Source organism: Oncorhynchus nerka, linkage group LG3 (assembly GCF_034236695.1).
Source record: "Oncorhynchus nerka isolate Pitt River linkage group LG3, Oner_Uvic_2.0, whole genome shotgun sequence".
Lineage (NCBI taxonomy): Eukaryota > Metazoa > Chordata > Actinopteri > Salmoniformes > Salmonidae > Oncorhynchus > Oncorhynchus nerka.
This window is the reverse complement of record NC_088398.1, coordinates 2,500,603-2,571,911: the sequence shown is the minus strand read 5'-3', so window position 1 is coordinate 2,571,911 and position 71,309 is coordinate 2,500,603. Positions and strand designations below refer to the sequence as shown.

General features: G+C 48.4%; 3 protein-coding genes across 3 annotated transcripts; 1 reads left to right on the top strand and 2 right to left on the bottom strand.

Moving 5' to 3' along the window:
* Positions 1-10,086: 10,086 nt before the first annotated feature.
* On the bottom strand, positions 10,087-15,219 carry LOC115126306 (keratinocyte-associated protein 2-like). The gene is made up of 5 exons (XM_029655917.2): positions 15,064-15,219; positions 14,376-14,530; positions 12,530-12,593; positions 12,295-12,361; positions 10,087-11,352 (listed from the first exon to the last, which is right to left on the bottom strand). Exons 1-5 carry the CDS (start codon positions 15,065-15,067, stop codon positions 11,232-11,234), a joined length of 411 nt encoding a protein of 136 aa, XP_029511777.1. The 5' UTR covers positions 15,068-15,219; the 3' UTR covers positions 10,087-11,231.
* A 90-nt stretch (positions 15,220-15,309) lies between these two features.
* On the bottom strand, positions 15,310-18,100 carry LOC115126305 (transmembrane protein 107). Its single transcript, XM_029655916.2, is given in 6 exon segments — positions 15,310-16,080; positions 16,368-16,464; positions 16,915-17,015; positions 17,175-17,242; positions 17,447-17,563; positions 17,823-18,100. Coding segments are annotated over 6 exon segments (570 nt in total). The 5' UTR covers positions 17,940-18,100; the 3' UTR covers positions 15,310-16,010.
* A 21,379-nt stretch (positions 18,101-39,479) lies between these two features.
* Positions 39,480-61,405, top strand: LOC135563756 (tripartite motif-containing protein 46-like). Its single transcript, XM_065007035.1, has 11 exons — positions 39,480-39,996; positions 44,341-44,491; positions 47,753-47,951; positions 49,290-49,436; positions 49,589-49,684; positions 49,960-50,213; positions 50,987-51,108; positions 51,200-51,532; positions 58,792-59,021; positions 59,121-59,188; positions 60,317-61,405. The coding sequence occupies exons 1-11, from the start codon at positions 39,744-39,746 to the stop codon at positions 60,723-60,725; spliced, it is 2,262 nt and encodes a 753-aa protein (XP_064863107.1). The 5' UTR covers positions 39,480-39,743; the 3' UTR covers positions 60,726-61,405.
* The last annotated feature ends 9,904 nt before the right edge of the window (positions 61,406-71,309 follow it).

Sequence of the window (71,309 nt, the reverse complement as noted above, 5' to 3'; positions counted from 1 at the left end):
AACTCTCCCTCTTTTGGGTCTTGTGTTACATAGTGTCATGTCTTTGGCTATGCCGGATTAAGTGATGTGACATGCTATTCTATAAAATAATTTCTCCGTAATTACTATTAGTAACCTGGTTGAGCAAATCATGTAAATGTAATTAACTAGAGAGTCGGGTACCACAAAATATTTATAGAGCTGTTATCTTCCGAATAAACTCTTAAAGACCGAGTAATATTTTACATCAATAGCAGTCAATATTAATTGTCATCTCAATTCAGTCTCATCTGAAAGTTGTAAATTATTTTATCTGCACGAACCCTGGACGAACAAAACTGTGTTTAATTATTTATTTACTAAATACCTAACTAATCACACAGATTTACACATACACAATTAATCATAACTTGTTTACAAATTGCGTCATAAAGGAAAACGTCCCTGGCGGGAGGAACAGATATGACAGCTTGTTACTACACAAAGGAAAAGGGTTGGGTTTGTGTGAAAGAGCGGGAAAACTGAGGGACACAGGAAGAAGCTGGGCTATCGTAAATACAGTATCTTATGCATTCTAAATTACCGCCCATTTAGAAAATGAAAATGCAATAAATATTTACTCTGAGCTGCGCTTCAGTAGGTTGGTGGTAGATGGAAGGCCGTGTTGCCAAACCGAGTCCTTTGTCCTTTGAAGAATGTCTCTGGTGGTCACTTGGATAAGTTGTAGTAAGGTCGTTGTGTGGTAGATGGGATACTCTGTCTGTTCCTTCCTAACCCTCGTTTGCAGCTGCGGTCGCTAACTCAACGGCTAAGAGGTATCACTTCTGTCGTGAATAAGAGTTCAAAGTTCATACCATTCGCAACCAAAGCTCACGCTGATGTTGGCTTTGTTCTGTAGTTATTATCTGAACCATTCTGTCATAGGACCGTCGTCCTACATTCCCGGAACAGGAAGTTATGTTGTCATCAAGGGCTTATATAGGAAGGGAGAGGAGGGCATGTTTGAAAAGTTTTATAGCCCATGTCCCTTCACAGGGCGGTCCACTGATTGAGCAGAGCCCTAACTTATGAAAATCCAAATCTCTCATTTTAGAAACTAAAATCACATTTCATCCCATTACAAATAATTTCAAATTCAAACATTTAAATTGAACAACAGTTCCATGTGAATCCGATAACTCTGATGTGTAGACTTTCCACTGTAGAGTTTATGTCATCTTATCATTGATGAGAATGTCTCAGATGACAACCGCACTGACATCATATTCATTAAGTACCACCGCATATGTTCAATTGTTCGGAATACCAGAATATAGTTCATTTCCCCCCACCTACTGATGTTCCCCGAATCTCTATGTTAACCTCTTCAGTCGACCCTCTACTTTTTTGAACATTTTGTTAAAAATCGCGCAACATTTCAGCGCCCTGCTACTCATGCCAGGAATATAGTACGTTCATATGGTTAGAATGTGTGGATAGGAAACCCTCGGACGTTTTTAAAACTGGTTAAATCACGACTGTGGCTATTACATAACGTGCGTTACATCGGAAAGCGCAGGAAAACCTGATCACAGAAAATGGAAATAAATATCCTTGCGCCACTTCCAGCAATTGTTAACAGTGAGCCGAATTAGATAAGACCGAGCATTCAACTCCCACAGCATCCCCATGTTGTCGAGTATCTTGTGAATTTAATCATCTTTGATTCTTGGTTGAACCGAAAGAGGGGCACCGCTTACCTCCGGTCTCCGCCCAGATCATTCCGGAAGAGCTCTCTCCTGAAATTTTTTCCAAGACGACAGCTAATGATATTTACATCGCCTACGGATGATTTTTATCGCTTATTAACGTTTACTAATACCTAAAGTAGCATTACAAACGTATTTCGAAGTGTTTTGTGAAAGTTTATCGTCTACTTTTTGAATTTTAAAAATGACGTTACGTTGTGAAATCGCTGTTTTTTTCGTTTATCACACAGTCTACATATAACGATATCTTGGCTTTATATGGCCCGATTTAATCGAAATAAAGACCCAATAGTGTTTATGGGACATCTAGGAGTGCCAACAAAGAAGATGGTGAAAGGTAATGACTGTTTTCTATTTTATTGTGCGGTTTGTGTAACGCCGAAATGCTAATTATTTTGTTTACGTCCCCTGCTGTGCTTTTCTGTTGTAGTGTATTGGTGCATGCTATCAGATAATAGCTTCTCATGCTGTCGCCGAAAAGCATTTTAAAAATCGGACTTGTTGCCTGGATTCACAACGAGTGTAGCTTTAATTTGATACCCTGCATGTGTATTTTAATGAACTTTTGAGTTTTAACTAATACTATTAGCATTTAGCGTAGCGCATTTGCATTTCCAGAGCTCTAGTTGGGACGCAAGCGTCCCAAGTAGAGGCAACAGGTTAAACAGCCACCACTAACATTGAGTGGCTGCTGCCAACACACTGTCATTGACACTGACCCAACTCCAGCCACTTTAATAATGGGAATTGATGGGAAATGATGTAAATATATCACTAGCCACTTTAAACAATGCTACCTTATATAATGTTACTTACCCTACATTATTAATCTCATATGCATACGTATATACTGTACTCTACATCATCGACTGCATCCTTATGTAATACATGTATCACTAGCCACTTTAACTATGCCACTTTGTTTACTTTGTCTACATACTCATCTCATATGCATATACTGTACTCGATACCATCTACTGTATGCTGCTCTGTACCATCACTCATTCATATATCCTTATGTACATATTCTTTATCCCCTTACACTGTGTATAAGACAGTAGTTTTAGAATTGTTAGTTAGATTACTTGTTGGTTATCACTGCATTGTCGGAACTAGAAGCACAAGCATTTCGCTACACTCGCATTAACATCTGCTAACCATGTGTATGTGACAAATAAAATTTGATTTGATTTGATTTGATTTGCTTTGATTTGTGTCTGTGGTAGGAGGGTGGGTCTGCTGGTTCTCTCTGCATCTCACCATGTACCTGCAGTTGGAGGGTTGGGTCTGAGGGTCACAGCTCTGGTGGCTGTCACTCTTGCCAGAGAAGACAGGAGGCCACATCATCTCTCTCCTCCCCCTACTCTCTCACCATGGCTGGGCTGGAGTAGCAGCTGAAGGGGACATCTCCTTTTTCCTGCTCCACCTAGGTCGGCTGCTTCTCTCTCTGGAGAGAGAGTGACAGCCACCAGAGCTGTGACCCTCAGACCCAACCCTCCAGCTTCTCTCTCCCTTAGCCTTCTAAGGGGCCTACATGTTCAGCTCCCACCAGTCCAACACCAGGTAAGACTGGATGTTCTTCAGCTCCAGGCAGTCTTTGACAGGCTGGTCCCTTATTGGTCCACAGAGGACATGCCGTCTTCAGGGATCTCACCACACTTGAAGGCCCAGGTGAACTCTTCTTCTTGTTCACATTGTGGACAACTGAGGGCAGCCATCTTGGGCAAAGCTGAATATTTTCTATGTTGTCAAAGGAAGACAGACTTGTATGTAACACGAGCCTACCAGACGAGCTAAATGACTTGTATGCTCGCTTCGAGGCAAGCAACACTGAAGCATGCATGAGAGCACCAGCTGTTCCAGACAACTGTGTGATCACAATCTCCGTAGCAGATGTAAGACCTTTAAACAGGTCAACATTCACAAGGCCACAGGGCCAGACGGATTACCAGGACGTGTACCCCCGAGCATTCGCTGACCAATTGGCAAGTGTCTTCACTGACATTTTTAACCTCTCCCTGCCAACATGTTTCAAGAAGACCATCATAGTCCCTGTGCCCAAGAACACCAAGGTAACCTGCCTAAATGACTACCTGTAGCCTGTAGCCATGAAGTGCTTTGAAAGGCTGGCATGGCTCACATCAACACCATTATCCCAGAAACCCTAGACCCACTCCAATTTGCATACAGATCCACAGATGACGCAATCTCAATCGCACTCCACACTGCCCTTTTCCACCTGGACAAAAGGAACACCTACTTGAAAATGCTATTTATTGACTACAGCTCAGCATTCAACACCATTGTGCCCTCAAAGCTCATCACTAAGATAAGGACCCTGGGACTAAACACCTCACTCTGCAACTGGATACTGGACTTCCGTCCATTACTCCGGTGCTGCCGGAATCGCCCTTCACTCCGGAGCTGCCGGAATCGCCCGTCACTCCGGCATATCCGGAGTCTCCCGCCTGTCCGGCGCTGCCGGAATCTCCCGTCCATTCGGGACCCGTTGCTAGGTACCCCAATCCGGGGTCGGTGGCGAGGGTCGCCACTCCTAAGGTGCCACATAAGTGGGCCGAGACTATGGTGGAGTGGGGTCCACGTCCCGCTCCAGAGCCGCCACCGCGGTAAATGCCCACCCAGACCCTCCCCTATAGGTTCAGGTTTTGCGGCACAGAGCGTGAGTTAGGGTGGGCATTCTATGTTGTTTTTCTATGTTTTTTTTCTGTTATATTTCTATGTGTTTGGCCTAGTATGGTTCTCAATCAGAGGCAGGTGTCAGTCGTTGTCTCTGATTGGGAGCCATATTTAGGTAGCCTGTTTTCTATTGTGTTTTGTGGGTGGTTGTATCCTGTGTTAGTGTTTTCACCATACGGGACTGTTTCGGTTGTTTGTAATTTTGTTATTTTGTTCAGTGTTCTGTTGATTTATTAAATATATCATTATGGATACTTACCACGCTGCACATTGGTCTGATCCTTGCTACTCCTCCTCTAAAGAAGAGGAATTCCGTTACACATTGTATTTACTCAAAGCTTTTTTGTTTCTTTCCTTTTCCCTGTTAATTATTTTCTTTAAAGATGTCGGCACCAAATAACTATACATTTATGACACTTAACATTAGGGGTACTAAATGCCCAGTCACTTAACATTAGGGGTACTAAATGCCCAGTCACTTAACATTAGGGGTACTAAATGCCCAGTCACTTAACATTAGGGGTACTAAATTCCCAATCACTTAATATTAGGGGTACTAAATGCCCAGTCACTTAACATTAGGGGTACTAAATGCCCAGACACTTAACATTAGGGGTACTAAATGCCCAGTCACTTAACATTAGGGGTACTAAATGCCCAGTCACTTAACATTAGGGGTACTAAATGACCAGTCACTTAACATTAGGGGTACTAAATGACCAGTCACTTAACATTAGGGGTACTAAATGCCCAGTCAAGCGCAAACGCATTCTGAATGATCTAAAGCAGCATAAGGTTGATATAGCTCTTCTTCAGGAGACACACCTGACTGACTCTGAGCATGATAAGCTGAAGAGAGCATGGGTGGGTCAAGTGTACTATTCATCTTTCACCTCTCGAGCAAGAGGGGTGGCCATACTCATTAATAAGCATTGCCCCTTTCAGATACAATCTCAGATTAAACACAAAGGGGGTAGGTTTGTGATCATTCAAAGTTTCATTAACAACGAGCCCATTACCATTGTGAATGTGTATGGGCCTAACCATGATGATCCTACATTTTACCAAGACATCTTTTTGAAGTTAACTTGCACATCATCAGAGATTTTATTGGCAGGGGATTTTAACTTGGTACTGGACCCTTCCAGTGATAGATCTTCCTCTAATAGTATCAGTCTCACACAGGCAGCTAAATGTTAAAAGCAGAAATTAAACACTTTGGACTTGTAGACTTACTTGTAGACTTAGGTGTCTGGTTAGACTGTAAACTCTCCTTCCAGACCCATATCAAACATCTCCAATCCAAAATTAAATCTAGAATTGGCTTCCTATTTCGCAACAAAGCATCCTTCACTCATGCTGCCAAACATACCCTTGTAAAACTGACCATCCTACCAATCCTCGACTTTGGCGATGTCATTTACAAAATAGCCTCCAATACCCTACTCAACAAATTGGATGCAGTCTATCACAGTGCAATCTGTTTTGTCACCAAAGCCCCATATACTACCCACCATTGCGACCTGTACGCTCTCGTTGGCTGGCCCTCGCTTCATACTCCTCGTCAAACCCACTGGCTCCATGTCACCTACAAGACCCTGCTAGGTAAAGTCCCCCTTATCTCACCTCGCTGGTCACCATAGCATCTCCCACCTGTAGCACACGCTCCAACAGGTATATCTCTCTAGTCACCCCCAAAACCAATTCTTTCTTTGGCCGCCTCTCCTTCCAGTTCTCTGCTGCCAATGACTGGAACGAACTACAAAAATCTCTGAAACTGGAAACACTTATCTCCCTCACTAGCATTAAGCACCAACTGTCAGAGCAGCTCACAGATTACTGCACCTGTACATAGCCCACCTATAATTTAGCCCAAACAACTACCTCTTTCCCAACTGTATTTAATTTATTTATTTATTTTGCTCCTTTGCACCCAATTATTTTTATTTCTACTTTGCACATTCTTCAAAACTACCATTCCAGTGTTTTACTTGCTATATTGTATTTACTTTGCCACCATGGCCTTTTTTGCCTTTACCTCCCTTCTCACCTCATTTGCTCACATCGTATATAGACTTGTTTATACTGTATTATTGACTGTATGTTTGTTTTACTCCATGTGTAACTCTGTGTCGTTGTATCTGTCGAACTGCTTTGCTTTATCTTGGCCAGGTCGCAATTGTAAATGAGAACTTGTCTCAACTTGCCTACCTGGTTAAATAAAGGTGAAATAAATAAAATAAAATAAGAGATTTCACAACCAAAATGTTAAAGAATGCTCATTTTACTCCCCTGTCTATGACAGTTACTCTAGAATTGACTTATTTCTTATTCCTGCAGTCAAGGGAAGCTTAACTACTGGCTGTAAGTACTCACCAAGATGTATATCAGATCATTCTGCCCTGCTGGCTTCAGTGCCCGTCAGTAGAGCACAGCCACCCTCAAGAAGATGGAGGTTTGGCACATACTTACTCAATAATCCCACATTTGTAACATTTCTGAACACCTCGTTTTATGGGAGGTTTTCCTTGCATATCTGAGGGGTCAAATCACATCCTTTAGTTCAGGTGCTCGTAAGATGTATAAGGCTCAAGTAAATTAGTTGGAGAATGAAATCAGAGATCTGGAAAATGAACAGTGTAACATTTGACGACTCAACTCTACAAAAATGAGACTCAAAACGATTGGAATTTACCACCCTGACGACCTATAAAGCGGAGATAAAAACTACTACAAAACTACTACGAACATGGAGATAAAGCAGGATAGTTGCTTGCTTGGCAGATAAGACGAGAGGATGCTAGTAGAGTTATTGGCTCTATTAAACTACCCAATAACACAGTTGTTCACAGTCCTGAGGAAATGAATCTAGTCTTCAGGGAGTTTTATTAAACATTGTACAAGTCTGAAGGGGATGCCCCTGCCACAATGCATGAGTTATTGAACAAACTCAATGTACAAACTTTAACTGATGAGGATAGAGAGCACTTGGAGAAAGAGATTACATCAGAGGAAATTAGGGAATCCATTTTCAACACTGCTGAGGGAAAATCACCAGGGTTAGACGGATTCCCTATTTAATTCTATTAATTCCTTTGACCCAAACTATTTGAGCCTCTTTGCAGTATGTTTAATTATGCCATAGACAGAAAAACTCCCAGACACACTTGAAAAGACACTGATCACAGTTTTGTTAAAACCTGGGAAAGATCCTCTGCTTTGTGGGTCGTATATACCAATATCTCTATTGAACACTTCATATAAGATTCTTGTGAAACTCATAGCTCTTAGACTGGATAAGGTTCTTCCGGACTTGGTTGATATGGACCAAACAGGCTTTGCAAGAAACCGCTCATCTCCTGATAATATCAGATGGTTATTTAATATTATGCATTATGTAGAGAATGACCAAGAATCTGTAGTGGCGGCTTCATCAGATGCGGAAAAAGCTTTTGACCGTATAGAATGGAACTACCTGTTTGAAGTTTATAGAGGATGAATATTGGACCTAAGTATGTAGGTCTGGTTCGATAACTGTACAAATGTCCGGTAGCTTAGATCCTGACTAATGGAAACATTTCCTCACAGTTCTCCCTATCACGTGGCACAAGACAGGGTTGTCCCGCTAGTCCGCTCCTTTTTGTCTTTGGCTGTAGAGCCACTGGCAGAAGGTTTTGAATCTCATCCATCCATCCATGGTGTTCGTATAGGTGGGCCTGAACATCTGGTCTCGCTATATGCCGATGACATTTTACTTTACCTCACTAAACCAGACATTTCACTCCGAGCATTAGTTGACATCCTGAAAGAATATGTGACCTTTTCAGGATATAAAATAAACCCATCGAAGAGTATAATTATGCCTTTTAACAGGGCAGCTATGCAGAACCCAATCTTAGACCAGACGTTTTCTTGGAAACCACAGAAAATGACATATCTTGGATTGCAAATTCCCTCTGAAATTATTAAGACATATCAACTGAACTATACTCCACTTCTCAAAAAGGTTGGGGAAGAATTGGATAGATGGCGGGATTTACCAATTTCTCTTATTGGGCGGGTCAATTGTGTAAAGATGAATATATTACCAAAATTCTTGTACCTTTTTCAAACCCTGCCCTTTCCTATTCCCAAAGTGTTTTTCAAACAACTTAATAGGAAGGTTTCTTCATTTCTGTGGAAAGGGAAACCCCCCAGAGTGAAACTCACAACTTTATGCGAACCATACTCAGGAGGAGGACTTACTCTACCTGACTTCCAGTTGTATTACTGGGCATCTCAGTTAAGGGCTGTGTGGGTATGGCAAAATACATCAACAAGTTCACCCTCTTGGAGACAGATAGAGGAGTGTCTGACCCCTGCTACATTGGAATCTATACCTTATATTAGCCCACCTAAAGCTTTGCTAGGTCTCATAAACAACCATTTCATTAAAAACACTTTAAATCTATGGATTGAAGTCTGTAAACAAACAGAAGGGCTTATATCTATATATGAACAAACACCTTTCTATAATAACCCAATTTTACCCAAAACCCTTTGAGATGGTATTACATTTTCTTGGTTCAACAAAGGAATTAAAACATTTGGTAATCTCCATAGAGAAGGTGAACTACTGTCCTTTCAACAACTGGCAGTTCATATTCAGTTACCTCAAACTCATTTCTTCAAGTACCTACAGGTTAGGCATTACATTGCCACTCAGCAGGGAGGTAGGATTCAGCCCATGAGTAAACCTAAAACTGATCAACTATGGCTGGAAAGGAAAGGGATTATTTATTTTCTTTTTCTAAAAGCCTTAAAAATGTTGTCCAGCTGTTTGCGGATTCTAGAAATACGCTGGGAATATTTTAAGAGACACTGTAATACATGTGCGTAGCCTACTCTATGAGCACAGTGTCCTTTCTGGTGGAAGTTCACATTTCAGAGTAGGCTTGGTTTTCTGGGATATACAGTACCAGTCTAAAGACACCTACTCATTCCAGGGTTTTTATTTGTACTATTTTCTACATTGTAGAATAATAGTGTAACATCAAAACTATGAAATAACATATGGAATCATGTAGTAACCAAAGCTGTCATCAAGGCAAAGGGTGGCTACTTTGAATTATCAATATTTTCATATTTTGATTTGTTTAACACTTTTTTGGTTACTACATGATTCCATGTGTTATTTCATAGTTTTGATGTCTTCACTATTATTCTACAATGTATAAAATAGCAAAAATAAAGAAAAAACCTTAAATTAGGTGTGTCCAAACTTTTGACTGATACTGATATATTTATATTTGGGTAAATCTTGTTAGGAGTAGAACGGTTCGGTCAGAGTTCATAATGTAACAATTATTTGGACGCTTATGATTTTTTGACCTACATTCCACATTGATCATCAGATCTTCATCAGACCCATTTCCAAAAACAAAGTTGTTTGTACTTTCAAATAATATTCCTTTCATCAAAAATCCATTGTGTACACTGGTGTGCTACAACTTTGAGTTAAAGCATCTTAGTACATGGCTGCTCTGTAAAAGGGATGTCAGATGTGTGTGTATCTGGAGCATGGATAAGGGGAACTTTGCCCATAGCAGCACTGAAGCGACAGTGCTTACCTTGACTTGTCGGTTTCAAGTAGCTTAAACCAAGAAAAATCTAGAGACAGACACTATTTTCAATGGGTTTTAATTACAAATTCATTAACAACAAAAAGGACGTCAAATCAAAAATATGGATTTGTAGACAAGCATTTTGAAACAAGTGCTGAGTACATGGGGATGATGTAGGGAATGTAGAGACATAATTCAGGCTAGATCCCAAACTGCTTCCTTTCCTCCACCCCAGGCCTCATGACTGCTGAGAAGAGTGTATGGATGGGCTGGGTAGGTCTCAGGCTAACTATACTGCTGAGAACAGTGTATGGATGGGCTGGGTAGGTCTCAGGTTATCTATACTGCTGAGAACAGTGTATGGATGGGCTGGGTAGGTCTCAGGTTATCTATACTGCTGAGAACAGTGTATGGATGGGCTGGGTAGGTCTCAGGTTATCTATACTGCTGAGAACTGTGTATGGATGGGCTGGGTAGGTCTCAGGTTATCTATACTGCTGAGAACAGTGTATGGATGGGCTGGGTAGGTCTCAGGTTATCTATACTGCTGAGAACTGTGTATGGATGGGCTGGGTAGGTCTCAGGCTATCTATACTGCTGAGAACAGTGTATGGATGGGCTGGGTAGGTCTCAGGCTATCTATACTGCTGAGAAGAGTGTATGGATGGGCTGGGTAGGTCTCAGGTTATCTATACTGCTGAGAACAGTGTATGGATGGGCTGGGTAGGTCTCAGGTTATCTATACTGCTGAGAACAGTGTATGGATGGGCTGGGTAGGTCTCAGGTTATCTATACTGCTGAGAACAGTGTATGGATGGGCTGGGTAGGTCTCAGGCTATCTATACTGCTGAGAACAGTGTATGGATGGGCTGGGTAGGTCTCAGGTTATCTATACTGCTCAGAACAGTGTATGAATAGGCTGGGTAGGTCTCAGGTTATCTATACTGCTGAGAACAGTGTATGGATGGGCTGGGTAGGTCTCAGGTTATCTATACTGCTGAGAGGTGTCCAGTCCTTGGAGATCAGTGATCATAGAGTTAAGAAGTCAAGGAAAATATCTAAGAATGCTGGTTGGCACGACCTACAAAAAGGAAACTGGGGTACACTGTCATTGGCTAACCTACACCATTTCTCCCTTGCCTGGTTAGCCGTTGTAGTGGATGCTGATTGGATGATGGTATGAAAGCTTGATCTAATTAGTGACTTAGTTCTTTTTCTTGCCCTTGCTGGCAGCCTTGGCTGGCATTACCGTGGGAACAGCTGCCTGGTACAGAGCAGCAGACACTTTGTTGATGTAGTAGAGGGCGAACAGAGAAAATATCAGACTGGAGAGAGAACAAAATGAAACAGTCAGCACAGCAACAGCACAATATGGTTTGAGAAAAAAAACTTAAACTTCACCAAGTTCATTGATAATAGTAGTACTGTTATCATCATCACTACTATTCCTTTTTTCCTAAAGATTTTATTTGATCAACAATACAAAACATACACAAGCAAACGACGACATCATACAAACAAACAACTACATCACTCCTGCCCAGACCCACCAGCCCTCACCCCCTTATCTCCAGCGCCCGCATCACTTTCTGCCACATGGCCTCAAACAGCACAAATTTGTTTCTCTCAGTCACCTGCGCACTTTCAATTTTTAGATGTAAAGCATTTGACCCTTCCATTGCGTGAACGACAGATGATTGGTTGATTTCCAGTTGAAGTATATGTTTTTTTAAGATGATTGATGAGAAAAGTGTTGTCCTACCCATCAGGTATCTCACTGCACCCTCATATGCCATGTCTTTAAATATGCAGACAGACTCATTAAAAGCTCATTTACATTGTAATACTTCTGAGCCATCTTTCCAACTCCACCCATTACTTTTGGATCTTATAACATTTCCAGAAGGTCATGAATTATTGAGTCATTAGTAGTTTTACACTTTAGACATCTCTGCTGTTGTCCTGTAGAATTTGTGAATTTTGTCTCTTGTATAATACATTCAATACATGAATGAATGGATTAAGCATACATTTTTGTTAACTGTAATGTCGTTAGTTATGATCCAACATTACTTCCATCTTGTGCCAATATCAGTTATTTTTAAATCTTGGTTCCAATAGTTTCTATTTCTTTCTAAGAGATTGTCAGTTGGATAGGCTCTCTGCTATTCCATAAGTCCTTCATGTCATCACTGAGTTCCGTTGTTAAGAGAGTTTCTGTGTGTGGTACACCTGGGTTTGTCAGTAGTCTGGGAGTTCATACTTACCATGTGGTGACACACACACGGTGCACTAGCCCAGAGGCAAACAGAGAGAGGCACAGGCAAACCAGGACTGGTGGACAGGAGAGAAATGAACACCCGTTAAAACAGGACCTAGTGGGTGCTGAGCCGCTATACTATTCAGATGCACCCATACTCATGACAAGAGGCTCAGTGAATGTGTGTGAAACACAGGAAATAGATTATGTGCATCACTCTGTAGTTGTGAAGACAGACTTACTCTCTGGGAAGATCTTGACTTGGAATCCCTTGCCGAAGATGAGGTTTTCCAGGTTACTGAAGGCCTGGTTGGAGAAAGGGTTAAGGAGGGAAACACACAGTGGGAGAGAAGAGACATTTGAAATGGCTTCCAATACTCTACTCAGCAAACTGGATGCAGTTTATCACAGTGCCATCCTCTTTGTTACTAAAGCACCTTATACCACCCACCACTGCGACCTGTATGCTCTAGTCGGCTGGCCCTCGCTACATATTCGTCGCCAGACCCACTGGCTCCAGGTCATCTACAAGTCCATGCTAGGTAAAGTTCCGCCTCATCTCAGTTCACTGGTCATGATGGCAACACCCACCCGTAGCACGCTCCAGCAGGTGTATCTCACTGATCATCCCTAAAGCCAACACCTCATTTGGCTGCCTTTCCTTCCAGTTCTCTGCTGCCTGTGACTGGAACGAATTGCAAAAATCGCTGAAGTTGGAGACTTTTATCTCCCTCACCAACTTTAAACATCTGCTATCTGAGCAGCTAACCGATCGCTGCAGCTGTACATAGTCCATCGGTAAATAGCCCACCCAATTTACCTACCTCATCCCCATACTGTTTTTATTTATTTACTTTTCTGCTCTTTTGCACACCAGTATCTCTACCTGCACATGACCATCTTGATCATTTATCACTCCAGTGTTAATCTGTTAAATTGTAATTATTCGCCTACCTCCTCATGCCTTTTGCACACAATGTATATAGACTCTTTTTTTCCGTGTTACTGACTTGTTTATTGTTTACTCCATGTGTAACTCTGTGTTGCTGTCTGTTCACACTGCTATGCTTTATCTTGGCCAGGTCGCAGTTATAAATGAGAACTTGTTTTCAACTAGCCTACCTGGTTAAATAAAGGTGAAATAAAATAAACACTTAATGTGGTGGTTTTATTTGACCTTTAGATGTTCAGTGATCCTTACTGTATTTATTTATCCCCATATTGTATTTATTTATCCCCATACTGTATTTATTTATCCCCATATTGTATTTATTTATCCCCATACTGTATTTATTTATCCCCATACTGTATTTATTTATCCCCATACTGTATTTATTTATCCCCATACGGTATTTATTTATCCCCATACTGTATTTATTTATCCCCATACTGTATTTATTTATCCCCATACGGTATTTATTTATCCCCATACTGTATTTATTTATCCCCATACTGTATTTATTTATCCCCATACTGTATTTATTTATCCCCATACTGTATTTATTTATCCCCATACGGTATTTATTTATCCCCATATGGTATTTATTTATCTTGCTCCTTTGCACCCCAGTATCTCTACTTGCACATGAATCACTCCAGTGTTTAATTGGTATATTGTAATTAGCTCACCACCGTGGCCTATTTATTGCCTTACCTTCCTTCTCACCTCATTTGCACACACTGTATACACAATTTTTCTACTGTATTATTGACCATGTTTGTTTATTCCATGTGTAACTCTGTGTTGCTGTTTGTGTCGAACTGCTTTGCTTTAGTCTTGGCCAGGTTGCACTTGTAAATGAGAACTTGTTCTCAACTAGCCTACCTGGATAAATAAAGGTGAAATAAATGTATAAAAAAATCCTGCCACCATGACTCACATTGCTGCATGTGGACTATAGAACCAACCAAATGACTGTCTGCTTCCATCACTTGGGAACTCAAGGGAGCACAGAACATAAACAAAGACTTTAGCTGTCTGGTTTTACAGCTTACTCTGACAAGTTTACAACCCTATCTGAGGTCTACCTAGATTGCATTGTATGCAGTGCTGCTATGTTGTGGTGTGTTTTGGTGTAAGGAGGATACTGTGAGGGAGCAGATGAAGAGGACAGAGCCCAGGAAGCCTCCCAGGATGGTGTGCAACTCTGTAGAGCCCAGCTGTCTGCTGAACATCTGCATCCCAGCAAACACCAACACAGAGAACAGACTGGACAGAACCAGGGATGTGCCTGTGTTCACCGCTAGAGGGAGGGGAGGCAGATTACACAGTTTGTGACAGTAGTAGAACAATCACCTAAGGTACTGCAGCTGGACTGAAGAGGCCAGATTCTAACATAATAATATCAACAGTTGGGTTTATATTTCATCTTTGAGTGACAGAAACATAAAATACCTAGCCTATACGAAACATTCCACGGTATCCTAACAGCAATCTGTACGCCACGTCAGTGTACACTATTGAAAGATTCCGTGTGGAAACACCCTCTCTCGAATAATGAAAATACCTAACTAGGTAGCTACAAGAAAACTTTATCATACATTTTGACAACACAGCCTACCTTCCGTTAAACTGAAGAAATGTACATTGTTGGCAAGTGTATTCTGCACAAAATAGCTACGTAACTAACAAAGTTAGCAATGAATGGCAAGTCTACCGTTACACAACTAGCTATCGTTACCTAGATACCTTTACATTTTCTATCCCTCAATACTTATTTTCAACGCACAAACATAGATCAAAATTAAACAGTAACGTTAGCCTTGCAGAACTTACCCATGTTTTGATATGTAATCAATAATTACGTTGACACAGAAGATCATGCGTTTTCGATATCCTTTCAAAACACAGGCAGCTCCAGGAAAAAAACTCAGTTTCTGCTAGCCGGAAGCTATGAGAGGTGGCACACGTAGGTGTCGAATGTGAAGTGCCAATCAGATTCTAGCAACGCAAAACGTACGTCAAAACTGACACACCCACTGCACACATTTTTCCAGGGGTGTTTATGAAATAAATACTAGATTACACAGGTAAAATACTTTAATCGTCTTTTTTTTGTGACATATCTGATGGTAGCTACACCCCTATATCACCACATTTTAGATTAATTTAAAAAGCATATTAAAAGAAAGAAATGGTTTACAAGTGACTCTACAATTAAATGAAAAACAAACTGGGTTAGCTTCAGCTTGATAAAACATATATTTTTTAGGTAAACGTTTTAGAAAGGTGGTACTAAAATCCTATGGTACACAGGACCATTTAGCATGGTGAAGAGAAAGATGGTTACTTGTGTCTATACATACAGCGTAGCAATTAGGATCAATACGCTGGAGTCTTTAGAAATCGTCCTCTCTGCCTTGGTACATACAGTTTCCATCTACAACGCCCACAATCCTGAAACACACACCACAGCTTAAAATAAATAAATAAAATAATCTGACTATTGATGGAGAGATAAAGGCTGTGTCAAAAGTCAGAAGGCCAGATTCGAACCTATGCGGTCACTGTATCGGATGCTGCAGCTTAGACCACCCACATCTTAACCAGCTCTGTTGTCTTTATCACTACGATCACCATCCAGCATCACTAACATCAACTATGTCTCCTTGACACTATTGAACAGTCACAATGTGTCACACACTTGGACAGCTGTGTACAAGTGCTGGGAAGGATGGACACTACATTCCAGACTGAACATTGATGTGAAACACTGCTCTCGGTTATAGTGGCTTCTTCTTCAGTCCGAACACTGCGATGAAGAGTAGGATCTCCACAAATGCAGGGAGAATACTACGGGAGATAGAGAGGATGGCAGCATTATAAGCAAAGCATCAACCTGCACGAGGCAAAAATGACCCAAATAACTCCAGGACACACACACACGATGCCTGTGTCACACACACACAAACCTGCAGAAGGCAAAAATAACCCAGTATGTCCAACACTCCCATCTCTGGAAGACAAAGAAAGACAGGGAGACGGACGCGCTGCAGTGGACAGCCAATGCTGGAGGAGACGTCAGTCAGGGAAACAAAACCTCTGAGGAGAAACACACACACACACACACACACACTAACCTGCAGAAAGCAAGGATCCACCAGTATATTTCACATGCCCATTGTTCAAACAGAAAGAACAGCAGAGCCACAGAGGCACTGGCATGGGCTGCAGTCGCTAGTGTGTGGATGGAGAGATGGATGCATGGATGGTGTATGGGGAGGGAGTCCTGAGTCAGGGAATCTTAACCAAACCAATAAAAAGATTACTTCCTCAACCTTATATCCATGTCCATATTAACGTCCCCCTGCTGATCTGAAAGAAGAGTATAACTTCCTGCATACATCTGTCAATTCCCTCCCATGTTCTTCACTATTCCTAGAGAGTCACTGTGCAGGCTTTCATTCTTGCCCAGCACCAACACTCAGCTACTCAACAAAACATCAAGACCTTGAGTAGCCTACTTGTTGATGTGACTGGCCACACAAAATTAGTACTGTGCAAGAACGAAAGCAAACTGTAGTTCTCCAGGACTAAGACTGGTGACCACTGCTGTACTATGCATTATGTGTACTTTGGTAATGTACAGGGTTTTTTAGAAGAGTTTTGAGAACATGTAAAGGATACAGAGGAGGCCCTGGGTGCAGTTGAACATAGACACACCAGAGAAGAAGCCAGCCAGCTCTATAGCAAACAGACCCATGGTGACTGACAATGCTACCACCAACCTAGAAGAGAGACAGAGAGGAGAGAAAGATATATATATATATATAAAAGAGAGAGAGAGAGTTTAAGACAAGTGATTTATCAAAACCTACAGCAATTATTTTTGGATAGACTGTGTGTGTGTAGGGTTAGGAGTCCTGTCCTGGGTGAAAGATGCTTACTTGGTGTCCTCCTTGTCATATTGGTCCTGTGTGAAATCCAAAGGCAGGCAAGCTTCAACATTGTTCTCCTGTGGGCCAATAAGTACGATTACTTCAGAGATAGATCTACGCAGTATCATTAGATTACGAGCACGGTTGAAACACAGTATATTATAGAAGGGCATGTTGATGATGTCGTGAACAACAACTGGTGTCTTCTAGATGCCAGATACAGACATGTCACACACAAAGGATATAGTTTGTCCAGAACCTTGCCAGTACTCAGAACATACCCGTGACCAGAAAATGGTGATGACGATGACGAGGTGAGCAGTGAGAGTCAGGAATCGTGCCGGGACCAGGCTGCTGACTGCAGACATTGCCCCAGCAAAGATGTGCCTTTATGGGTACTATGGTACCAAGAATAAAGAGGCGGAATAGGCAAACGTTGACAAGTAACGTTAATGTTAATATTGCCAATAGAAACAACAAAATCCGTGTGTTGACTTGAGCCTGCTACAATACAATATAGGCTGTAAATGTTAGCTAGACTACTAACGGTAACGTTAAGACTACTCAAATTAATGTGAACAGCACTTTATATACAACGTGTAGACTAAGTAACGTTACTATTAGCAAATGTATAACCTAATTTATCCGCACACTCACCTTGATAGTGCTAACTTAGCTAGCTAATGTACCCAATACAGGACATACGACGTTGTTCAACTCGTTAGTCAGTATTTGGAGCCAAAAACTAGCCACATTTGATGATACATTTACCATTAATTGAAACAACTGTGTCTAGGACTAGAAACAACAGACGCTGCAGGCATGGTTTAGCTCGTTGCTACAACAACTTAAATCCGGGGTGCATTCAAGAACGTAGGGTTTCGTTAACGATTTAGGACGGAAACAGACCAGTTGAGGATGAGGAACGCTTCTTCGTGAACGTGTCATTCTAGTAGCGTTTTATAATCTCACGTCGCCATCTAGTGGCAATAATAAAATCAAAATGTATTGGTCACAGACATATTTAGCAGATGTTATTGCGGGTGTAGCGAAATGCTTGTGTTCCTAGCTCCAACAGTGCAGTAGTTTCTAACAATTCACAACAATAAACACAAATCTAAAAGTAAAAAGAATGGAATTAAGAATGATATAAATATTAGGATGAGCAATGTCGGAGTGGCGTTGATTAAAATACAGTAGAATAGAGTACAGTATACGAGACGAGTAAAGCAGTATGTAAACATTATTAAAGTGAAACAATTGTCATGTAGGTAGGTAGGGTCATATACAATGTATGCATCAATATCAGTGTTCTGTTTTCACCAGACATGCAGTGGCAGTAAAATAATGTCATTCATTTTTGTGACAATTACATTTCAAACCAATTCTGCCCAAAATATTCATAATGATTGCGTGTATAGGCCTACACAGTGAGAAACACACACACACACACGCACGCGCACACGCACACTAGCGGATTTAGGTATAGGCGACACGGGCATATTGCCAGGGGCGGCACGGGGCGCCTGCACAAAAAAAAATGGAATGGTGGCATTTCCGCGATCAGTTTTCTATCGCTCATTTGCACGTCACGTCAATGATATCTTATCACTGAGTGGGACTGTGGGTCAATTAACCATGCCGGAGAGGGCGCTCTGATTCTAGTTTGTGAGCTTGGCAGGCTACTGCCTGGGAAGGTCTCCCACACAGAAGTATGAGATGGGGAGGGGGGCGGGGGTAGGATGACCTTAGGTCTCCCCACTGGAAGCCCGAGGTAGGGGGAGCGGGGGAATCTATGAAATAGCGCACCTCTAACTTTGTACAGTACAAATGCAATTAGTAAAATAAGTCACACTACGAAATGCTACCAAATAAACCACAATTCATTCATAATACAGTGAATAATATATAGTTTCACAGACATATCGTTGCATTTTTTTTTTCTGGTTTGTGCGAAATTGTTAAGAATAAAATAAAAGCAGTCTGCACATCACCAAGGTGAATTGGTTTAGTCTTGACTCTTGGTTGACAGTGTTGGGGGATGGGTAATGTATTGATGCTCGAGTGACAAATCAACCCAAATTTGTTTCTATTTGTCTTTGTAACTTATGTTTGTTATTTATGAGTCTTATTTGTTAATATATTTTTTATATTTCTATATTTGTAAGTGTTATGTTTATTTATTTGTGTTGTTCCAAATGTCAGAATAAAAATGACAGTTAGTGCAGAATGGTGCTTTTTTGGATGGAGTGGAGAAGGTGGGGCGCCCAGGGAGCCATAGAAGCCAGAACCGCCATTGCACATGCACACGCACACACACAGATAGAGAGAGAGAGAGAGAGAGCACTTGAAACTGTTTCACTCAGCAGAAATCGCCACGCATGCTCTATCCTCCACTATTGAACATCATCTTATCAGCGCGAGCTCAGTGGAAAGGGACAGAAGTCAACGCTGCGCACTCCAGACTATATACATCCGGTCAGACTAATATGCGATAGCCTATACCTAGGCTACATATGGTTGATTGACCAAGCTATTAACATTTGCTTTATTCACCCTAGGACAACATATTTGAGTATATTACTAGGCCTAGGCTACGATTGTGAATTTGACAGACCAGTCTACATTCGCATCAACACCGCGTTTTGATCCTAAAGGATGGCTGAAGCAGAACTCCAGGCGTTTACGTCTATGATGGACGCACTCGTTCAAATCAGCGTAAGTGTGGTGATGATTAATTAGACCTATTTGTTTACCATAAATGTGGACACTGGAGCCTATTTTGTTATTCTGTAGGCCAACAGACCTAGGCTATAGCAAACATAAATGTGGTTTGGTTACCTGTATTTCAATTGGCCGTTCAGCGAGAAAGTCCTCAGCTAAGCTATATATATAATGTTATTAATATTGCATAATGTTTTTAGTTAAACTATGTTTTCAGCACGCCACGTAGGCCAGACTACATAAGATATAGAGGCCTTCACATCCGTCTTGGCATCAACATTTCATCATCCTTCATACATAATTCTTAGGCTATATTTTTCTTCAATGTGAAATGGTCTGCTTTTGTTATTAGATTGACTAAAATTGAACCAGACATTCATTAATAAGTCTGAGCTATAAATTAGAAATGGGTGGCATTTGGCTCCAACACTTTGGCTTGACGCCAGCGGCTGGTTACTATCGGCTGGTTATTGACACCTAGCAATGAGGTAAAAGGTGAAAGGAGGATTAAATGGATAGCCAATATATATATATGTTTGAAGCCTATCGGTCGAATGTGTACCCCAGCATGCACAGACAAAACAAGGGGTCCGATGATATGATTTGTTATCTCGCAGCACCGTGAGCAGGGAACGGATGATGTTTGTCGCCATAGAAACGGGATTCAGGGAGCGCCAGCACGCGGCGGCGGTCTTGGCTCTCGCGCATCATAGGTGCAGAACCCCCCCTGGGCGCAGAGAGGTGCCACTGACACCGACTATTCTGGCCGAGCCAGGGAAAGAAAAACATTGATAGAGGAGAGAGAGAGGTGTAGTCATTCTTATCGAAGCCTAATCCAAGTGAATGCTATTTTCCTGGTAGCCTTGGCCCATCATGAATTTCCATAGCCGGCCTAGGGAAGGTGAATTCGGCTAGGACTTGCCCGGTAATATAGCCTATTTTGTGCGTTGAAATCCAATTTAATGTAATTCATTGTTCCCATAAAATGAATCTCTTCTCACCATCATGGTGGCTTGTATTAACTGAACTGAGGAGGGTTAGAATCAAGCAACTAGTCCTACAACAGAGCTATAGATAGAGGGATCTATTACTCCTCTATACTCGGTTTATATCATGCTGTTGGCCAGACAGAGCTGGAATGAAGTGATTAGACTCATATTTAAAGAGACTGGCTGTAGCGCCTTAGTCAGCCCTGGCCTGGGTATTTATACACACACACCTGCTTTCTCCTTTCATGTGTCCAACATCAATTCTAAACCAAGAATGGTTCAATAATGTAAGATGCTGTTTCTATTTCCCTCTCTCTCATCTCATTCTCTCTCATTCTCTCTCTCTCCTCTATTTAGAGAAGTTAAGTTATTCCTCTGTCTCAATCTCACTCCTGTTTTCACTTCACCCTCTTTCCCCTCACACCCTCTGCCCTGCTCCTCTAACTCCTCTCCCCGTCTCTCTACTATCTCCAACCCCTTATCCCCCCTCCCTGCTCCTCTAACTCCTCTCCCCGTCTCTCTACTATCTCCAACCCCTTATCCCCCTCCCTGCTCCTCTAACTCCTCTCCCCGTCTCTCTACTATCTCCAACCCCTTATCCCCCTCCCTGCTCCTCTAACTCCTCTCCCCGTCTCTCTACTATCTCCAACCCCTTATCCCCCTCCCCGTCCCTGCTCCTCTAACTCCTCTCCCCGTCTCTCTACTATCTCCAACCCCTTATCCCCCCTCCCTGCTCCTCTAACTCCTCTCCCCGTCTCTCTACTATCTCCAACCCCTTATCCCCCTCCCCCGTCCCTGCTCCTCTAACTCCTCTCCCCGTCTCTCTACTATCTCCAACCCCTTATCCCCCTCCCTGCTCATCTAACTCCTCTCCCCGTCTCTCTACTATCTCCAACCCCTTATCCCCCTCCCTGCTCCTCTAACTCCTCTCCCCGTCTCTCTACTATCTCCAACCCCTTATCCCCCTCCCTGCTCCTCTAACTCCTCTCCCCGTCTCTCTACTATCTCCAACCCCTTATCCCCCTCCCTGCTCCTCTAACTCCTCTCCCCGTCTCTCTTCTATCTCCAACCCCTTATACCCCCTCCCTGCTCCTCTAACTCCTCTCCCCGTCTCTCTACTATCTCCAACCCCTTATCCCCCTCCCTGCTCCTCTAACTCCTCTCCCCGTCTCTCTACTATCTCCAACCCCTTATCCCCCCTCCCTGCTCCTCTAACTCCTCTCCCCGTCTCTCTATATCTCCAACCCCTTATCCCCCCTCCCTGCTCCTCTAACTCCTCTCCCCCGTCTCTCTACTATCTCCAACCCCTTATCCCCCTCCCTGCTCCTCTAACTCCTCTCCCCGTCTCTCTACTATCTCCAACCCCTTATCCCCCTCCCCTGTCCCTGCTCCTCTAACTCCTCTCCCCGTCTCTCTACTATCTCCAACCCCTTATCCCCCTCCCTGCTCCTCTAACTCCTCTCCCCGTCTCTCTACTATCTCCAACCCCTTATCCCCCTCCCCGTCCCTGCTCCTCTAACTCCTCTCCCCGTCTCTCTACTATCTCCAACCCCTTATCCCCCTCCTGCTCATCTAACTCCTCTCCCCGTCTCTCTACTATCTCCAACCCCTTATCCCCCTCCCTGCTCCTCTAACTCCTCTCCCCGTCTCTCTACTATCTCCAACCCCTTATCCCCCTCCCTGCTCCTCTAACTCCTCTCCCAGTCTCTCTACTATCTCCAACCCCTTATCCCCCTCCCTGCTCCTCTAACTCCTCTCCCCGTCTCTCTTCTATCTCCAACCCCTTATACCCCCTCCCTGCTCCTCTAACTCCTCTCCCCGTCTCTCTACTATCTCCAACCCCTTATCCCCCTCCCTGCTCCTCTAACTCCTCTCCCCGTCTCTCTTCTATCTCCAACCCCTTATCCCCCTCCCTGCTCCTCTAAATCCTCTCCCGTTTCTCTTCTATCTCCAACCCCTTATCCCCCTCCCCCGTCCCTGCTCCTCTAACTCCTCTCCCTTCTATCTCCAACCCCTTATCCCCCTCCCTGCTCCTCTAACTCCTCTCCCCGTCTCTCTACTATCTCCAACCCCTTATCCCCCTCCCTGCTCCTCTAACTCCTCTCCCCGTCTCTCTTCTATCTCCAACCCCTTATCCCCCTCCCTGCTCCTCTAACTCCTCTCCCCGTCTCTCTACTATCTCCAACCCTTTATCCCCCTCCCTGCTCCTCTAACTCCTCTCCCCGTCTCTCTTCTATCTCCAACCCCTTATCCCCCTCCCTGCTCCTCTAACTCCTCTCCCCGTCTCTCTACTATCTCCAACCCCTTATCCCCCTCCCTGCTCCTCTAACTCCTCTCCCCGTCTCTCTACTATCTCCAACCCCTTATCCCCACCTCCCTGCTCCTCTAACTCCTCTCCCCGTCTCTCTACTATCTCCAACCCCTTATCCCCCTCCCTGCTCCTCTAACTCCTCTCCCCGTCTCTCTTCTATCTCCAACCCCTTATCCCCCTCCCTGCTCCTCTAACTCCTCTCCCCGTCTCTCTACTATCTCCAACCCCTTATCCCCCTCCCTGCTCCTCTAACTCCTCTCCCCGTCTCTCTACTATCTCCAACCCCTTATCACCCCTCCTGCTCCTCTAACTCCTCTCCCCGTCTCTCTACTATCTCCAACCCCTTATCCCCCCTCCTGCTCCTCTAACTCCTCTCCCCGTCTCTCTACTATCTCCAACCCCTTATCCCCCTCCAACTCCTCTCCCCATCTCTACTATCTCCAACCTCTTATCCCCCTCCCTGCTCCTCTAACTCCTCTCCCCGTCTCTCTACTATCTCCAAACCCTTATCCCCCTCCAACTCCTCTCCCCATCTCTACTATCTCCAACCCCTTATCCCCCTCCCTGCTCCTCTAACTCCTCTCCCCGTCTCTCTTCTATCTCCAACCCCTTATCCCCCTCCCTGCTCCTCTAACTCCTCTCCCCGTCTCTCTACTATCTCCAACCCTTTATCCCCCTCCCTGCTCCTCTAACTCCTCTCCCCGTCTCTCTACTATCTCCAACCCTTTATCCCCCTCCCTGCTCCTCTAACTCCTCTCCCCGTCTCTCTTCTATCTCCAACCCCTTATCCCCCCCTCCCTGCTCCTCTAACTCCTCTCCCCGTCTCTCTACTATCTCCAACCCCTTATCCCCCTCCCTGCTCCTCTAACTCCTCTCCCCCGTCTCTCTACTATCTCCAACCCCTTATCCCCCCTCCCTGCTCCTCTAACTCCTCTCCCCGTCTCTCTACTATCTCCAACCCCTTATCCCCCTCCCTGCTCCTCTAACTCCTCTCCCCGTCTCTCTACTATCTCCAACCCCTTATCACCCCTCCCTGCTCCTCTAACTCCTCTCCCCGTCTCTCTACCATCTCCAACCCGTTATCCCCCTCCAACTCCTCTCCCCATCTCTACTATCTCCAACCCCTTATCCCCCTCCCTGCTCCTCTAACTCCTCTCCCTGTCTCTCTACTATCTCAATCCCTTATCCCCTCCAACTCCTCTCCCCATCTCTACTATCTCCAACCCCTTATCCCCCTCCCTGCTCCTCTAACTCCTCTCCCCGTCTCTCTTCTATCTCCAACCCCTTATCCCCCTCCCTGCTCCTCTCCCCGTCTCTCTACTATCTCCAACCCTTTATCCCCCTCCCTGCTCCTCTAACTCCTCTCCCCGTCTCTCTACTATCTCCAACCATTTATCCCCCTCCCTGCTCCTCTAACTCCTCTCCCCGTCTCTCTTCTATCTCCAACCCCTTATCCCCCTCCCTGCTCCTCTAACTCCTCTCCCCGTCTCTCTACTATCTCCAACCCCTTATCCCCCTCCCTGCTCCTCTAACTCCTCTCCCCGTCTCTCTACTATCTCCAACTCCTTATCCCCCCTCCTGCTCCTCTAACTCCTCTCCCCGTCTCTCTACTATCTCCAACCCCTTATCCCCCTCCCTGCTCCTCTAACTCCTCTCCCCGTCTCTCTACTATCTCCAACCCCTTATCCCCCTCCCTGCTCCTCTAACTCCTCTCCCCGTCTCTCTACTATCTCCAACCCCTTATCCCCCTCCCTGCTCCTCTAACTCCTCTCCCCGTCTCTCTACTATCTCCAACCCCTTATCACCCCCCCTGCTCCTCTAACTCCTCTCCCCGTCTCTCTACTATCTCCAACCCCTTATCCCCCTCCCTGCTCCTCTAACTCCTCTCCCCGTCTCTCTACTATCTCCAACCCCTTATCCCCCCTCCAACTCCTCTCCCCATCTCTACTATCTCCAACCCCTTATCCCCCTCCCTGCTCCTCTAACTCCTCTCCCCCGTCTCTCTTCTATCTCCAACCCCTTATCCCCCCTCCTGCTCCTCTAACTCCTCTCCCCGTCTCTCTACTATCTCCAACCCCTTATCCCCCTCCCTGCTCCTCTAACTCCTCTCCCCGTCTCTCTTCTATCTCCAACCCCTTATCCCCCTCCCTGCTCCTCTAACTCCTCTCCCCGTCTCTCTTCTATCTCCAACCCCTTATCCCCCTCCCTGCTCCTCTAACTCCTCTCCCCGTCTCTCTACTATCTCCAACCCCTTATCCCCACCTCCCTGCTCCTCTAACTCCTCTCCCCGTCTCTCTACTATCTCCAACCCCTTATCCCCCTCCCTGCTCCTCTAACTCCTCTCCCCGTCTCTCTACTATCTCCAACCCCTTATCCCCACCTCCCTGCTCCTCTAACTCCTCTCCCCGTCTCTCTACTATCTCCAACCCCTTATCCCCCTCCCTGCTCCTCTAACTCCTCTCCCGTCTCTCTTCTATCTCCAACCCCTTATCCCCCTCCCTGCTCCTCTAACTCCTCTCCCCGTCTCTCTACTATCTCAACCCCTTATCCCCCTCCCTGCTCCTCTAACTCCTCTCCCCGTCTCTCTACTATCTCCAACCCCTTATCCCCCTCCCTGCTCCTCTAACTCCTCTCCCCGTCTCTCTACTATCTCCAACCCCTTATCACACCTCCCTGCTCCTCTAACTCCTCTCCCCGTCTCTCTACTATCTCCAACCCCTTATCCCCCTCCCTGCTCCTCTAACTCCTCTCCCCGTCTCTCTACTATCTCAACCCCTTATCCCCCCTCCCTGCTCCTCTAACTCCTCTCCCCGTCTCTCTACTATCTCCAACCCCTTATCACCCCTCCCTGCTCCTCTAACTCCTCTCCCCGTCTCTCTACTATCTCAACCCCTTATCCCCCTCCCTGCTCCTCTAACTCCTCTCCCCGTCTCTCTACTATCTCCAACCCCTTATCCCCCGTCCAACTCCTCTCCCCATCTCTACTATCTCCAACCCCTTATCCCCTCCCTGCTCCTCTAACTCCTCCCCGTCTCTCTACTATCTCCAATCCCTTATCCCCCTCCAACTCCTCTCCCCATCTCTACTATCTCCAACCCCTTATCCCCCCTCCCTGCTCCTCTAACTCCTCTCCCCGTCTCTCTTCTATCTCCAACCCCTTATCCCCCTCCCTGCTCCTCTAACTCCTCTCCCCGTCTCTCTACTATCTCCAACCCTTTATCCCCCTCCCTGCTCCTCTAACTCCTCTCCCCGTCTCTCTACTATCTCCAACCCTTTATCCCCCTCCCTGCTCCTCTAACTCCTCTCCCCGTCTCTCTTCTATCTCCAACCCCTTATCCCCCTCCCTGCTCCTCTAACTCCTCTCCCCGTCTCTCTACTATCTCCAACCTCTTATCCCCCCCCTCCCTGCTCCTCTAACTCCTCTCCCCGTCTCTCTACTATCTCCAACCCCTTATCCCCCCTCCCTGCTCCTCTAACTCCTCTCCCCGTCTCTCTACTATCTCCAACCCCTTATCCCCCTCCCTGCTCCTCTAACTCCTCTCCCCGTCTCTCTTCCATCTCCAACCCCTTATCCCCCTCCCTGCTCCTCTAACTCCTCTCCCGTCTCTCTACTATCTCCAACCCCTTATCCCCCTCCCTGCTCCTCTAACTCCTCTCCCCGTCTCTCTACTATCTCCAACCCCTTATCACCCCTCCCTGCTCCTCTAACTCCTCTCGCCGTCTCTCTACTATCTCCAACCCGTTATCCCCCTCCAACTCCTCTCCCCATCTCTACTATCTCCAACCCCTTATCCCCCTCCCCTGCTCCTCTAACTCCTCTCCCCGTCTCTCTACTATCTCAATCCTTATCCCCCTCCAACTCCTCTCCCCATCTCTACTATCTCCAACCCCTTATCCCCCTCCCTGCTCCTCTAACTCCTCTCCCCGTCTCTCTTCTATCTCCAACCCCCTATCCCCCTCTCCCTCTCCCCGTCTCTCTACTATCTCCAACCCTCTCCCCCTCCCTGCTCTCTAACTCCTCTCCAACCTCTACTATCTCCAACCCCTTATCCCCCCCCTCCCTGCTCCTCTAACTCCTCTCCCCGTCTCTCTACTATCTCCAACCCCTTCCCCCTCCCCCCTCTAACTCCTCTCCCCATCTCTACTATCTCCAACCCCTTATCCCCCTCCCCTCCTCTAACTCCTCTCCCCATCTCTCTTCTATCTCCAACCCCTTATCCCCCTCCTGCTCCTCTAACTCCTCTCCCCGTCTCTCTTCTATCTCCAACCTTTATCCCCCTCCCTGCTCCTCTAACTCCTCTCCCCGTCTCTCTACTATCTCCAACCCTTTATCCCCCTCCCTGCTCCTCTAACTCCTCTCCCCGTCTCTCTACTATCTCCAACCCCTTATCCCCCTCCCTGCTCCTCTAACTCCTCTCCCCGTCTCTCTACTATCTCCAACCCCCTTATCCCCCTCCCTGCTCCTCTAACTCCTCTCCCGTCTCTCTTCTATCTCCAACCCTTTATCCCCCTCCCTGCTCCTCTAACTCCTCTCCCCGTCTCTCTACTATCTCAACCCCTTATCCCCCCTCCCTGCTCCTCTAACTCCTCTCCCCGTCTCTCTACTATCTCCAACCCCTTATCCCCCTCCCTGCTCCTCTAACTCCTCTCCCCGTCTCTCTACTATCTCCAACCCCTTATCCCCCTCCCTGCTCCTCTAACTCCTCTCCCCGTCTCTCTACTATCTCCAACCCCTTATACCCCCTCCCTGCTCCTCTAACTCCTCTCCAACCCCTTATCCCCCTCCCTGCTCCTCTAACTCCTCTCCCCGTCTCTCTTCTATCTCCAACCCCTTATCCCCCTCCCCCGTCCCTGCTCCTCTAACTCCTCTCCCCCTCTCTCTACTATCTCCAACCCTTTATCCCCCTCCCTGCTCCTCTAACTCCTCTCCCCCGTCTCTCTACTATCTCCAACCCCTTATCCCCCCTCCCTGCTCCTCTAACTCCTCTCCCCGTCTCTCTACTATCTCCAACCCCTTATCCCCCTCCAACTCCTCTCCCCATCTCTACTATCTCCAACCCCTTATCCCCCTCCCTGCTCCTCTAACTCCTCTCCCCGTCTCTCTTCTATCTCCAACCCCTTATCCCCCTCCCTGCTCCTCTAACTCCTCTCCCCGTCTCTCTACTATCTCCAACCCCTTATCCCCCTCCCTGCTCCTCTAACTCCTCTCCCCGTCTCTCTTCTATCTCCAACCCCTTATCCCCCTCCCTGCTCCTCTAACTCCTCTCCCCGTCTCTCTTCTATCTCAACCCCTTATCCCCCTCCCTGCTCCTCTAACTCCTCTCCCCGTCTCTCTACTATCTCCAACCCCTTATCCCCACCTCCCTGCTCCTCTAACTCCTCTCCCCGTCTCTCTACTATCTCCAACCCCTTATCCCCCTCCCTGCTCCTCTAACTCCTCTCCCCGTCTCTCTTCTATCTCCAACCCCTTATCCCCCTCCCTGCTCCTCTAACTCCTCTCCCCCGTCTCTCTACTATCTCCAACCCCTTATCCCCCCTCCCTGCTCCTCTAACTCCTCTCCCCGTCTCTCTACTATCTCCAACCCCTTATCCCCCTCCCTGCTCCTCTAACTCCTCTCCCCGTCTCTCTACTATCTCCAACCCCTTATCACACCTCCCTGCTCCTCTAACTCCTCTCCCCGTCTCTCTACTATCTCCAACCCCTTATCCCCCTCCCTGCTCCTCTAACTCCTCTCCCCGTCTCTCTACTATCTCCAACCCCTTATCCCCCTCCCTGCTCCTCTAACTCCTCTCCCCGTCTCTCTACTATCTCCAACCCCTTATCACCCCTCCCTGCTCCTCTAACTCCTCTCCCCGTCTCTCTACTATCTCCAACCCCTTATCCCCCTCCCTGCTCCTCTAACTCCTCTCCCGTCTCTCTACTATCTCCAACCCCTTATCCCCCGTCCAACTCCTCTCCCCATCTCTACTATCTCCAACCCCTTATCCCCTCCCTGCTCCTCTAACTCCTCTCCCCGTCTCTCTACTATCTCCAATCCCTTATCCCCCTCCAACTCCTCTCCCCATCTCTACTATCTCCAACCCCTTATCCCCCTCCCTGCTCCTCTAACTCCTCTCCCCGTCTCTCTTCTATCTCCAACCCCTTATCCCCCTCCCTGCTCCTCTAACTCCTCTCCCCGTCTCTCTACTATCTCAACCCTTTATCCCCCCCCTGCTCCTCTAACTCCTCTCCCCGTCTCTCTACTATCTCCAACCCTTTATCCCCCTCCCTGCTCCTCTAACTCCTCTCCCGTCTCTCTTCTATCTCCAACCCCTTATCCCCCTCCCTGCTCCTCTAACTCCTCTCCCCGTCTCTCTACTATCTCCAACCTCTTATCCCCCTCCCTGCTCCTCTAACTCCTCTCCCCGTCTCTCTACTATCTCCAACCCCTTATCCCCCCTCCCTGCTCCTCTAACTCCTCTCCCCGTCTCTCTACTATCTCCAACCCCTTATCCCCCTCCCTGCTCCTCTAACTCCTCTCCCCGTCTCTCTTCCATCTCCAACCCCTTATCCCCCTCCCTGCTCCTCTAACTCCTCTCCCCGTCTCTCTACTATCTCCAACCCCTTATCCCCCTCCCTGCTCCTCTAACTCCTCTCCCCGTCTCTCTACTATCTCCAACCCCTTATCACCCCTCCCTGCTCCTCTAACTCCTCTCGCCGTCTCTCTACTATCTCCAACCCGTTATCCCCCTCCAACTCCTCTCCCCATCTCTACTATCTCCAACCCCTTATCCCCTCCCTGCTCCTCTAACTCCTCTCCCCGTCTCTACTATCTCCAATCCCTTATCCCCCTCCAACTCCTCTCCCCATCTCTACTATCTCCAACCCCTTATCCCCCTCCCTGCTCCTCTAACTCCTCTCCCGTCTCTCTTCTATCTCCAACCCCCTTATCCCCCTCCCTGCTCCTCTAACTCCTCTCCCCGTCTCTCTACTATCTCCAACCCTTTATCCCCCTCCCTGCTCCTCTAACTCCTCTCCCCGTCTCTCTACTATCTCCAACCCCTTATCCCCCCTCCCTGCTCCTCTAACTCCTCTCCCCGTCTCTCTACTATCTCCAACCCCTTATCACCCCTCCCTGCTCCTCTAACTCCTCTCCCCGTCTCTCTACTATCTCCAACCCCTTATCCCCCCCCCCTGCTCCTCTAACTCCTCTCCCTGTCTCTCTACTATCTCCAACCCCTTATCCCCCCTCTAACTCCTCTCCCCATCTCTACTATCTCCAACCCCTTATCCCCCCTCCCTGCTCCTCTAACTCCTCTCCCCGTCTCTCTTCTATCTCCAACCCCTTATCCCCCCTCCCTGCTCCTCTAACTCCTCTCCCCGTCTCTCTACTATCTCCAACACTTTATCCCCCCTCCCTGCTCCTCTAACTCCTCTCCCCGTCTCTCTACTATCTCCAACCCTTTATCCCCCCTCCCTGCTCCTCTAACTCCTCTCCCCGTCTCTCTTCTATCTCCAACCCCTTATCCCCCCTCCCTGCTCCTCTAACTCCTCTCCCCGTCTCTCTACTATCTCCAACCCTTTATCCCCCTCCCTGCTCCTCTAACTCCTCTCCCCGTCTCTCTACTATCTCCAACCCTTTATCCCCCTCCCTGCTCCTCTAACTCCTCTCCCCGTCTCTCTACTATCTCCAACCCCTTATCCCCCTCCCTGCTCCTCTAACTCCTCTCCCCGTCTCTCTACTATCTCCAACCCCTTATCACCCCTCCCTGCTCCTCTAACTCCTCTCCCCGTCTCTCTACTATCTCCAACCCCTTATCCCCCTCCCTGCTCCTCTAACTCCTCTCCCGTCTCTCTACTATCTCCAACCCCTTATCCCCCTCTAACTCCTCTCCCCGTCTCTCTACTATCTCCAACCCCTTATCCCCCTCCCTGCTCCTCTAACTCCTCTCCCCGTCTCTCTTCTATCTCCAACCCCTTATCCCCCTCCCTGCTCCTCTAACTCCTCTCCCCGTCTCTCTACTATCTCCAACACTTTATCCCCCTCCTGCTCCTCTAACTCCTCTCCCCGTCTCTCTACTATCTCCAACCCTTTATCCCCCTCCCTGCTCCTCTAACTCCTCTCCCCGTCTCTCTTCTATCTCCAACCCCTTATCCCCCTCCCTGCTCCTCTAACTCCTCTCCCGTCTCTCTACTATCTCCAACACTTTATCCCCCTCCCTGCTCCTCTAACTCCTCTCCCCGTCTCTCTACTATCTCCAACCCTTTATCCCCCCTCCCTGCTCCTCTAACTCCTCTCCCGTCTCTCTTCTATCTCCAACCCCTTATCCCCCTCCCTGCTCCTCTAACTCCTCTCCCCGTCTCTCTACTATCTCCAACCCTTTATCCCCACTCCCTGCTCCTCTAACTCCTCTCCCGTCTCTCTTCTATCTCCAACCCCTTATCCCCCTCCCTGCTCCTCTAACTCCTCTCCCCGTCTCTCTACTATCTCCAACCCTTTATCCTCCCCTCCCTGCTCCTCTAACTCCTCTCCCCGTCTCTCTACTATCTCCAACCCCTTATCCCCCTCCTGCTCCTCTAACTCCTCTCCCCCGTCTCTCTACTATCTCCAACCCCTTATACCCCTCCTGCTCCTCTAACTCCTCTCCACGTCTCTCTACTATCTCCAACCCCTTATCCCCCTCCCTGCTCCTCTAACTCCTCTCCCCGTCTCTCTTCTATCTCCAACCCCTTATCCCCCTCCCCCGTCCCTGCTCCTCTAACTCCTCTCCCCTCTCTCTACTATCTCCAACCCTTTATCCCCCTCCCTGCTCCTCTAACTCCTCTCCCCGTCTCTCTTCTATCTCCAACCCCTTATCCCCCTCCCTGCTCCTCTAACTCCTCTCCCCGTCTCTCTACTATCTCCAACCCTTTATCCCCCTCCCTGCTCCTCTAACTCCTCTCCCCGTCTCTCTACTATCTCCAACCCCTTATACCCCCCCCTGCTCCTCTAACTCCTCTCCACGTCTCTCTACTATCTCCAACCCCTTATCCCCCTCCCTGCTCCTCTAACTCCTCTCCCCGTCTCTCTTCTGTCTCCAACCCCTTATCCCCCTCCCCGTCCCTGCTCCTCTCCCCCTCTCTCTTCTATCTCCAACCCCTTATCCCCCCTCCCTGCTCCTCTAACTCCTCTCCCCGTCTCTCTACTATCTCCAACCCTTTATCCCCCTCCCTGCTCCTCTAACTCCTCTCCCCGTCTCTCTTCTATCTCCAACCCCTTATCCCCCCTTCCTGCTCCTCTAACTCCTCTCCCCGTCTCTCTTCTATCTCCAACCCCTTATCCCCCTCCCTGCTCCTCTAACTCCTCTCCCTGTCTCTCTACTATCTCCAACCCCTTATCCCCCCCTCCCTGCTCCTCTAACTCCTCTCCCTGTCTCTCTTCTATCTCCAACCCCTTATCCCCCTCCCTGCTCCTCTAACTCCTCTCCCCGTCTCTCTACTATCTCCAACCCCTTATCACCCCTCCCTGCTCCTCTAACTCCTCTCCCCCGTCTCTCTTCTATCTCCAACCCCTTATCCCCCTCCCTGCTCCTCTAACTCCTCTCCCCGTCTCTCTACTATCTCCAACCCCTTATCCCCCTCCCTGCTCCTCTAACTCCTCTCCCAGTCTCTCTACTATCTCCAACCCCTTATCCCCCTCCCTGCTCCTCTAACTCCTCTCCCTGTCTCTCTACTATCTCCAACCCCTTATCCCCCTCCCTGCTCCTCTAACTCCTCTCCCTGTCTCTCTACTATCTCAACCCCTCATCCCCCTCCCTGCTCCTCTAACTCCTCTCCCCGTCTCTCTTCTATCTCCAACCCCTTATTCCCCTTCCCTGCTCCTCTAACTCCTCTCCCTGTCTCTCTACTATCTCCAACACCTTATCCCCCTCCCTGCTCCTCTAACTCCTCTCCCTGTCTCTCTACTATCTCCAACACCTTATCCCCCCCTCCCTGCTCCTCTAACTCCTCTCCCCGTCTCTCTTCTATCTCCAACCCCTTATTCCCCCTCCCCGTCCCTGCTCCTCTAACTCCTCTCCCCTCTCTCTTCTATCTCCAACCCCTTATCCCCCTCCCTGCTCCTCTAACTCCTCTCCCCGTCTCTCTTCTATCTCCAACCCCTTATCCCCCTCCCTGCTCCTCTAACTCCTCTCCCCGTCTCTCTACTATCTCCAACCCTTTATCCCCCTCCCTGCTCCTCTAACTCCTCTCCCCGTCTCTCTTCTATCTCCAACCCCTTATCCCCCTCCCTGCTCCTCTAACTCCTCTCCCCGTCTCTCTACTATCTCCAACACCTTATCCCCCTCCCTGCTCCTCTAACTCCTCTCCCCGTCTCTCTACTATCTCCAACCCCTTATCCCCCTCCCTGCTCCTCTTACTCCTCTCCCAGTCTCTCTACTATCTCCAACCCCTTATCCCCCTCCCTGCTCCTCTAACTCCTCTCCCCGTCTCTCTACTATCTCCAACCCCTTATCCCCCTCCCTGCTCCTCTAACTCCTCTCCCCGTCTCTCTACTATCTCCAACCCCTTATCCCCCCTCCCTGCTCCTCTAACTCCTCTCCCCGTCTCTCTACTATCTCCAACCCCTTATCCCCCTCCCTGCTCCTCTAACTCCTCTCCCCGTCTCTCTTCTATCTCCAACCCCTTATCCCCCTCCCTGCTCCTCTAACTCCTCTCCCCGTCTCTCTACTATCTCCAACCCCTTATCCCCCCTCCCTGCTCCTCTAACTCCTCTCCCAGTCTCTCTACTATCTCCAACCCCTTATCCCCCTCCCTGCTCCTCTAACTCCTCTCCCTGTCTCTCTACTATCTCCAACCCCTTATCCCCCTCCCTGCTCCTCTAACTCCTCTCCCCGTCTCTCTACTATCTCCAACCCCTCATCCCCCTCCCTGCTCCTCTAACTCCTCTCCCCGTCTCTCTTCTATCTCCAACCCCTTATTCCCCTTCCCTGCTCCTCTAACTCCTCTCCCTGTCTCTCTTCTATCTCCAACACCTTATCCCCCTCCCTGCTCCTCTAACTCCTCTCCCCGTCTCTCTTCTATCTCCAACCCCTTATCCCCCTCCTGCTCCTCTAACTCCTCTCCCTGTCTCTCTTCTATCTCCAACCCCTTATCCCCCTCCCTGCTCCTCTAACTCCTCTCCCTGTCTCTCTACTATCTCAACCCCTCATCCCCCTCCCTGCTCCTCTAACTCCTCTCCCCGTCTCTCTTCTATCTCCAACCCCTTATTCCCCTTCCCTGCTCCTCTAACTCCTCTCCCTGTCTCTCTTCTATCTCCAACACCTTATCCCCCTCCCTGCTCCTCTAACTCCTCTCCCCGTCTCTCTACTATCTCCAACCCCTTATCCCCCGTCCAACTCCTCTCCCCATCTCTACTATCTCCAACCCCTTATCCCCTCCCTGCTCCTCTAACTCCTCTCCCCGTCTCTCTACTATCTCCAATCCCTTATCCCCCTCCAACTCCTCTCCCCATCTCTACTATCTCCAACCCCTTATCCCCCTCCCTGCTCCTCTAACTCCTCTCCCCGTCTCTCTTCTATCTCCAACCCCTTATCCCCCTCCCTGCTCCTCTAACTCCTCTCCCCGTCTCTCTACTATCTCCAACCCTTTATCCCCCTCCCTGCTCCTCTAACTCCTCTCCCCGTCTCTCTACTATCTCCAACCCTTTATCCCCCTCCCTGCTCCTCTAACTCCTCTCCCCGTCTCTCTTCTATCTCCAACCCCTTATCCCCCTCCCTGCTCCTCTAACTCCTCTCCCCGTCTCTCTACTATCTCCAACCTCTTATCCCCCTCCCTGCTCCTCTAACTCCTCTCCCCGTCTCTCTACTATCTCCAACCCCTTATCCCCCCTCCCTGCTCCTCTAACTCCTCTCCCCCGTCTCTCTACTATCTCCAACCCCTTATCCCCCCTCCCTGCTCCTCTAACTCCTCTCCCCGTCTCTCTTCCATCTCCAACCCCTTATCCCCCTCCCTGCTCCTCTAACTCCTCTCCCCGTCTCTCTACTATCTCCAACCCCTTATCCCCCTCCCTGCTCCTCTAACTCCTCTCCCCCGTCTCTCTACTATCTCCAACCCCTTATCACCCCTCCCTGCTCCTCTAACTCCTCTCGCCGTCTCTCTACTATCTCCAACCCGTTATCCCCCTCCAACTCCTCTCCCCATCTCTACTATCTCCAACCCCTTATCCCCCTCCTGCTCCTCTAACTCCTCTCCCCGTCTCTCTACTATCTCCAATCCCTTATCCCCCTCCAACTCCTCTCCCCATCTCTACTATCTCCAACCCCTTATCCCCCTCCCTGCTCCTCTAACTCCTCTCCCCCCGTCTCTCTTCTATCTCCAACCCCTTATCCCCCTCCCTGCTCCTCTAACTCCTCTCCCCGTCTCTCTACTATCTCCAACCCTTTATCCCCCTCCCTGCTCCTCTAACTCCTCTCCCCGTCTCTCTACTATCTCCAACCCCTTATCCCCCCCCCTGCTCCTCTAACTCCTCTCCCCGTCTCTCTACTATCTCCAACCCCTTATCACCCCTCCCTGCTCCTCTAACTCCTCTCCCCGTCTCTCTACTATCTCCAACCCCTTATCCCCCCCCTCCCTGCTCCTCTAACTCCTCTCCCCGTCTCTCTACTATCTCCAACCCCTTATCCCCCTCTAACTCCTCTCCCCATCTCTACTATCTCCAACCCCTTATCCCCCTCCCTGCTCCTCTAACTCCTCTCCCCGTCTCTCTTCTATCTCCAACCCCTTATCCCCCTCCCTGCTCCTCTAACTCCTCTCCCCGTCTCTCTACTATCTCCAACACTTTATCCCCCTCCCTGCTCCTCTAACTCCTCTCCCCGTCTCTCTACTATCTCCAACCCTTTATCCCCCTCCCTGCTCCTCTAACTCCTCTCCCCGTCTCTCTTCTATCTCCAACCCCTTATCCCCCTCCCTGCTCCTCTAACTCCTCTCCCCGTCTCTCTACTATCTCCAACCCTTTATCCCCCTCCCTGCTCCTCTAACTCCTCTCCCCGTCTCTCTACTATCTCCAACCCTTTATCCCCCTCCCTGCTCCTCTAACTCCTCTCCCCGTCTCTCTACTATCTCAACCCCTTATCCCCCTCCCTGCTCCTCTAACTCCTCTCCCCGTCTCTCTACTATCTCCAACCCCTTATCACCCCTCCCTGCTCCTCTAACTCCTCTCCCCGTCTCTCTACTATCTCCAACCCCTTATCCCCCTCCCCTGCTCCTCTAACTCCTCTCCCCCGTCTCTCTACTATCTCCAACCCCTTATCCCCCTCTAACTCCTCTCCCCATCTCTACTATCTCCAACCCCTTATCCCCCTCCCTGCTCCTCTAACTCCTCTCCCCGTCTCTCTTCTATCTCCAACCCCTTATCCCCCCTCCCTGCTCCTCTAACTCCTCTCCCCGTCTCTCTACTATCTCCAACACTTTATCCCCCTCCCTGCTCCTCTAACTCCTCTCCCCGTCTCTCTACTATCTCAACCCTTTATCCCCCCTCCCTGCTCCTCTAACTCCTCTCCCCGTCTCTCTTCTATCTCCAACCCCTTATCCCCCTCCCTGCTCCTCTAACTCCTCTCCCCGTCTCTCTACTATCTCCAACCCTTTATCCCCCTCCCTGCTCCTCTAACTCCTCTCCCCGTCTCTCTTCTATCTCCAACCCCTTATCCCCCCCCTCCCTGCTCCTCTAACTCCTCTCCCCGTCTCTCTACTATCTCCAACCCTTTATCCTCCCCTCCCTGCTCCTCTAACTCCTCTCCCCGTCTCTCTACTATCTCAACCCCTTATCCCCCTCCCTGCTCCTCTAACTCCTCTCCCCGTCTCTCTACTATCTCAACCCCTTATACCCCCTCCCTGCTCCTCTAACTCCTCTCCACGTCTCTCTACTATCTCCAACCCCTTATCCCCCTCCCTGCTCCTCTAACTCCTCTCCCCGTCTCTCTTCTATCTCCAACCCCTTATCCCCCTCCCCGTCCCTGCTCCTCTAACTCCTCTCCCCCTCTCTCTACTATCTCCAACCCTTTATCCCCCTCCCTGCTCCTCTAACTCCTCTCCCCGTCTCTCTTCTATCTCCAACCCCTTATCCCCCTCCCTGCTCCTCTAACTCCTCTCCCCGTCTCTCTACTATCTCCAACCCTTTATCCCCCTCCCTGCTCCTCTAACTCCTCTCCCCGTCTCTCTACTATCTCAACCCCTTATACCCCCTCCCTGCTCCTCTAACTCCTCTCCACGTCTCTCTACTATCTCCAACCCCTTATCCCCCTCCCTGCTCCTCTAACTCCTCTCCCCGTCTCTCTTCTGTCTCAACCCTTATCCCCCTCCCCCGTCCCTGCTCCTCTCCCCCTCTCTCTTCTATCTCCAACCCCTTATCCCCCTCCCTGCTCCTCTAACTCCTCTCCCCGTCTCTCTACTATCTCAACCCTTTATCCCCCTCCCTGCTCCTCTAACTCCTCTCCCCGTCTCTCTTCTATCTCCAACCCCTTATCCCCCCTTCCTGCTCCTCTAACTCCTCTCCCCGTCTCTCTTCTATCTCCAACCCCTTATCCCCCTCCCTGCTCCTCTAACTCCTCTCCCTGTCTCTCTACTATCTCAACCCCTTATCCCCCCTCCCTGCTCCTCTAACTCCTCTCCCTGTCTCTCTTCTATCTCCAACCCCTTATCCCCCTCCCTGCTCCTCTAACTCCTCTCCCCGTCTCTCTACTATCTCCAACCCCTTATCACCCCTCCCTGCTCCTCTAACTCCTCTCCCCGTCTCTCTTCTATCTCAACCCCTTATCCCCCTCCCTGCTCCTCTAACTCCTCTCCCCGTCTCTCTACTATCTCCAACCCCTTATCCCCCTCCTGCTCCTCTAACTCCTCTCCCCGTCTCTCTACTATCTCCAACCCCTTATCCCCCTCCCTGCTCCTCTAACTCCTCTCCCAGTCTCTCTACTATCTCCAACCCCTTATCCCCCTCCCTGCTCCTCTAACTCCTCTCCCTGTCTCTCTACTATCTCCAACCCCTTATCCCCCCTCCCTGCTCCTCTAACTCCTCTCCCTGTCTCTCTACTATCTCCAACCCCTCATCCCCCTCCCTGCTCCTCTAACTCCTCTCCCCGTCTCTCTTCTATCTCAACCCCTTATTCCCCTTCCCTGCTCCTCTAACTCCTCTCCCTGTCTCTCTACTATCTCCAACCCCTTATTCCCCCTCCCCGTCCCTGCTCCTCTAACTCCTCTCCCCCTCTCTCTTCTATCTCCAACCCCTTATCCCCCCTCCCTGCTCCTCTAACTCCTCTCCCGTCTCTCTTCTATCTCCAACCCCTTATCCCCCTCCCTGCTCCTCTAACTCCTCTCCCCGTCTCTCTTCTATCTCCAACCCCTTATCCCCCTCCCTGCTCCTCTAACTCCTCTCCCCCGTCTCTCTACTATCTCCAACACCTTATCCCCCTCCCTGCTCCTCTAACTCCTCTCCCCGTCTCTCTACTATCTCCAACCCCTTATCCCCCTCCCTGCTCCTCTTACTCCTCTCCCAGTCTCTCTACTATCTCCAACCCCTTATCCCCCTCCCTGCTCCTCTAACTCCTCTCCCCGTCTCTCTACTATCTCAACCCCTTATCCCCCTCCCTGCTCCTCTAACTCCTCTCCCCGTCTCTCTACTATCTCAACCCCTTATCCCCCTCCCTGCTCCTCTAACTCCTCTCCCCGTCTCTCTACTATCTCAACCCCTTATCCCCCTCCCTGCTCCTCTAACTCCTCTCCCCGTCTCTCTTCTATCTCCAACCCCTTATCCCCCTCCCTGCTCCTCTAACTCCTCTCCCCGTCTCTCTACTATCTCCAACCCCTTATCCCCCTCCCTGCTCCTCTAACTCCTCTCCCAGTCTCTCTACTATCTCCAACCCCTTATCCCCCTCCCTGCTCCTCTAACTCCTCTCCCTGTCTCTCTACTATCTCAACCCCTTATCCCCCTCCCTGCTCCTCTAACTCCTCTCCCTGTCTCTCTACTATCTCCAACCCCTCATCCCCCTCCCTGCTCCTCTAACTCCTCTCCCCGTCTCTCTTCTATCTCCAACCCCTTATTCCCCTTCCCTGCTCCTCTAACTCCTCTCCCTGTCTCTCTTCTATCTCCAACACCTTATCCCCCTCCCTGCTCCTCTAACTCCTCTCCCCGTCTCTCTTCTATCTCCAACCCCTTATCCCCCTCCCTGCTCCTCTAACTCCTCTCCCTGTCTCTCTTCTATCTCCAACCCCTTATCCCCCTCCCTGCTCCTCTAACTCCTCTCCCTGTCTCTCTACTATCTCCAACCCCTCATCCCCCTCCCTGCTCCTCTAACTCCTCTCCCCGTCTCTCTTCTATCTCCAACCCCTTATTCCCCTTCCCTGCTCCTCTAACTCCTCTCCCTGTCTCTCTTCTATCTCCAACACCTTATCCCCCCTCCCTGCTCCTCTAACTCCTCTCCCCGTCTCTCTTCTATCTCCAACCCCTTATCCCCCCTCCCTGCTCCTCTAACTCCTCTCCCTGTCTCTCTACTATCTCCAACCCCTCATCCCCCCTCCCTTCCTCTCTCGTCCTCCAGTCTAACATGAAGAGTATGGAGCGGGAGCTGCATTGCCCGGTGTGTACTGAGATGGTGAAGCAGCCCATCATCCTGCCGTGCCAGCACAGTGTGTGTCTGCTGTGTGCTGCTGAGGTGTTAATCCAGAGAGGATACCCTGCCCCAGACCTTCCCCCAGAGCCCAACTCCCCGGCCGCCTCCCCCAACACACGCTCCCCGCGCGGGGCACGCAGGCCCCCGCCCAAGACCACCGACCGCCTGGACCGCGTCCTCAGACCAGGTGGGTTAGTGTGTGTGTGAATGCTGATGTCGATCTTACTTGTGTGCCAGTGCCTGCAGATGAGAGTGACATCATCATCAGATCAGCATCTGACTTTATTTTACTGGTCAGTGAAGATGGTTCATACCAGAGCCATATATAAATACACACACTACCATTTCAAAGTTTGTTGTCACTTAGAAATGTCCTTGTTTTTGAAAGAAAAGCACATTTATCAGATCAGAAATACAGTGTAGACATTGTTAATGTTGTTTCAGAAGTTTCAGAAGAAAGGTCTTTGTTTCTGGACATTTTGAGCCTGTAATCGAACCCACAAATGCTGATGCTCCAGATACTCAACTAGTCTAAAGAAGGCCAGTCTTATTGCTTCTTTAATCAGAACTACAGTTTTCAGCTGTAATAACATAATTACAAAAGGGTTTTCTAATGATCAAGTAGCCTTTTAAAATGATCAACTTGGATTAGCTAACACAACGTGCCATTGGAATACAGGAGTGATGGTTGCTGATAATGGGCCTCTGTACGTCTATGTAGATATTCCATAAAAATCAGCCGTTTCCAGCTACAATAGTCATTTACAACATTAACAATGTTTACACTTTATTTCTGATCAATTAGATGTTATTTTAATGGACAAAAAAAACATGCTTTTCTTTAAAAAACAAGGACATTTTTCAGTGACCCCAAACCTTTGAACAGTAGTGTATTTACAGTACCAGTCAAAAGTATAGACACACCTACTCATTCAAGGGTTTTTCTTTATTTTTACTATTTTCTACATTGTGGAATAATAGTGAATACATCAAAACTATGAAATAACACATACGGAATCAAATCAAATCCAATTTATTGGGTAGCCCTTTGATTAGCTGTTCAGGAGTCTTATGGTTTGGGGGTAGAAGCTGTTAAGAAGCCTTTTGGACCTAGACTTGGCGCTCCGGTACCACTTGCCGTGCGGTAGCAGAGAGAACAGTCTATGACTAGAGTGGCTGGAGTCTTTGACAGTTTTGAGGGCCTTCCTCTGACAACTCCTGGTATATAGGTCCTGGATGGCAGGAAGCTTGGCCCCAGTGATGTACTGGGCCGTATGCACTACCCTCTGTAACGCCTTGTGGTCGGAGGCTGAGCAGTTGCCATACCAGGCAGTGATGCAACCAGTCATGATGAATCATGTAGTAACCAAAAAAGTGTTAAACAAATCAAAATATATTTTCAATTTGAGATTCTTCATAGTAGCCACCCTTTGCCTTGATGACAGCTTTGCACACTCTTGGCCATCTCTCAACCAGCTTCACCTGGAATGCTTTCCCAACAGTCTTAGAAGGAGTTCCCACATATGCTGAGCACTTGTTGGCTGCTTTTCCTTCACTCTGCGGTCCAACTCATCCCGAACCGTCTCAATTGGGTTGAGGTCAGGGGATTGTGGAGGCCAGGTCATCTGATACAGCACTCCATCTCTCTCCTTCTTGGTCAAATAGCCCTTACACAGCCTGGAGGTGTGTTGGGTCATTGTCCCGTTGAAAAATAAATAATAGTCCCACTAAATGCCAAACAGATGGGATGGCGTATCGCCACAGAATGCTGTGGTAGCCATGCTGATTAAGTGTGCCTTGAATTCTAAATAAATCACAGACACTGTCACATGCAAGCACCATCACACCTCCCCCTCCATGCTTCAAGGTGGGAACTACACATACGGAGATCATCCATTCACCTTCTCTGCGTCTCACAAAGACACAGCGGTTGGTACCAAAAATCTCAAATTTGGACTCGTCAGACCAAAGGACAGATTTCCGCCAGTCTAATGTCCATTGCTCATGTTTCTTGGCCCAAGCAAGTCTCTTCTTATTATTGGTGTCCTTTGGTAGTAGTTTCTTTGCAGCAACTCGACCATGAAGGCCTGATTCACGCAGTCTCCTCTGAACAGCTGATGTTGAGATGTGTATGTTACTTGAACTCTGCGAAGCGTTTATTTGGGCTGCAATCTGAGGTGCAGTTAACTCTAATGAACTTATCCTCTGCAGCAGAGGTAACTCTGTGTCTTCCTTTCCTATGACGGTCCTCATGAGAGCCAGTTTCTTCTTAGATTTTAATGTTTTTTGCGACTGCACTTGAAGAAACTTTCAAAGTTCTTGAAGTTTTCAGGATTGACTGACCTTCATGTCTTAAAGTAATGATGGACTGTCATTTCTCTTTGCTTATTTGAGCTGTTCTTTCTATAATATGGACTTGGTCTTTTACCAAATAGGGCTATCTTCTGAATACCACCCCTACCTTGTCACAACACAACTGATTGGCTCAAAGACATTAAGAAGTAAATCAATTCCACACATTAACTTTTGATAAAACGCACCTGTTAATTGAAATGCATTCCAGGTGACTACCTCGTGAAGCTGGTTGAGAGAATGCCAAGAGTGTGCAAAGCTGTCATCAAGGCAAAGGGTGGCTACTCCGATTAATCTCAAATATGAAATATATTTTGATTTGCTTAACACTTTTGTGGTTACTACATGATTCCATATGTGTTATTTCATAGTTTTGATGTCGTCACTATTATTCTACAATTTAGAAAATAGTAAAAAATAAAGAAAAACCCTTGAATGAGTAGATGTGTCTATACTTTGTACTGGTACTGTATATCAAACAGTTCAGCCAGGTTTCAGAACATCTGCCATGTGAGCGTATTTATTGTCTAAACGTTGATGATGTAACAATAGGAGAGCTCCTCCTCCAGTTCCCTATGAAATGACCCGCTGTAAACAAACAAAACACAACTGACCATTTAAAATAGGTTTTTATTGATTACCATTCTGCATAATGTGCATCCAAGTCTGTACGGTGTTGGTGTGTCTTCGTTGGTTTGGAAATCTATCTGAAATAAACAACACAATTTGGAAGTGTTAATTATCACCTAGCAATAGCTACAGTTGAAGTCGGAAGTTTTTCACAATTCACAACATTCAATCCTAGTAAAATTCCCTGTCTTAGGTCAGTTAGAGAGAATGTGAAGAATGTCAAATGTCAGAATAATAGTAGAGAGAATGAATTATTTCAGCTTTTATTTCTTTCAGCTTTTATTTCTTTCATCACATTCCCAGTGGGTCAGAAGTTTACATTTACATTTAAGTCATTTAGCAGACGCTCTTATCCAGAGCGACTTACAAATTGGTGCATTCACCTTATGACATCCAGTGGAACAGTAGTGCATCTAAATCTTTTAAGGGGGGGGAGAGGGATTACTTTATCCTATCCTAGGTATTCCTTAAAGAGGTGGGGTTTCAGGTGTCTCCGGAAGGTGGTGATTGACTCCGCTGTCCTGGCGTCGTGAGGGAGTTTGTTCCACCATTGGGGGGCCAGAGCAGCGAACAGTTTTGACTGGGCTGAGCGGGAACTGTACTTCCTCAGTGGTAGGGAGGCGAGCAGGCCAGTTTACATACACTTGGTAGCATTGCCTTTAAATTCTCCCGGAACGTTCAACTGCAATGGCCCAACTAACTATATACACAGAGTATACTGAACATTAGGAACTCCCATTTGCCCTCAGAAAAGCCTCAATTCGTCTGGGCATGGAGTTTACAAGGTGTCGAAAGCAATTCAACTTGGACGCTGGCCCATGTTGACGCCAATGCTTTCCACAGTTGTGTCAAATTGGCTGGATGTCCTTTGGGTGGTGGACCATTCTTGATACACACAGGAAACTGTTGAGTGTAAAAACCCAGCAACGTTGCAGTTCTTAACACAAACTGGTGCGCCTGACACCTACTACCAGACCCGGTTCAAAGGCACTAAAATCCTTTGTCTTGTTCATGCACCCTCTGGATGGCACACATACACAATCCATGTCTCAGTTGTCTCAAGGATTACAATCCTTATTTAACCTGTCTCCTCCCCTTCATCTACAATAAGGGATCATAGCTTTCACCTGGATTCACCTGGTCACTCTATGTCAGGGAATGAGCAGGTGTTGTTAATGTTTTGTAGATGCAGTTTATATGACTGGTTCATACATCATAACACTTCAAAGATGTTGAGAGAGAGATGTTGAGAGAGAGAGTTGGGGGGCAGTAGTGTGTGTGTGTGTGTGTGTGTGTGTGTGTGTGTGTGTGTGTGTGGGGGGGTGTGTGTGTGGGTGTGTGTGTTTGAACTAGCAGGTGTTCTAGGTGTAAAGCAGCAGTTTCTGTCTGTGTCAGCATGTAGTGTGCAGTGCAGTCAGGGGATAGAACAGTATGACTCTAGCTCTATCAAACTGTGATGGAACTATCACACTCATACTGATTACTTTCTGTCTCACGCTGTCTCCTCTCTCCCTCTCCAAACTTACCCCCTCCTCCCCCCACCTCTCAGGTTTTGGGACGTACCCCGGGCGTCGTCGTAAGGACATGTCTCCTGCCCCCATGCTGTTCCCCTGTCCGTCCTGTCACAAGGAGGTGGAGATGGGGGAGAGAGGACTGACCAATTGCCTCAGGAATCTCACATTGGAACGCATTGTAGAGAGGTACAAAGACAGACAGACAGACAGACAGACAGACAGACAGACAGACAGACAGACAGACAGACAGACAGACAGACAGACAGACAGACAGACAGACAGACAGACAGACAGACAGACAGACAGACAGACAGACAGACAGACAGACAGACAGACAGACAGACAGACAGACAGACAGACAGACAGACAGACAGACAGACAGACAGACAGACAGACAGACAGACAGACAGACAGACAGACAGACAGACAGACAGACAGACAGACAGACAGACAGACAGACAGACAGACAGACAGACAGACAGACAGACAGACAGACAGACAGACAGACAGACAGACAGACAGACAGACAGAGACAGACAGACAGACAGACAGACAGACAGACAGAGACAGACAGACAGACAGACAGACAGACAGACAGACAGACAGACAGACAGACAGACAGACAGACAGACAGACAGACAGACAGACAGACAGACAGACAGACAGACAGACAGACAGACAGACAGACAGACAGACAGACAGACAGACAGACAGACAGACAGACAGACAGACAGACAGACAGACAGACAGACAGACAGACAGACAGACAGACAGACAGACAGACAGACAGACAGACAGACAGACAGACAGACAGACAGACAGACAGACAGACAGACAGACAGACAGACAGACAGACAGACAGACAGACAGACAGACAGACAGACAGACAGACAGACAGACAGACAGACAGACAGACAGACAGACAGACAGACAGACAGACAGACAGACAGACAGACAGACAGACAGACAGACAGACAGACAGACAGACAGACAGACAGACAGACAGACAGACAGACAGACAGACAGACAGACAGACAGACAGACAGACAGACAGACAGACAGACAGACAGACAGACAGACAGACAGACAGACAGACAGACAGACAGACAGACAGACAGACAGACAGACAGACAGACAGACAGACAGACAGACAGACAGACAGACAGACAGACAGACAGACAGACAGACAGACAGACAGACAGACAGACAGACAGACAGACAGACAGACAGACAGACAGACAGACAGACAGACAGACAGACAGACAGACAGACAGACAGACAGACAGACAGACAGACAGACAGACAGACAGACAGACAGACAGACAGACAGACAGACAGACAGACAGACAGACAGACAGACAGACAGACAGACAGACAGAGTTGCTTACTTACAGAGGAATGTAGGTTCTGAACCAATCCTGCAGGAAATAAAGATAAGCACAAAAAGAAGGAAAAGTCAATAGTGCTTTATAAATGGGACAGAAAATCATTGATTTTGGTACGGGGAGAACCCCCCCCCCTCTCCTGAAGCAGGGCCTAACCAGCTGAGTGTGTGGGAACTGGGAAGCTGAGGTGACTTCATCATTCACACAAACGTTAAATGGACTTTCTGAACAACAAGTTGAGGTTCTGAACGCTTCAAGAGACAAACACATAGACATTGTGATTATCATAAATGGCCTCCTTTCCTTGTTTCCTTTCCTTCATTAGTAGTGATCTGAAAGAGAGGAAGAGAGGAGACCTTTGTAGACTACTGAGATTCACATAGAGAAGGGAAGAGAGAGGGGATGGAAGAGAGATTTGGGAGAGGTATAGGGAGAGAGTGGGAAAGAATTGGGATGAGAGAGAGAGAGAGAGAGAGAGAGAGAGAGAGAGAGAGAAAATATCCATTGTTTGAAATGCAGCAGTTTCAGAGGAGTTTGCTGCAGCTGTTCTCTCTCCCCTGGAGGCTGGGTTGTCTCTGTCAGTAAAGACTGGGCTTGTTGAGAGTCCATAGCTCACTGGAAGTAGAAACAGCGCAGTCTGCAGGAACACAGAACACAGCTGAAGGATCCAGGTCAGGAAGTTGGATACAAAATTAAAAAACACATCTGAATGCAGAGCAGACGAGGACAGAACAGAACAGACCGTACAGTAGCACATTTAGCTCATACCCCCTCTCCTTTTCACCTCTCATACCCCCTCTCCTTCTCACCTCTCATACCCCCTCTCCTTCTCACCTCTCATACCCCCTCTCCTTCTCACCTCTCATAACCCCTCTCCTTCTCACCTCTCATCCCCCTCTCCTTCTCACCTCTCATACCCCCTCTCCTTCTCACCTCTCATACCCCCTCTCCTTCTCACCTCTCATACCCCCTCTCCTTCTCACCTCTCATACCCCCTCTCCTTCTCACCTCTCATCCCCCTCTCCTTCTCACTTCTCATCCCCCTCTCCTTCACACCTCTCATCCCCCTCTCCTTCTCACCTCTCATGCCCCTCTCCTTCTCACCTCTCATACCCCCTCTCCTTCTCACCTCTCATACCCCCTCTCCTTCTCACCTCTCATCCCCCTCTCCTTCTCACCTCTCATCCCCCTCTCCTTCTCACCTCTCATCCCCTCTCCTTCTCACTTCTCATCCCCCTCTCCTTCTCACCTCTCATGCCCCTCTCCTTCTCACCTCTCATGCCCCTCTCCTTCTCACCTCTCATCCCACCTTCCTAACTTTTATCTAACCCACATCCAGTCCCCCCTCTCTCTGCCTCTCTCTCTCTCTCCCTGTCTCTCTCTCTGTGTCTCTCTCTCTCTCTCTGTGTCTCTCTCTCTCTCTCTGTGTCTCTGTCTCTCTCTCTCTTTCTGTCTCTCTCTCTGTCGCTCTCTCTCTCTCTCTCTGTGTCTCTCTCTCTCTCTCTCTCTCTCTGTGTCTCTCTCTCTCTCTTTCTGTCGCTCTCTCTCTTTCTCTCTCTCTCTGTGTCTCTGTCTCTCTCTCTCTTTCTGTCTCTCTCTCTGTCGCTCTCTCTCTCTGTGTCTCTCTCTGTGTCTCTCTCTCTCTCTCTCTCTGTGTCTCTCTCTCTCTCTTTCTGTCGCTCTCTCTCTTTCTCTCTCTCTCTGTGTCTCTCTCTCTCTCTGTGTGTGTCTCTCTCTCTCTCTCTCTCTGTGTCTCTCTCTGTCTCTCTCTCTATCTGTGTCTCTCTCTCTGTGTCCCTCTCTGTCTGTCTCTCTCTCTCTGTGTCTCTCTCTCTCTCTGTGTCTCTCTCTGTGTCCCTCTCTGTCTGTCTGTCTGTCTCTCTCTCTCTCTCTCTCTCACTGTCTGTCTGTCTGTCTGTCTGTCTCTCTCTCTCTCTCTCTACAGTGCTCTTGGACAGTGACATCATTATGGTTTAATGTTGCTCTGTGTTCTCACTCTCCTCTTTTTGTATCAACCCCCCACCCTCTCCACTGTTTCTCCCCCTCCCCTGTCTGGCTCCAGGTACAGACACACAGTGAGCCTGGGCAGCGTGGCTATAATGTGTGGCTTCTGTAAGGCTCCTCAGTCCTTGGAGGCCACTAAGGGCTGTGCTGACTGCAGGTCCAACTTCTGCAACGAGTGTTTCAAGCTCTACCACCCCTGGGGTACGCTCCGCTCCCAGCACGAACACATACTGCCCACCAACAACTTCAGACCCAAGGTATGTGTGTGTGTGTGTGTGTGTGTGTGCTTACATAGTATTTGGGGGGTGTATGTAGGGGTTACTTATGTTCATGACATTGTATTTCCCTCTTCTCTGTATCCATATCTCTATAACTTCTTTACCTGTTTCCTCTACAGTCCCTCTCTCTCTCTCCTTCACCTGTTTCCTCTACAGTCCCCCTCTCTCTCTCCTTTACCTGTTTCCTCTACAGTCCCTCTCTCTCTCTCTCTCTCTCTCTTCACCGGTTTCCTCTACAGTCCCCCTCTCTCTCTCCTTCACCTGTTTCCTCTACAGTCCCCCCCCTCTCTCTCCTTCACCTGTTTCCTCTACAGTCCCTCTCTCTCTCTCTCCTTCACCTGTTTCCTCTACAGTCCCCCTCTCTCTCTCTCTCTCTCTCTCTCTCTCCTTCACCTGTTTCCTCTACAGTCCCCCTCTCTCTCTCTCCTTCACCTGTTTCCTCTACAGTACCTCTCTCTCTCCTTCACCTGTTTCCTCTACAGTCCCCCTCTCTCTCTCCTTCACCTGTTTCCTCTACAGTCCCCCTCTCTCTCTCCTTCACCTGTTTCCTCTACAGTCCCCCTCTCTCTCCTTCACCTGTTTCCTCTACAGTCCCCCTCTCTCTCTCCTTCACCTGTTTCCTCTACAGTCCCTCTCTCTCTCTCTCTCTCCTTCACCTGTTTCCTCCACAGTCCCTCTCTCTCTCTCTCTCTCTCTCCTTCACCTGTTTCCTCCACAGTCCCTCTCTCTCTCTCCTTCACCTGTTTCCTCTACAGTCCCCCTCTCTCTCTCTTTCACCTGTTTCCTCTACTGTACCTCTCTCTGTCCTTCACCTGTTTCCTCTACAGTACCTCTCTCCCTCCTTCACCTGTTTCCTCTACAGTACCTCTCTCCCTCCTTCACCTGTTTCCTCTACAGTACCTCTCTCTCTCCTTCACCTGTTTCCTCTACAGTACCCCTCTCTGTCCTTCACCTGTTTCCTCTACAGTACCTCTCTCTGTCCTTCACCTGTTTCCTCTACTGTACCTCTCTCTCTCTTTCACCTGTTTCCTCTACTGTACCTCTCCCTCTCCTTCACGTGTTTCCTCCACAGTGACTCTCTGTGAGTTTGGCTGGTGACCTCCTTTTCTTCCTCCTCCTGTTATATCTTCTTCCTCCAATCCCCCTCCTCCCCTCTTGCCCTCTCTCCTCTCCTCCTTCTCCCCCTCTATCCTCTCCTCCTTCTCCCCCTCCCCCTTACCCTCTCTCCTCTCCTCCTTCTCCCCCTCCCCCTTGCCCTCTCCTCTCCTCCTTCCCCCTCTCTCCTCTCCTCTCCCCCCTCCCCCTCTCCCCTATTAGGTCCTAACGTGTCTGGAGCATGAGCAGGAGAGGTTGTTGTGGTACTGTCGCTCCTGCCAGAGGCTGCTGTGTCCTGTCTGTAAGCTCCACAGAGTCCACCACGGCCACAAGGTGGCGCCCATCGCACAGGCCTGCCAGGCACTAAAGGTATCTATCTATAGACATTGTCTGTCTGTCTGTCTGTCTGTCTGTCTGTCTGTCTGCCTGCCTGCCTGCCTGCCTGCCTGTGCCTGCCTGCCTAACCATGAAACGACATGTTTGCTTGCTGATATTGTCATCTGTCTCTCTTAACACCTGAGGACAAAATCACCAAGGAGATCAACTACATTCTGGCCAATCAGGACACAGTAAAGGCTCAGATATCTCAGCTGGAGAGTGCCATCACACACTTGGAGGTAAACTCTCTCTCCATCCTTTCTGTCTCTCTTTTGTCCAATCCACTACTTTCTTCCCTCTATCCTTCGATTGCATCTTTCTCTCCATCACAGTATAACCTTCATGCTCTTCTTTCCCTCCCTCTACCCCCTCCCTCCTTCTCCCCTCCCCCACACTCTCTCCCTCTACCCTCTCCCTTCTTCCCCCTCTCTCTCTCTCCCTCTACCCCCTCCATTCTTCCCCCCTCTCTCTCTCTACCACATCCCCTTAAACCCCCTCTCAACTCCCTCTCTAGTTGAACAGTGCGTTGGCGAGGGAGCAGTTGTCCCAGTCTGTGAGGGAGCTGGGGGCGTCTCTAGTGGAGCGACAGGGAGCGTTGACCCTGGCCCTGGAGGGGGCCCGGCTGAGGAGGGGGGAGGCCCTGTCGGCCCAGGTGTCTGAGAGGAGGGGTCTGCAGGAGCACGGCGGTTTAATGGCCTACACACAGGAGCTGCTCAAAGAGACCGACCAACCCTGCTTCGTACAGGCCGCACGAATCACCCACAACAGGTACGGGTGGTAGATGCAAGACACACATGCGCACGCGCACACACACACCGTGGGTAAATAACAGGTGCAATATCAACGCTTAACACTTACCATCCCCGCCCCCCTCTATATTTTCTCTCTCCCCGTTTCTATTTTCTCTCTCGCTCGTTCTCTCTCTTTTTCTCTGTCTCTGACTCTCTCTTTCTCTCTCTCCAGGCTGGTGAAAGCCATAGAGAATCTGCAGTGTTTCTCTCTCTTTTTCTCTGTCTCTGACTCTCTCTCTTTCTCTCTCTCCAGGCTGGTGAAAGCCATAGAGAATCTGCAGTGTTTCTCTCTCTTTTTCTCTGTCTCTGACTCTCTCTTTCTCTCTCTCCAGGCTGGTGAAAGCCATAGAGAATCTGCAGTGTTTCTCTCTCTCCAGGCTGGTGAAAGCCATAGAGAATCTGCAGTGTTTCTCTCTCTTTTTCTCTGTCTCTGACTCTCTCTCTTTCTCTCTCTCCAGGCTGGTGAAAGCCATAGAGAATCTGCAGTGTTTCTCTCTCTTTTTCTCTGTCTCTGACTCTCTCTCTTTCTTTCCCTCTCTCCAGGCTGGTGAAAGCCATAGAGAATCTGCAGTGTTTCTCTCTCTTTTTCTCTGTCTCTGACTCTCTCTCTTTCTCTCTCTCCAGGCTGGTGAAAGCCATAGAGAATCTGCAGTGTTTCTCTCTCTCCAGGCTGATGAAAGCCATAGAGAATCTGCAGTGTTTCTCTCTCTTTTTCTCTGTCTCTGACCCTCTCTCTTTCTCTCTCTCCAGGCTGGTGAAAGCCATAGAGAATCTGCAGTGTTTCTCTCTCTCGGCTGATCCCTCCTTCAGACACTTCCACATGGACGCCTCCAGAGAAGTGAAACTCATCAGCAGCATGGGATACATAAGAGGTCCGTCTGTGTAAGAGGTTAGATCTGAAAGCTAACTCATCCCATCCACCAATATAACTCCCTTTTCTTCTCTGCCCCACCCCTGATACAGCCCCATTGGCTCCTGTGATTGACACTCAGCGCACGCTGGCCTATGACCAGCTGTTCCTGTGCTGGCGACTCCCCCAGGACTCCGCCCCTGCCTGGCACTTCTCCGTGGAGTTCCAGCGGCGAATGGGATTGACCGAGGCAGGCTGGGGAGGAGAGGTCAGGAGTCCCAATGCTCCACTGGTGTGGCAACGCCTGGAGGAGGTGGGCGGGACTAGTGCTGTGATTGACAGGCTGGAGATGGACAGTGTGTACGTGTTAAGGGTGAAAGGAAGCAATAAGGCGGGGTTTGGAGAGTACAGCGAAGAGGTTTACCTGCACACACCACCCGCACCAGGTGAGACATACACACAGACACATACGTATGCAATTCATGATCCAATTATTGTTGGGGAATTGTTTAAAAAGTCAATACCTCTTTTGTCCCAATCTATCCCTTCACCTTCTCAATTCCCTCATCTTCTCTCTGCATAACCCACTCCCTCTGTTCTGTAACCCAGCTCCACCCCCCGGCCCTCTCTCCATCCCTCCATCCTCTCTCCATCCCTCCATCCTCTCTCCATCCGTCCATACTCTCCATCCATCCATCCTCTCTCCATCCATCCATCCTCTCTCCATCCCCCATCCTCTCTCCATCCGTCCATCCTCTCTCCATCCCCCCATCCCCCATCCTCTCTCCATCCGTCCATCCTCTCTCATCCCCATCCTCTCTCCATCCGTCCATCCTCTCTCATCCCCCATCCTCTCTCCATCCGTCCATCCTCCATCCTCTCTCCATCCGTCCATCCTCTCTCCATCCCTCCATCCTCTCTCCATCCCTCCATCATCTGTCCATCCTCTCTCCATCCTCTCTCCATCCATCCATCCATCCATCCTCTCTCCATCCATCCATCCATCCTCCATCCCTCCATCCTCTCTCCATCCTTTCTCCATCCATCCATCTTCTCTCCATCCTCCATCCTTTCTCCATCCACCATCCTCTCTCCATCCCCATCCTCTCTCCATCCCTCCATCCTCTCTCCATCCTCTCTCCATCCCCCATCCTCTCTCCATCCCCCATCCTCTCTCCATCCCCCATCCTCTCTCCATCCCCCATCCTCTCTCCATCCCTCCATCCTCTCTCCATCCCCCATCCTCTCTCCATCCCTCTATCCTCTCTCCATCCTCCATCCTCTCCATCCCTCCATCCTCTCTCCATCCCCCATCCTCTCTCCATCCCTCCATCCTCTCTCCATCCCCCATCCTCTCTCCATCCCTCCATCCTCTCTCCATCCCCCCATCCTCTCTCCATCCCCCATCCTCTCTCCATCCCCCATCCTCTCTCCATCCCGATCCTCTCTCCATCCCCCATCCTCTCTCCATCCCTCCATCCTCTCTCCATCCCTCCATCCTCTCTCCATCCCTTTATCTCCCTATCTCTCCTTCCTCTCTTTCACCTTGCTAACCCTCTGTACTTGATTCATCTCAGAAGATTCCTACCATCCCACTCTGTCCTTCTCCTACCTCTCTCTCTCTTTATCGACATCTCTCCCTCTCTGTCCTTCCCCTACCTCTCTCGCTCTCTTTATCGACATCTCTCACTCTGTCCTTCTCCTACCTCTCTCTCCCTCTCTTTATCGACATCTCTCCCTCTCTGTCCTTCTCCTACCTCTCTCCCTCTCTTTATCGACATCTCTCACTCTGTCCTTCTCCTACCTCTCTCGCTCTCCCTCTCTGTCCTTCTCCTACCTCTCTCCCTCTCTTTATCGACATCTCTCACTCTGTCCTTCTCCTACCTCTCTCTCCCTCTCTTTATCGACATCTCTCACTCTGTCCTTCTCCTACCTCTCTCCCTCTCTTTATCGACATCTCTCACTCTGTCCTTCTCCTACCTCTCTCTCTCTCTTTATCGACATCTCTCACTCTGTCCTTCTCCTACCTCTCTCCCTCTCTTTATCGACATCTCTCACTCTGTCCTTCTCCTACCTCTCTCTCTCTCTTTATCGACATCTCTCACTCTGTCCTTCTCCTACCTCTCTCTCTCTCTTTATCGACATCTCTCACTCTGTCCTTCTCCTACCTCTCGCTCTCTCTCTTTATCGACATCTCTCACTCTGTCCTTCTCCTACCTCTCTCTCTCTCTTTATCGACATCTCTCACTCTGTCCTTCTCCTACCTCTCTCTCTCTCTTTATCGACATCTCTCCCTCTCTGTCCTTCCCCTACCTCTCTCGCTCTCTTTATCGACATCTCTCACTCTGTCCTTCTCCTACCTCTCTCTCTCTCTCTTTATCGACATCTCTCCCTCTCTGTCCTTCTCCTACCTCTCTCTCTCTCTTTATCGACATCTCTCACTCTGTCCTTCTCCTACCTCTCTCGCTCTCTTTATCGACATCTCTCACTCTGTCCTTCTCCTACCTCTCTCTCTCTTTATCGACATCTCTCACTCTGTCCTTCTCCTACCTCTCTCGCTCTCTTTATCGACATCTCTCCCTCTCTGTCCTTCTCCTACCTCTCTCTCTCTCTTTATCGACATCTCTCACTCTGTCCTTCTCCTACCTCTCTCGCTCTCTTTATCGACATCTCTCCCTCTCTGTCCTTCTCCTACCTCTCTCTCTCTCTCTTTATCGACATCTCTCACTCTGTCCTTCTCCTACCTCTCTCTCTCTCTTTATCGACATCTCTCACTCTGTCCTTCTCCTACCTCTCTCGCTCTCTTTATCGACATCTCTCCCTCTCTGTCCTTCTCCTACCTCTCTCTCTCTCTCTTTATCGACATCTCTCACTCTGTCCTTCTCCTACCTCTCTCTCTCTCTTTATCGACATCTCTCATTTACATTTAAGTCATTTAGCAGACGCTCTTATCCAGAGCGACTTACAAATTGGTGCGTTCACCTTATGACATCCAGTGGAACAGTAGTGCATCTAAATCTTTTAAGGGGGGGGTGAGAGGGATTACTTTATCCTATCCTAGGTATTCCTTAAAGAGGTGGGGTTTCAGGTGTCTCCGGAAGGTGGTGATTGACTCCGCTGTCCTGGCGTCGTGAGGGAGTTTGTTCCACCATTGGGGAGCCAGAGCAGCGAACAGTTTTGACTGGGCTGAGCGGGAACTGTACTTCCTCAGTGGTAGGGAGGCGAGCAGGCCAGAGGTGGATGAACGCAGTGCCCTTGTTTGGGTGTAGGGCCTGATCAGAGCCTGGAGGTACTGAGGTGCCGTTCCCCTCACAGCTCCGTAGGCAAGCACCATGGTCTTGTAGCGGATGCCAGTGGAGAGAGCGGAGGAGCGGGGTGACGTGAGAGAACTTGGGAAGGTTGAACACCAGACGGGCTGCGGCGTTCTGGATGAGTTGTAGGGGTTTAATGGCACAGGCAGGGAGCCCAGCCAACAGCGAGTTGCAGTAATCCAGACGGGAGATGACAAGTGCCTGGATTAGGACCTGCGCCGCTTCCTGTGTGAGGCAGGGTCGTACTCTGCGGATGTTGTAGAGCATGAACCTACAGGAACGGGCCACCGCCTTGATGTTAGTTGAGAACGACAGGGTGTTGTCCAGGATCACGCCAAGGTTCTTAGCGCTCTGGGAGGAGGACACAATGGAGTTGTCAACCGTGATGGCGAGATCATGGAACGGGCAGTCCTTCCCCGGGAGGAAGAGCAGCTCCGTCTTGCCGAGGTTCAGCTTGAGGTGGTGATCCGTCATCCACACTGATATGTCTGCCAGACATGCAGAGATGCGATTCGCCACCTGGTCATCAGAAGGGGGAAAGGAGAAGATTAATTGTGTGTCGTCTGCATAGCAATGATAGGAGAGACCATGTGAGGTTATGACAGAGCCAAGTGACTTGGTGTATAGCGAGAATAGGAGAGGGCCTAGAACAGAGCCCTGGGGGACACCAGTGGTGAGAGCACGTGGTGTGGAGACGGATTCTCGCCACGCCACCTGGTAGGAGCGACCTGTCAGGTAGGACGCAATCCAAGCGTGGGCCGCGCCGGAGATGCCCAACTCGGAGAGGGTGGAGAGGAGGATCTGATGGTTCACAGTATCGAAGGCAGCCGATAGGTCTAGAAGGATGAGAGCAGAGGAGAGAGAGTTAGCTTTAGCAGTGCGGAGCGCCTCCGTGATACAGAGAAGAGCAGTCTCAGTTGAATGACTAGTCTTGAAACCTGACTGATATGGATCAAGAAGGTCATTCTGAGAGAGATAGCGGGAGAGCTGGCCAAGGACGGCACGTTCAAGAGTTTTGGAGAGAAAAGAAAGAAGGGATACTGGTCTGTAGTTGTTGACATCGGAGGGATCGAGTGTAGGTTTTTTCAGAAGGGGTGCAACTCTCGCTCTCTTGAAGACGGAAGGGACGTAGCCAGCGGTCAGGGATGAGTTGATGAGCGAGGTGAGGTAAGGGAGAAGGTCTCCGGAAATGGTCTGGAGAAGAGAGGAGGGGATAGGGTCAAGCAGTCAGGTTGTTGGGCGGCCGGCCGTCACAAAACGCGAGATTTCATCTGGAGAGAGAGGGGAGAAAGAGGTCAGAGCACAGGGTAGGGCAGTGTGAGCAGAACCAGCGGTGTCGTTTGACTTAGCAAACGAGGATCGGATGTCGTCGACCTTCTTTTCAAAATGGTTGACGAAGTCATCTGCAGAGAGGGAGGAGGGGGAGGAGGATTCAGGAGGGAGGAGAAGGTGGCAAAGAGCTTCCTAGGGTTAGAGGCAGATGCTTGGAATTTAGAGTGGTAGAAAGTGGCTTTAGCAGCAGAGAGAGAAGAGGAAAATGTAGAGAGGAGGGAGTGAAAGGATGCCAGGTCCGCAGGGAGGCGAGTTTTCCTCCATTTCCGCTCGGCTGCCCGGAGCCCTGTTCACTCTCTGTCCTTCTCCTACCTCTCCCTCTCTCTTTATCAACATCTCTCCCTCTCTGTCCTTTTCCTACCTCTCTCTCTCTTAATCGACATCTCTCCCTCTCGGTCCTTCTCCTACCTATTTTTCTCTCTTTATCAACATCTCTCCCTCTCTGTCCTTTTCCTACCTCTCTCTCTCTCTTTATCGACATCTCTCCCTCTCTGTCCTTCTCTTACCTCTCTGTCGCTCTTTTTATCGACATCTCTCTCTCTCTGTCCTTCTCCTACCTCTCTCTCTCTCTCTCTCTTTATCGACATCTCTCCCTCTCTGTCCTTCTCCTACCTCTCTCTCTTTATCGACATCTCTCCCTCTCTGTCCTTCTCCTACCTCTCTCTCTCTTTATCGACATCTCTCCCTCTCTGTCCTTCTCCTACCTCCCTCTCTCTTTATCGACATCTCTCCCTCTCTGTCCTTCTCCTACCTCTCTCTCTCTCTTTATCGACATCTCTCCCTCTGTCCTTCTCTACCTCTCTCTCTCTCTTTATCGACATCTCTCCCTCTCTGTCTTTCTCCTACCTCTCTCTCTCTCTTTATCGACATCTCTCCCTCTCTGTCCTTCTCCTACCTCTCTCTCTCTTTATCGACATTTCTCCCTCTGTCCTTCTCCTACCTCTCTCTCTCTCTTTATCGACATCTCTCCCTCTCTGTCCTTCTACCTCTCTCTCTCTCTTTATCGACATCTCTCCCTCTGTCCTTCTCCTACCTCTCTCTCTCTTTATCGACATCTCTCCCTCTCTGTCCTTCTCTTACCTCTCTCTCTCTCTCTCTTTATCAACATATCTCCCTCTCTGTCCTTCTCCTACCTCTCTCTCTCTTTATCAACATATCTCCCTCTCTGTCCTTCTCCTACCTCTCTCTCTCTCTCTCTTTATCGACATCTCTCCCTCTCTGTCCTTCTCCTACCTCTCTCTCTCTCTCTTTATCGACATCTCTCCCTCTCTGTCCTTCTCCTACCTCTCTCTCTCTCTCTCTTTATCGACATCTCTCCCTCTCTGTCCTTCTCCTACCTCTCTCTCTCTCTCTCTCTTTATCGACATCTCTCCCTCTCTGTCCTTCTCCTACCTATTTTTCTCTCTCTCTCTCTTTATCAACATCTCTCCCTCTGTCTTTCTCCTACCTCTCTCTCTCTCTCTCTTTATCGACATCTCTCCCTCTCTGTCCTTCTCCTACCTATTTTTCTCTCTCTCTCTATCGACATCTCTCCCTCTCTGTCTTTCTCCTACCTCTCTCTCTCTCTCTCTCTCTCTTTATCGACATCTCTCCCTCTCTCTCTTTATCGACATCTCTCCCTCTCTGTCCTTCTCCTACCTCTCTCTCTTTATCGACATCTCTCCCTCTCTGTCCTTCTCTTACCTCTCTCTCTTTATCAACATCTCTCCCTCTCTGTCCTTCTCCTACCTCTCTCTCTCTCTCTCTCTTTATCGACATCTCTCCCTCTCTGTCCTTCTCCTACCTCTCTCTCTCCCTCTCTCTCTTTATCGACATCTCTCTCTCTCTGTCCTTCTCCTACCTCTCTCTTTATCGGCATCTCTCCCTCTCTGTCCTTCTCCTACCTCTCTCTCTCTTTATCGACATCTCTCCCTTTCTGTCCTTCTCCTACCTCTCTCTCTCTCTTTATCAACATTTCTCCCTCTGTCCTTCTCCTACCTCTCTCTTTATCGACATCTCTCCCTCTCTGTCCTTCTCCTACCTCTCTCTCTCTCTCTCTTCATCAACATTTCTCCCTCTCTGTCCTCCTACCTCTCTCTCTCTCTCTCTCTCTTTATCAACATTTCTCCCTCTCTGTCCTTCTCCTACCTCTCTCTCTCTCTCTCGCTCTCTCTCTCTCTCTCTTTATCAACATTTCTCACTCTCTGTGCTTCTCCTACCTCTCTCTCTCTCTCTCTCTTTATCGACATCTCTCCCTCTCTGTCCTTCTACCTCTCTCTCTCTCTCTTTATCGACATCTCTCCCTCTCTGTCCTTCCCCTACCTCTCTCTCTCTCTTTATCGACATCTCTCACTCTGTCCTTCTCCTACCTCTCTCTCTCTCTCTTTATCGACATCTCTCCCTCTGTCCTTCTCCTACCTCTCTCTCTCTCTCTTTATCAACATCTCTCCCTCTCTATCTTTCTCCTACCTCTCTCTCTCTGTCCTTCTCCCTCTCTCTCTCTCGCTCTCTCTCTCTCTTTATCAACATTTCTCACTCTCTGTGCTTCTCCTACCTCTCTCTCTCTCTCTCTTCATCAACATCTCTCCCTCTCTGTCCTCACACTGTCCATACTGTATAAACACTCCCCCAGTCTCCTGTGTTATTAAGTGTTCATGTGGCTTACTAAAGGAGATTAGTTTATTAATTTCTCAAAACCAGATCAGTGATCAGCAGTCGTACCTGTATTGGGCCAGGTTTTTCTCCCTCTTTAGAACTCTCTCTCTCTCCTCGTTCCCTCTCCTCCTCCTACTCTCCCTCTCATCCCCCTACCCTCCCTCTCCTCTCCTCCTCCTCCTACTCTCCCTCTCCTCCTCCCCCTCTCCTCCTCCCTCTCCTCCTCCCTCTCCTCCCCCTCCTCTCCCTCTTCTCCTCTCCCTCTCTCCTCCTCCCCCCCCCTCCCTCCCTCTCCTCCTCTCCTTCTCCTACCCCTCTCTCCCTCCTTCCCATCTCCCTCTCCTCCCCCTCTCTCCTCCTCTCCCTCTCCTCCTCTCCCTCCTCCCCCTCTCCTCCTCCTCCTCCTCCCCCTCTCCCTCCTCCGTCAGTGTTGTGTTTCTCTCTGGACTCTCGCTGGGGTTTGCATGCTGACCGACTGGCTCTGGGTAAAGGACAGACGTATGCCCGCAGCGTGCCCGGCCTCTCCCTTCTGCAGGCCGCTGACCGCTCCCTCACTTCCTGTCACCTGACCTCTGACCTCCTCATAGGCGACCTGGCTATCACCCAGGGAAGGCACTACTGGGCATGCTCGGTGGAGCCCGGCTCCTACCTGGTCAAGGTAAGAAATAGAGATTTTGTGTGTGTGTGTGTGCATACGTGCGTGGGTGTGTGAAACTTACTCAATCTAATTTGTCATTTTTCTCTCTGCGTTCCTCAGGTGGGAGTTGGACAGGAGGCCAAGCTCCAGGAGTGGTTCCACCTTCCCCAGGACATGGCCAGCCCCCGGTGAGAGAGGAGAGAGGGAGGTAGAGGGAGTTAGAGGGAGGGATGGAGAGGGAGGGGGGGACAGAGGGAGGTAGAGGGAGGGATGGAGAGGGAGGGGGTGACAGAGGATGGAGAGGGAGGGGGGGGACAGAGGGATGGAGAGGAGGGATGGAGAGGGAGGTGGGGACAGAGGAGATAGAGGGAGGGATGGAGAGGGAGGGGGACAGAGGGAGGTAGAGGGAGGTGGGGACAGAGGGAGGTAGAGGGAGGGATGGAGAGGAGGGGACAGAGGGAGGTAGAGGGAGGGATGGAGAGGGAGGGGGACAGAGGGAGGTAGAGGAGGGATGGAGAGGAGGTGGGGACAGAGGGAGGTAGAGGGAGGATGGAGAGGGAGGGAGACAGAGGGAGGTAGAGGGGAGGGGGACAGAGGGAGGTAGAGGAGGTGGGGACAGAGGGAGGGAGAGGGAGGGATGGAGAGGAGGTGAGGACAGAGGGAGGTAGAGGAGGATGGAGAGGGAGGGGGACAGAGGGAGGTAGAGGAGGGATGGAGAGGGAGGGGGACAGAGGGAGGTAGAGGGAGGGATGGAGAGGGAGGGGGACAGAGGAGGAGGGATGGAGAGGGAGGGGACACAGAGGGAGGTAGAGGGAGGGATGGAGAGGGAGGGGACAGAGGGAGGTAGAGGGAGGGATGAGAGGGAGGTGGGGACAGAGGGAGATAGAGGGAGGGATGGAGAGGGAGGGGACAGAGGGAGGTAGAGGGAGGGATGGAGAGGGAGGGGGACAGAGGGAGGTAGAGGGAGGGATGGAGAGGGAGGGGGACAGAGGGAGGTAGAGGGAGGATGGAGAGGGAGGGAGGGGGACAGAGGAGGTAGAGGTAGGGGGACAGAGGGAGGTAGAGGTAGGGGGACAGAGGGAGGTAGAGGTAGGGGGACAGAGTGACATAGAGGTAGGGGGACAGAGTGACATAGAGGTAGGGGGACAGATGGAGGTAGGTAGAGGTAGGGGGTAGTAAAGAAGTGGTTCCAATGACACTAAAACTAACCAAGTAAACTCAGTCTCCCCCGTCCTCCCTCTTCCTCTTCCTCACTCCCCATCCCCCCTTCTCTCTTCCCGTTCCCCCTCCTCTCTCTCCCCCTTCCCTCTCTCCAGCTATGACCCAGACAGTGGCCATGACAGTGGGGCTGAGGATTCCCCAGACTCCTCCCCTCCCTTCTGCTTCCTCACCATGGGCATGGGCAAGGTCCTCTTACCCCAGGGGGCAGCAAACTTACACCACAGTACCCATGGGAACAATCATGGCCCTCCTACTGCCCCCCTGCCCCCGCGCCTGGGGGTTTGTCTGGACTTCGAAAAGGGGCGGGTCACGTTCTACGACGCCCACTCGCTGCGTACCCTGTGGGAGGGGCATGTGGATTGCTCTGCCCCTGTGTGCCCGGCCTTTTGTTTCATTGGTGGAGGGGCACTGCAGCTGCAGGAGCTGGTGGCCAATCGGAGCACAGAGGAGCCACTGCACAGAAGGGTCACCATCCAATCACGCGCCACCAATTTAGGTAACTGAAGAAGTATGGAGTGGAATGATTTGGAAAGACCCTTCATCAACTTGATGTTTACTTGTTTATGTTTAGGTTTCATTTGTAATGTCTGCAACTGTTGATGATGTACAGTATGCAGAATAGAAGAATGTCAATGTCCCGGAATCCAGGGGATTATAAAGCGTTCTGCAGGTTACATCAGGATACGTGTATTCTGTGATTCCAACTGTTGCTGTGTTGCATCTGACAAGGACTCATGAGTGGGATGTTAACTGGTAAATGACTCATTTACATTTACATTTAAGTCATTTAGCAGACGCTCTTATCCAGAGCGACTTACAAATTGGTGCTTTCACCTTATGACATCCAGTGGAACAGCCACTTTACAATAGTGCATCTAGGTCTTTTAAGGGGGGGGGGGGGGGGAGAAGGATTACTTTATCCTATCCTCACTCATGAGTGGGACATTAACTGGTAAATGACTCATGAGTGGGACGTTAACTGGTAAATGACTCATGAGTGGGACGTTAACTGGTAAATGACTCATGAGTGGGATGTTAACTGGTAAATGACTCATGAGTGGGACGTTAACTGGTAAAGGACTCATGAGTGGGATGTTAACTGGTAAATGACTCATGAGTGGGACGTTAACTGTTAAATGACTCATGGGTGGGACGTTAACTGTGAAATGACTCATGAATGGGACGTTAACTGGTAAATGACTCATGAGTGGGACGTTAACTGGTAAATGACTCATGAGTGGGACGTTAACTGGTAAATGACTCATGAGTGGGACGTTAACTGTTAACTGGTAAATGACTCGTGAGTGGGACGTTAACTGTTAAATGACTCATGAGTGGGAAGTTAACTGTTAAATGACTCATGAGTGGGACGTTAACTGTTAAATGACTCATGAGTGGGACGTTAACTGTTAAATGACTCATGAATGGGACGTTAACTGGTAAAGGACTCATGAGTGGGATGTTAACTGGTAAATGACTCATGAGTGGGACGTTAACTGTTAAATGACTCATGAGTGGGACGTTAACTGTTAAATGACTCATGGGTGGGACGTTAACTGTGAAATGACTCATGAATGGGACGTTAACTGGTAAATGACTCATGAGTGGGACGTTAACTGGTAAATGACTCATGAGTGGGACGTTAACTGTTAACTGTTAAATGACTCATGAGTGGGACGTTAACTGTTAACTGGTAAATGACTCATGAGTGGGACGTTAACTGTTAACTGGTAAATGACTCATGAGTGGGATGTTACATGTTAAATGACTCATGAGTGGGATGTTACATGTTAAATGACTCATGAGTGGGATGTTAACTGGTAAATGACTCATGAGTGGGACGTTAACTGGTAAATGACTCATGAGTGGGACGTTAACTGGTAATGACTCATGAGTGGGACGTTAACTGGTAATGACTCATGAGTGGGACGTTAACTGTTAACTGGTAACTGGTAAATGACTCATGAGTGGGACGTTAACTGTTAACTGGTAAATGACTCATGAGTGGGACGTTAACTGTTAACTGGTAAATGACTCATGAGTGGGACGTTAACTGTTAACTGGTAAATGACTCATGAGTGGGATGTTAACTGTTAAATGACTCATGAGTGGGATGTTACATGTTAAATGACTCATGAGTGGGATGTTAACTGGTAAATGACTCATGAGTGGGACGTTAACTGGTAAATGACTCATGAGTGGGACGTTAACTGGTAATGACTCATGAGTGGGACGTTAACTGGTAATGACTCATGAGTGGGACGTTAACTGTTAACTGGTAAATGACTCATGAGTGGGACGTTAACTGTTAACTGGTAAATGACTCATGAGTGGGACGTTAACTGTTAACTGGTAAATGACTCATGAGTGGGATGTTAACTGTTAAATGACTCATGAGTGGGATGTTACATGTTAAATGACTCATGAGTGGGATGTTAACTGTTAACTGTTAAATGACTCATGAGTGGGACGTTAACTGGTAAATGACTCATGAGTGGGATGTTAACTGTTAACTGTTAAATGACTCATGAGTGGGACGTTAACTGGTAAATGACTCATGAGTGGGATGTTAAATGTTAACTGTTAAATGACTCATGAGTGGGACGTTAACTGGTAAATGACTCATGAGTGGGACGTTAACTGTTAAATGACTCATGAGTGGGACGTTAACTGGTAAATGACTCATGAATGGGACGTTAACTGGTAAATGACTCATGAGTGGGACGTTAACTGTTAACTGGTAAATGACTCATGAGTGGGATGTTAACTGGTAAATGACTCATGAGTGGGATGTTACATGTTAAATGACTCATGAGTGGGATGTTAACTGGTAAATGACTCATGAGTGGGACGTTAACTGGTAAAGACTCATGAGTGGGACGTTAACTGTTAACTGGTAAATGACTCATGAGTGGGACGTTAACTGTTAACTGGTAAATGACTCATGAGTGGGACGTTAACTGTTAACTGGTAAATGACTCATGAGTGGGACGTTAACTGTTAACTGGTAAATGACTCATGAGTGGGACGTTAACTGTTAACTGGTAAATGACTCATGAGTGGGACGTTAACTGTTAACTGGTAAATGACTCATGAGTGGGACGTTAACTGTTAACTGGTAAATGACTCATGAGTGGGATGTTACATGTTAAATGACTCATGAGTGGGATGCTACATGTTAAATGACTCATGAGTGGGACGTTAACTGGTAAATGACTCATGAGTGGGATGTTAACTGTTAACTGTTAAATGACTCATGAGTGGGACGTTAACTGTTAAATGACTCATGAGTGGGACGTTAACTGGTAAATGACTCATGAGTGGACGTTATCTGTTAGGACTCATGCTACCTGCACTTCACATAGATCTTATTGTTTGAAACCAAACCAAAATGCTCACATTGTGGAAGATTCCTTCATAAGCTTCAAACATGTATTACAAATCAAGAGGGTATACATATCTATTCTATATTTTGAGACAAAATAGAGATGAATGGGATTTACACATTATGGGATAGAAAGGATTTAGTGTAAATCATGCGTTGATGTCAATGGGAAGATTTAGGATGTGTGTGTGTTCACCTGAATTAAAATTATAATACTTATTTTATCATTCTCATCTGAGCTGGCTGAATATTTATACTGTTTTATAGCTTTTTATTCATAGCTTTTATGATTATTATGACTGGCAATAATACATTTTTACTCAACAGATTACTACTAAAAAGATAGATCTTACAGGGTCGAGGCTCAGACTGTCAGTATTCATACAGTATATTGAGTGTGTGTGTGTGAGAGTGTGTATTTTTACTTGAATGCATGTGTGTACGTGTGTGTGAGAGAGAGACAAAGAGAGAGGGAGATATATATACACAGTCAAAAGTGTATTTTGACAATTTTCTACATTGTAGAATAATAGTGAAGACATCAAAACTATGAAATAACACATTTGGAATCATGTAGTAACCAAAGTGTTAAACAAATATATTTGTGGAGGCCAGGTCATCTGATGCAGCAGTCCATCATTCTTGATCAAATAGCCCTTTCACAGTCTGGAGGTGTGTTGAGTTATTGTCCTGTTAAAAAACAAATGATAGTCCCACTAAAACAGATGGGATGGTGTATCGCTGCAGAATGCTGTGGTAGCCATGCTGGTTAAGTGTGCCTTGAATTCTAAATAAATCACAGACAGTGTCACCAGCAAAGCACCCCCACACCATCACTCCTCCTCTTCCATGCTTCACGGTGGGACCAACACATGCAGGGATCATCTGTTTACCAACTCTGCTTCTCACAAAGACACTGCAGTTGGAACCAAAAATCTCAAATTTGGACTCGTCAGACCAAAGGACAGATTTCCACCAGTCTAATGTCCATTGCTCATGTTTCTTGGCCCAAGCAAGTCTCTTCTTATTATTTGTCCTTAGTAGTCGTTTCTTTGCAGCATTTCAACCAGGAAGGCCTGATTCACGCAGTCTCCTCTGAACAGCTGATGTTGAGATGTGTATGTTACTTGAACTCTGCGAAGCGTATATTTGGGCTGCAGTCTGATGTGCAGTTAACTCTAATGAACGTATCCTCTGCAGCAGAGGTAAGTCTGGGTCGTCCTTTCCTGTGGCGGTCCTCATGAGAGCCATCTTTTAAAGTCTTGATGGACTGTCGTTTCCCTTTGCTTATTTGAGCTGTTCTTGCCATAATATGGACTTGTTCTTTTACCAAATAGGACTACCTTTTGTATACCACCCCTACCTTGTCTCGACTGATTGGCTCAAACGCATTAAGAAGGAAATAAATTCCACAAGTTAACTTTTAACAAGGCACACCTGTTAAAACCCCTTTTGCTAGATGTGGCGCTAGCGACCCACCTCGACAACAGGAGTGCGAAATTCAAATTATAGAAATAGTAATATTCAACATTCATGAAAATACAAGTGTCATACATCAGAAAAAAGCTGAACTTCTTGTTAATCCAGCTGCTTTGTCAGATTTCAAAAAGGCTTTACGGTGAAAGCACACCATGTGATTATCTGAGGACAGCGCCCGCACACAATATTTAAAAACATTTTCCAACCAGGCAGGTGCGCTAAAATAAATGCCTTACCTTTGAAGATCTTCTTCTGTTGGCACTCCAAAAGGTCCCAGCTACATCACAAATGGTCATTTTGTTTGATAAAGTCCTTCTTTATATCCCCAAAACTCAGTTTAGCTGGCACGCGTCATTCAATAATCCACTGGTTTCCCTCCTTCAAAATGCATACAAAGTGAATCCCAAATGTTACCAATAAACTTCTCCAAACAAGTCAAACAACATTTATAATCAAACCTCAGGTACCCTAATACGTAAATAAACGATCAAATTTAAGACGGAGAATCGTTATTGTCTTTACCGGAGATAAACAACAAAGTACGTGCTCTCATCCACGCTCATTAAAACACTACAACGAAAATGGGAGCCACTTAGAAAAGCTACCAATTCTAGCTCATTTTTTCCAAAAACAAGCCTGAAACTCTTTCTAAAGACTGTTGACATCTAGTGGAAGCTCTAGGAACTGCAATCTGGGATGTTTTCCCTTCATATTAAACATGACAGCCATTGGAATCAGTGGTAGGCTGAATTCTTTTTTTTCTGGATGGTTTGTCCTCAGGTTTTCGCCTGCCATATTAGTTCTGTTATACTCACAGACATTATTTTAACAGTTTTAGAAACTTTAGAGTGTTTTCTATACAGATCTATCCAATTATTTGCATATCCTAGCTTCTGGGCCTGAGTAACAGGCAGTTTACTTTGGGCACGCTTTTCATCCAGGTGTCAAAATACTGCCCCCTAGCCCAAAGAGGTTAATTGAAATGCATTCCAGGTGACTACCTCATGATGCTGGTTGAGAGAATGCCAACAGTGTGCAAAGCTGCCATCAAGGCAAAGGATGGCTACTTTTAAGAATATAAAATATATTTTGATTTGTTTTAACACTTTTTTGGTTACTACATGATTCCATATGTGTTATTTCATAGTTTTGACGTCTTCACTATTATTCTACAATGTAGAAAATAGTCAAAATAAAGAAAAACCCTTGAATGAGTAGGTGTGTCCAGACTTTTGACTGGTACTGTATATATATCAATAGAGCCTGCTGAGGGGAGAACAGCTAATAATAATGGCTGGAATGGAGTGGTATCAAGAACATGGTTTTCATGTGTTTTATTCCACTCCATTCCAGTCATTATTATGAGCCGTCCTCCCCTCAGCAGCCTCCACTGATATATATATAGAGAGAGTCCAGTCCAGTCCAGTCCAATCCAATTTGTTGCTCGGAGGTCTGGCTGTAACAACCATGCTTTCTGTTCTGTCTGTCCTGAATGATCTGGTTGTAAAAGTTGTCTTATACCTTACAGCACTTGAATGACTTTAGACTGTAGCATCTCCCTCATTTAGACTTTTCCATGCTGGCAGAATGTTTGTAAACGTCATGAAAAAAAGGAATAAACAATTCAACAGTTACATTGAGGTGTTATGTGGATGCTGTTCTATTTCAGGAACTAGCACATATCAGCTCCTCCACCTCTCCTTTCAGCTCCTCCACCTCTCCTTTCAGCTCCTCCACCTCTCCTTTCAGCTCCTCCACCTCTCCTTTCAGCTCCTCCACCTCTCCTTTCAGCTCCTCCACCTCTCCTTTCAGCTCCTCCACCTGGCTCTTACTGGCACTCAGTCCGGTCTCAAACTACAATAACATGAGGCTTTTTAATCCCTACTGAATGAAAAAGAAGCTAACCCACATGCAATGAACATAGTGTAGTGCCCGTGGTACAAAAGTTTGGATCTCTTGGTGTAATGGCTAAGACGTTGGACTGACACTTGCAGGGACTCGGGTTGGAGTCCCAATTGCTCTACATCCTGAATTTGCTATTATTATACACAAACACCCTTCTTAACCTGAGTTCTCTCTTCAGTTCCACCGCCTGACCCTCACTGGCTGTCACTCTGGCCTCCATGTTCCTCAGCTCCTCTCTCTGTTCCACCACCATGTTCCTCAGCTCCACTCTCTGTTTCACCACCATGTTTCTCAGCTCCACTCTCTCTTCCACCACCATGTTCCTCAGCTCCTCTCTCTGTTCCACCACCATGTTCCTCAGCTCCTCTCTCTGTTCCACCACCATGTTCCTCAGCTCCTCTCTCAGTTCCACCACCATGTTCCTCAGCTCCTCTCTCGGTTCCACCACCATGTTCCTCAGCTCCTCTCTCAATTCCACCACCATGTTCCTCAGCTCCACCACCATGTTCCTCAGCTCCTCTCTCAATTCCACCACCATGTTCCTCAGCTCCTCTCTCTGTTCCACCACCATGTTCCTCAGCTCCTCTCTCAATTCCACCACCATGTTCCTCAGCTCCTCTCTCAATTCCACCACCATGTCTCTCAGCTCCTTCAAATAAAATCAAACCAGATCAAATGTATTTATATAGGCCTTCGTACATCAACTGATATCTCAAAGTGCTTTACAGAAACCCAGCCTAAAACCCCAAACAGCATGCAATGCAGGTGTAGAAGCACGGTGGCTAGGAAAAACTCCCTAGAAAGGCCAAAACCTAGGAAGAAACCTAGAGAGGAACCAGGCTATGAGGGGTGGCCAGTCGTCTTCTGGATGTGCCGGGTGGAGATTATAACAGAACATGGCCAAGATGTTCAAATGTTCATAAATGACCAACATGGTCAAATAATAATAATCACAGTACCGTAATTTCTGGACTATTAAGCGCACCTGAATATAAACCGCACCCACTGAATTATAAAAAAATATGTATTTTGTACATAAATAAGCCGCACATGTCTATAAGCCGCAGGTGCCTACCGGTACATTGAAACAAATGAACTTTACACAGCCTTTAAACAAAACACGGCTTGTAACAAAAATAAATAGGCTTTAACGAAACACGGCTTGTAACAAAAATAAATAGGCTTTAACGAAACACGGCTTGTAACAAAAATTTAAAAAATAGCGGTAAACAGTAGCCTACCAAGAAAGTCATTGATCACTATCTTCCTCCTCCTGTGCACTGAAACCACTGAAGTCATCTCCTTCGGTGTCGGAGTTGAATAGCCTCAGAATTGCTTCATCCGATGTTGGATCGCTGCCCTCTTCAACACGCAGCAGTCCAGCCTTTCGAAACCCGTTGATGATAGTGGATTTTTTGGCAATGCTCCACGCTGTCAGCAGCTCTATTTCCTTTTCCAACAGCCAGATTTATCGCCTTCAACTTGAAAGCTGCATCATATGCATTTCTCTGTGTCTTTGTCATGATGAGGGTGACAAAATGACTACCGTAATCAGAATGATGGGAAGTTTGAGCGCGCTCGATTTACGTCACATTATGTGACGGTGCTCAGTTTTTTGGCGGCGGCATGAATCTTGTGAAAGCGGGAAAAATCCATAAATTAGCCGCGTCATTGTATAAACTGCGAGGTTCAAAGCGTGGGAATAAAGTAGCGGCTTATAGTCCGGAAATTACGGTAGTTGTCGAGGGTGCAGCAAGTCAGCACCTCAGGAGTGTCAGTTGGCTTTTCATAGCCGATCATGAAGAGCATCTCTACCGCTCCTACCGCTCCTGCTGTCTCTAGAGAGTTGAAAACAGCAGGTCTGGGACAGGTAGCACGTCCGGTGAACAGGTTAGGATTCCATAGCCACAGGCAGAACAGTTTAAACTGGAGCAGCAACACGGCCAGGTGGACTGGGGACAGCAAGGAGTCATCATGCCAGGCAGTCCTGAGGCATGGTCCTAGGACTCAGGTCCTCAGAGAGAAAGAGAGAATTAGAGAGAGCATACTTAAATTCACACAGGACACCAGGTAAGACAGGAGAAGTACTCCAGATATAACAAACTGACCCTAGCCCCCCGACACATAAACTACTGCAGCATAAATACTGGAGGCTGAGACAGGAGGGGTCAGGAGACACTGTGACCCCATCCGATGATACCCCTTCAGTTCAGTCCAGATGTCAGGCTGGGTGGTCAACGGTTCAGCATCACTCTCCCTGCTCTCTCATCCTTCACTGTGACCCTGTTCAGTGATATCCTTCTCTCTGTCCCCTCTACTCTCTCCATGAGCCATGTCCCAGACAGACAGTACAGCAACACCAGCAGAGCTCCAGCATCCCTCATTCTGAAACAATACCTCTTCAGATCTAATGTAGTCTACTGGACTCAGTCCCCTTCTTTATACACACTGGTGTTGTTGAACCAATACATGAGATGTTGACACGTGTCCTCTGTGGAAAGTTCCAGATAGCCTTGGCAGTGTGATAAAACAGGGAACATTTTGCACAGACCAAAAGCAGGTCATGTTTATCTGATGCTGTGCATGTGGGACAATCAAACCTGTTACTTCTGTCTGTCAGTTTTTTGCTCTTGTCACAGTTTTCTTCTATCTCCTCCTCTGACGAAGAGGTGTAGAAAGGATCGGACCAAAATGCAGCGTGGTAATTTTCATACATGTTTAATAACGAATAAACACGAACAATACAAAAACAAGAAACGTAACACGAAAACCGAAACAGCCTATACTGGTGCAAACTAACACAGTTACACAGAGACAGGAACAATCACCCACGAAACACAAAGAATATGGCTGCCTAAATATGGTTCCCAATCAGAGATAAACACCTGCCTCTGATTGAGAACCACTTCAGGCAACCATAGACTTTTCTAGAAAACCCCACTATACCACAATTCCAATACCTACAAAAAAAACAAGACTAAACACACCACATAATAATCCCATGTCACACCCTGGCCTGACCAAAATAATAAAGAAAACACAAAATACTAAGACCAGGGCGTGACAGAACCCCCCCCCCCCAAGGTGCGGACTCCTGGCCGCACACCTAAACCCATAGGGGAGGGTCCGGGTGGGCGTCTGTCCACGGTGGCGGCTCCGGTGCGGGACGTGGACCCCACTCCAACAAAGTCTTAGTCCCCTTGCATAGCGTCCTTAGATTGGCGACCCTTGCCGCCGACCTTGGCCTAATAACCCTCACCAAGGACCCCACTGGACTGAGGGGCAGCTCGGGACTGAGGTAGCTCGGGACTGAGGGAAGCTCGGGACTGAGGGGAAGCTCGGGACTGAGGGGAAGCTCGGGACTGAGGGGAAGCTCGGGACTGAGGGGAAGCTCGGGACTGAGGGGAAGGAAGCTCGGGACTGAGGGGAAGCTCGGTACTGAGGGGAAGCTCGGTACTGAGGGGGAGCTCAGTACTGAGAGGAAAATCAGTACTGAGAGGAAGCTCAGGCAGGTAGTTGGCTCTGGCAGATCCTGGCTGGCTGGTGGTTCCGGCAGATCCTGGCTGACTGGCGGATACTGGCTGGTCTGGAAGATCCTGGCGTATCCTGGCTGACTGGCGGGTCTGGAAGATCCTGGCTGACTGGCGGATCCTGGCTGACTGGAAGATCCTGGCTGACTGGAAGATCCTGGCTGACTGGCAGCTCTGGCTGCTCCATGCAGACTGGCAGCTCTGGCTGCTCCACGCAGACTGGCAGCTCTGGCTGCTCCATGCAGACTGGCTGCTCCGGCAGCGCTGAACAGGCAGGAGACTCCGGCAGCGCTGGAGAGGAGGAAGGCTCTGGCAGCGCTAAACAGGCGGGAGACTCCGGCAGCGCTGGAGAGGAGGAAGGCTCTGGCAGCGCTAAACAGGCGGGAGACTCCGGCAGCGCTGGAGAGGAGGAAGGCTCTGGCAGCGCTGGACAGGCGAAGCGCACTGAAGGCCTGGTGCGTGGTGCTGGCACTGGTGGTACTGGGCCGAGAACACGCACAGGAAGCCTGGTGCGGGGAGCTGCCACCGGAGGGCTGGTGCGTGGAGGTGGTACTGGATAGACCGGACCGTGCAGGCGCACTGGGGCTCTTGAGCACCGAGCCTGCCCAACCTTACCTGGCTCGATGCCCACTCTAGCCCGGCCGATACGAGGAGCTGGTATGTACAGCACCGGGCTATGCACCCGCACTGGAGACACCGTGCTCTCCACATCATAACATGGTGCCTGCCCGGTCTCTCTAGCCCCCCGGTAAGCACAGGAAGTTTGCGCAGGTCTCCTACCTGGCGTAG

What these genes read in the sequence shown, in the direction of transcription:
- LOC115126306 (XM_029655917.2), bottom strand. An exon ending in TCTTCATCTGCTCCCTCACA is followed by an intron (nt 12,594 to 14,375) that starts GTATCCTCCTTA and finishes TTCTCCAACCAG; the next exon opens with GCCTTCAGTAACCTGGAAAA. An exon ending in AGTCAAGATCTTCCCAGAGA is followed by an intron (nt 12,362 to 12,529) that starts GTAAGTCTGTCT and finishes CCTGTCCACCAG; the next exon opens with TCCTGGTTTGCCTGTGCCTC.
- LOC135563756 (XM_065007035.1), top strand. Translation starts at nt 39,744, where the DNA reads ATGAAGAGTATGGAGCGGGAGCTGCATTGCCCGGTGTGTACTGAGATG. An exon ending in GCACACACCACCCGCACCAG is followed by an intron (nt 51,533 to 58,791) that starts GTGAGACATACA and finishes CTCCTCCGTCAG; the next exon opens with TGTTGTGTTTCTCTCTGGAC. An exon ending in CAGGACATGGCCAGCCCCCG is followed by an intron (nt 59,189 to 60,316) that starts GTGAGAGAGGAG and finishes CCCTCTCTCCAG; the next exon opens with CTATGACCCAGACAGTGGCC.